Genomic DNA, 60,948 nt, shown 5'->3' with positions numbered 1-60,948 from the left:
ACGCTACACACTTCACACACACCCTCATGCACGTATTGATCATCTTCAACCTCTAGATTAGGGTTGTCGGATCTTCCTCTTTTTCCACCAGTAAATCAAACTGCGCACCGCTGCCCTTTTCAAATTAATGCCACCCAAACTCCACAAATTAACGCCACCCAACGCTACCGCACTTGAATTCCTTCAAGCACGGCAACGCCACCACAAGCCGCCAGCCCAATGTCTGTTGACCCATACTCCTCAGTCGTCCAACACAAAAACGCTACCTCACCATCACCGAAGACCTCTATTCTACCAAACCATGTGCATCCACCGCACGGAACCACCCAATTGAACGCCAGTCGCACCTCCTCCTTGACTCCACACTGTCCGAAACCCAGCTCCACGCCTCCACACACCTCCACTTTGAAACCTTCACCCATTGCACAGCAGTGCCACAAGACTGAGAGCCACACTGTCGTAGGAACCACCCTAAGCCACCCTTGATTCTTCATGTCTCAACCACAAAGGTTGCACTGCACGACAAGCTCTGTTTTCCATACCAAAAATAGAGCAACCCACGTCTACGCCAACAGCCTCGTTTCCTCCACACCTCAACCGCACGGGCCCTTGTTTGTACTCCTCAGAACAAAGCCAAATGCTACCAGCAACGGAAGCTGCCACTCATTGCCCGACTGCTCACTGTTATGTTGTAAGCCTTTGTCTCTTCCTTTCGCAGTCTCTCTCTCTCTCTCTCTCTCTCTCTGTACTTTCTCTCTCCCTTCCACAGTGTTATGCCACAGCACCCAGTCGCTTGACGTTGCTCATTGCTTCTCTCGATAAGTCCTCTGCTGCCCTCTACCCACAACAAAGTTGAGTTGTTTTCAAATAAAATGAAAGTGGTTTGCTTAACTCTCCCTAAGATTTTTACATAATATATAGTAAACTGGTTGAGATTAAATTATATTTGTGCCCTTTTAGTCACAAGCCAATACAGATGTGTTTTGAACGGGTGATTTTGGTGGGACATGATTTTACGATGGGCTTCAATTTGATTACATAAATATTTTATGTTATTTTATGTGAGTTTCGTCTCACTTTATATTAGTCTAAAAAGTTTGTTTAACATGAAATAGTTAAGGAGTTAAATATATTAGTTGGTATTAAATTTTTATAGTTAGATTTTAGTAGCAAATAATTTAGAATTTATTGTCGTGGTCGGAGAAATTAAGTGAATATCGACGAATTTGAGAAGTAATGATATTTTATAGTTAAGAGAATTTTAGACATTTAGGAAAAATATGTTAGTTTAGCATTTCAGGTTTAAAGATTGAAATTCGTATTCGATTGAAAATTTATGGAAGCTACGTGACTATTTTATAAGTGACGATTAATATTTGCTCGACACTCTTGTGAGAAAATTCTGAAAAGCTAAAAATTAGGTAAGCAATGTTTCTATGCTAGACTTTGCATAAAAGAAATTCATTGAGATTGATTTTAGAAAATATGCATGTTTTGTTATGAAAAGAAATTTGAAACAATCTCAATTACTTGTTGTGCATTACTCATGAAACTTTGTATAAGAAGAAAGAATTTTCTGTCATGACTGTGTAGACATGAACTTATTTTTGATATTCTGTTTATAAATTATACAAAATGAGCGAATATGAAAATTTGTGCATAATTATATTACTATGATCTGATTCTATTGTGTTCTGAATATATTCTGAATTCTAATATGACATGATGTGACCTCTGAAAACCTTTGGCATGACATTATGTTTCTGTTCCGTTCTGACCTTACCACGGGAGTAAAAATGTGGTCTCTGTTTGAGTTGGTACCAACTTTTCTGTTTTCGGTGCACCTACTTTGAAAGCAAAGTAGTTTTCTACGTGATCTTTCTTGTGTGCACACTCAGGGATCTGAGAATAATAAGGGGAATATTTTATATTTTGTTTCTGCTCGATTAGCTGCCGGGGTTTGCACAACTCTACCACATGGGTTAAACATGAAATTCTGTTCTGATATAATGTTTAAGTTATGCTATACCAAATGAATTTTTAATAAGAATATTTTCAAATTTTTGCTCTGATATTTTTAATAACATATTCCGCATTCTGCATTCTAAAAAGGAAAAATATTTTATTATGCATTATGAACTCTGTGAATGCTCATGTTTATATACTAGTATATGTTCTTTACTTACTGAATTGTTGATAACTCATCCCTTATCTCCATAATATTTTTCAAATAATTTTAATGTCTCAGCTGGAAGTTAATATTAGTTTGTGTTAACAAGGTTTGATGGTCGTAGAGGAATAAATGTCAAATGGTACAAATATTTATTCGAGAATCTTATTTAGTAGATTTATTATTTTATGTTATTTCAGTATTTTGAGTCATAGATGTTTCTAAGTTTTTGTGGAGATTTTAATTTATTTCATTGAACTATTTTTTTGATACCTTGGTAGAAAAATATATATTTTTAATTTTAAATAAATGAGTCTATATTTTATAAAAAATTTAGAATATATAAATAACTACAAGAGATAGCTAACTCTCGCGATCTGACCGGGGCGTTACATCAACGACCCCCACCCTCTAATACAATCTCTTCTTCTGCCATATTGGCATCCAGGCAATGGGCTACAGAGTACGGAAGTTTTGTAGAGAGAAGTATGCAAGCAGGGATTCATGAACCCTCCTCCATTTAGAGATCCAAGAGAATGAAAGGAGACGTTGTGAAAGCTCATGGTAGCCGTATTGCACGATCCAGAGAACAAAAGGACCGTCACAGCAAGGTTTCTACCTCTAAAGTTACACGAGATCGACGGCTGAGACTGTCTGCTAGTACTGCTATTCAGTTCTACGACGTCCAAGACCGGCTCGGCTATGATCGACCCAGTAAGGCCATCGATTGGCTAATGGAGAAGGCAAAGGCAGCAATTAATGCACTCGCTCATTCACCAAGACAAAATCAGGATGCTTCTTGTACCATCAACTCTTCTCAACAATCAGAGAAAGACCTTGAGAAACGCCGTCTGAATTTTCAGCATCAGAGTGAGTTAGGAATCATGATGGGCTCGAATTGTGGTTATGATCGTCAGAACCAACTGCATATGAATGACATCCCCACTAACAGTTTGAGCTTAGTCTCAGAATCTGCCACCACACCATCATCTTCAATTCAGTTGCAGGACTACCCACCGAAACTGAAACAAGATCTTTGCCTCTCATTTCAATCCTTAAAGAAGCCAGTTCTTGATGCTCCCCACCATGCCAGTCCTATTAATTTTGCCGAAGAAGCTGTCAATTCAGCTTCCTTCTTGTCAGATCTTAGCCCCGCGGAGATTGGTTGGTTTGAACCCCACACAGATTGGAATTCTGACACAGGTCATGGAGAAGAAGAGTTTGTCTTCAATTCCTTGCCGCAATTACCACAGCCCGCTATAAGTCAAAACCAGTTTTCCTCTCAGCGGGGACTCCTTCAGTCTGGAAGTCATGTGTCGGTTTCTGCATGGACTAACCCACCAATTTCCGCTGATTGTCATTACCATAGGTCAGTATTAAGTTCACGTTCGTTCCCCAGCTTAGGATCTGCCCGAGGCAGATCATTCTCAATGCATGCCTCAAACTCCAGCACGAATTGTGGGTGAAGAACAGGAGCATGGTGCATCTGAAAGGCCGTCCTCCATTTCATCTGTCTGTCACCATTGAGATCAAGATGTAGAAGTGGGATGCGAAACTTGCATGCCTGATTCCAATGATGTTCAGTTGTTAGTTCTTTTACTTATTATTGATGTTCGTTTCATGTTCATTAAATCTTTATCAAATTCCTTCACAATTTACTAAATTTGTTTTCCTCTTGAAATGTGTCTGAAAAAAAAAACAGTTGACGTTTGGAAGGATCTTGAGTCCTATCAATGTAATGAAAGAAAATGGCAATTGTGAGACATCTGACAGTTTTGGATTTTGAAATGCTTCGCATGTCGTCGGTGTTGATATAAGACAAAAAATGCTTCTTACGAGAAAGTTTTTGCTATCATGGATCAAAATCCCAACCTTGATATAAATGTTCGTTTTCAGTGTAGCTTGGTTATCAACGGTTCATGTTTATTAGATTGATAAGATTAACTGAGGAGCAGTTGATAGTACTGTACATCTTCACCAGATTTCAAGTCCAAACTACCGTATCAAATGGAAGGGAAACAACCAAAGTTCTAATGTTATGAATGAATATCGTTAAGAAAAAATATATTCCTCACCCTTTTCTCGTCATGAGTTTATAAATAAAATATAATAAATAATTTTTAATTATCTAATATCGTGTTATAAAATGGTGAGATGACGATGAGAATTAATATGCGTAAATATCAGTCATCAGACAAGTCCAAGCACAAGCAAGTGCTCACCGGTGCGCACACCCAAACGCGATAGCATAAAACACGGAAAAAAAAAATCAGGGTCGTGACATTTTCTGCAAAACGAATCCCAGGAGTTGACAGGAAGATCACAGCTTGAAACCTTGAATAAAAGAGCGGAGCATAACGCTGCGTTCGGATGGTAAAATAATTTATAAATGATAGTAAAATAATAATAATAAATAATTTCTAAATATTAATAAATTATTTATAAATAATAATAAAATAATTTAAAAACAATCCCTCTATAAAAATTAAGTTTAGATAGTGAGTTGAGATGATATAGTTGAAATGAAAATTAAAAGTTAAATAAAATATTATTTTTTAATAATATTATTATTTTATAATTTAAAAAATTAAATTATTTATTATATTTTATATAAAAATTTATTTATTATTATATTATTACTTTTTATTCATATTTATTACTATTCCATAATATCTCAAACATTCACGACTCAAACGCAATCCAGCATGGAGAGAGAGTGGTAGTCATCTTGGTGGGATGGCTAGCTTAGCTAGCTAGGTAGCTTTAAGCTAGCCAGGTAGCTTTGATGGGTACTGGTGGGCCGGTGGCAGCAGATGTGAAGTGGCTGCTCTTTGGGAGGCAATGCTACCTACCGTTCACCTGCTTATAAATGAATAATGATAACTTTACAATTTTTCTACTACTCTTTTATTAATTTTTTAAAAAAATTTTTTCCTTTATTTAATAGTTAAAAAAATAATTATTAATAGAATTTTATATTTTTAATATTTTTTAATAATTAAAGATATTAAAAAAATATTTAAAAGAAAATTAAAAAAATAAGTATACTATAAATAATAAAATGGTGGTAAAAAAATCACAAGTCTATCGTTACTTTATAAGGAAAAGTCTACTATTTCGCTTAAATCTTACTGTTCGGTTTGATTGCTCGGTTTTTTTTTACTGAATGATGAAGAAAGTGTTTTTAAATGTATTAATATATTTTTTTATTTTTTAAAAATATTTAAATATATTAAAAAAATATGAATAAAAAAATAAAAATAAAAATTAATTTTACAACTAATAATAATACCAAGCGATGCTACTCGGACGGCAGAATAGAACCGCCCTACCTTATAAATTAGTTGCTGGTCAGATTGTCACTTCATTTCTATATGATCTATCCTAGCTAGATCTAGTGTCAGGGGTTGTTTAGAAATGCTTAGCGTCTCGAATGAGGTTTTTTCTTTTTCTTTTTATTTAGTAATTAAGAAAGTGTTTTTTAATGATATTGTAAATTTTTTATTTTTTAAAAAATATTTATTATAATTAAAAAACACTTGAAAAAAAGGAAAAAAAATAAAAAAGTGAAATGCACTATTTGGTGAACTCATTCGGGCCACTTTTTCGGTAGCTGTAGCAGGGCCCATAATCTTCTTCCAATCCTGTTTGATTTCATGACATTTTTTTTTTTTTTTAAACATCACTCAAATATAAATATTTTTAAATTAATCATTATAATTTTTTAAACTAATCATTATTTTTTCAAATTTATAAACAAAACACAAAAATTAATTTAACTTTTTCAAATAAAAAAGAATAATATTTTAATAATATTTTTATTTTATAATATTTTTATTTTTATTTTTCCTCTTTCTCAAAACTCAATAAACTTAAACTATATCATTGTTATTCATAAAATTTTATCTTATCTTAGAGCATTTAGCCATTGCCAAATCTAAATTTGATTAAAAGTTGAGATTTTAGCTAAAACTAAAGCCATTGAAAAAACTAGTCCACATTTGGACTATACATTCTAAAATAAAAATTTAAATTATTAATTAATATATAGAGTGTATTTGTAAAATATTAAAAAAAATTATTATTAAAATATATAATATTTAAAATTATTATTTCCCAAATATTTTATTCATCAACTTAATTATCTAACAAACACATTTTACCGACCTTTCTCACACCCAACAATCACATATGCAATTTTTGCTAACTTTTCTTCTACTAACACTCACATTTAGAATTTTGTGAAACCAACAAAAATAATTTAGAATAAAATATTATTTTGGAGATGAACAGTAACTGACCAAATTTAGAAAAAAGAATAACTTTACTATAGGTCAAAAGTAGAGCATTAAAATTTTGACTGCTCTAATATAGATTACTTTAATAAAAATTAGCCAAAATTTTACTAGACACTTGCTCTTAGAGCGTTGGCATTGGCTTTGTATTTTCAAAATTTGAAGAAATGTAGATAAAATCATATACATTGACTTCATGAAAAATTTGAATTTTGAGCTACAATGATTTTAAGTACATCTTCAAATTTGAAGATGAACAATTCATCATCAAAAGTAATATTTTATTATAAAAACTAAAATTAACTTCTTTCTTATATAAATGGTGTACAGTAATATAATAGTTTGTTCTTTAAATAATAACCTGTAACGCCCCAAACCCAGCTGGCCTGGAGAATTACTACCTGCCACTTAAGAACATGTTTTCCAACACAACTAAAATAAAACTCCAAAACTTTATTAGCAAAACTCAATCTCAAGTACTCTAAATAACCACATTGAAACTCTACAAAGTTATTACTGCAGCAAAATAAGCTAAGGAGTCCCAAAATCTCCCGGTAGTCATAACAAACCAAACTAATAACTTCAAAGTCTTACTAAACCCAAGCCCAAGATAAAATTAAATCTAAAAGACATAAGACATCAGAATTCCTTCTTCTAACATCCTCTCTCAGCTTAATCATGCTCACCAATCTAAACCAGGTCCTCAGTTGGACTTTCCACATCATCTGAAAATATTATGAAGATAGGGGGTGAGTTATCAACAACTCAGTAAGCAGAAATCATATGCTAGCGTGTAAACATGAGCATTTATAAAGTAGAGCATGCAGAACAAAATATTTTCCAGAGTTATCATGCAGAACAGAACATATTTTCAAAAGTAACAGAGCGATGATTTTAAGACAAGTAAAACTCATAGTGCTTTGGCATAACATAAACTGAGTATCATCATCAGATCAAAACAGAGCATCAAACAGAGCAGAGACCATGTTTCACCCCCGTGGTAGGGTTGTGCTAACCCCGGTGGCCAAACCAGGCAGAGACAGAGGTGAAATCTTTCCTTTATTCTTCTCGGAGCCACGAGTGTGCACACAGGAAAGACCACAATAAAACCACTTTGTTTTCAAAGTGGGTGCACTCAGAGACAGAGAAGTTGGTACCAACCCAAACAGAGCAGAGCATAACAGAGCAGAGCAGAGCAAAGCAGAGACAGAGTCAGATACGAAAACCAGTACACCATGCCAAAGGTTTTCAGATGTTATATCAAAATAATACAGAGTATCAAAACAGAATCAGACAGTTTACACACACTGAACACAAAAGCTAGCACATCTTTTCAAATAAATGCACAACTTTTCATATACTCAATATCGCTCATTTTTCAGATTTCAGAAATCACATGACAGAATTTAGCTCATGTCTACACAATGCATGTCAGAACATATTTTTCTCTTGTTCGTACAAATTTCATGAGTATGCAAATAAACGACCGAGGTTGGTTTTATTTTTCCAAAGTTCTCATTTCACCACAAAAATATGCAAGGTTTTCAGAAAATCAACCTCAGTCTCAAATAATTCGTGTAAGGCCTAGCATAGGAACCCCGCTTACCTGACTCCTGCAGCGCATTATCTATGACTTGAATACGGTCTCTATCCGTCTCGTCACCTATTCATAAAAATAATATAAACTAAATATTAAAGTCCAACAACACAAAATTGGTCTTAGACAACTTAATACCCAATTTCTAGACCATAATTCAGTAAGTTTAATCAAACTCAATCAGCCAAATAATAATCCGGACAGCCCACACTTCGACCCAAAATATTCTATACCAATCTCAATATTGTCCAATACAAGCATCAAAACCAATGCCAACTCAAATTCCAGTAACTCACACTTATTCCTACAGTTCGCAGTCCCAAACAATTACTAACAATTTAATCAGGACGACACTACACACTACTCTCTCTCCGTTCACACTCCACAACAGGAAAAAATATCTCAACACTTCTAGATGTTAAAAAGGCCTTAACAAACCCTTCTAAACATTTCCAATACATCAAACCAATAATCCAAAAATATATCATCACTTCCTAAAAATCATCAATATTCACCATGACCGACGTCAAACTCAAAACACCAATATTTAAACCCGAAACAGCCAGCAAATTTCCTAGCATAAACCAATCTCACATAAACAACTCCATCATCCAATCCAACCGATCCCCTTACTCATCGGACTCAGTCCGGCACAACCAATAAATTCACAGTAAATATGAATTAGCGCAGAAATACATTTAAATATCAAAAGTTTTTTGGAAAAAATACTTACAATGCTATAATATAATTTTTGAAAGATCACGGAGTTGTACGAAGCGACAACGCAGCAACAAAACAGTACCAAATGCACTGTGGCCGAGGGTCTCAAAGACCCACTTTTGAACGGGTGCAAACGAAGACCCCAGATTGATAGGGTAGGGCTTAGGGATGTCGGTGAAGCTAGTGGTGGTGGTGGTTGGCCGTGGGTGGCGGCGCAATAGGCAGTTGTAGTGCAAAAATACTCAAAACGGAAATATTGATGGTGGGGCTTCACCGGTGACAGATCGGAGGTGAGGTTGGGTCCATTGGGTTGCTAGGAAGTCGAGGATGATGTGGTGAAGAGATGGTGGCCGGAAGTGGTGCGAAGACGGTGCTGGAACAAATGGTGGCCGCGGCTTTGAAGGGCTACTGGTGGTTAACTGCGGCGCGGATGGAGGTGAGGTTGCCGGCGGCAGGGGAACACAAAGGGGTGGGCGGTGAAGGCCACCGCTGGCTCACGGCGGCGCTGGCGTGAAAGTGGCCCGCGGCTTCATGGGGTGCGTGCGGGCTACCGGTAGCGAGGTAGGGGTTGGGATTTGGGGGGTGAGGTCGCCGGAGGGAGGGGGAGCTGGTCGGCCGGGCGGTGTCGCTCACGGCGGCGCGACGGCGCGACGGCCGCGGTCTGGGTAAAGGTGACGGACGCCCGGGGAGAGAGAGGGGCGCGCGCACGGGGGAGGGGAGAAATAAGGAAGAAGAAAAAAAAGAAAAGAAAGAAAAGAAAAGAAAAGAAAAGAAAAGGAGAGGAAGAAAAATGGAGGGAAAAGAAATGAGGTCCAATCTTCATAATTTGGGTCACAAAAATGATCCAACGGAGACGATTTTAACACAGCAAGTAAAATAAAATAATTCAAACGCAGTGATTAAAGTGAAAATAAATAATTAAACCCCACAACAAGTTAATTTAATTTGAGAAGAAATTTAAACGTATAAAAATAATTAATTTAGAGAAAGAACTTCAAAAATAATTTTCGTAAATTAAAAATCATAAAAATAACACAACTAAAAATCCAACAATTTTAAAACAAGAGAATAAATTTTAAATTAATAACAAATAATCTTTCAATTAAAAAAAATACACTAAAATACGGGGTGTTACATAACCCAATTAGGTTTGTATAGGATTAATATTATAGGGTTATAGTTACATGAATTTTTATTTGTTATAATAATATAATATAATATAATATTATTAGCTAAAAAATCCAATGCTCCAAGCTAATTCCATGCCAGTAAAAAAGTTACCAATGCTATCTGGAATATCTTCCATTTAATCTTTGATTATTAATCGTTGGGCTTTCTTTAGATAGTGTAATTGTAAAATATGAAAAAAAATAATTTAAAAATTTTATTATTAAAAAAAAATATATACTATTATTTTGATGAATTTAATAATTAATATAATATAAAATTATAGATATAGAGATTTTAAAATTATGAAAAATATCTACTTTTTATAAAATTTTAAAGATAACATCCAAATTAAGCTAATGCTCAAGCATTCCTCTAGAAGTTGGAACGGGGAGTTGATGAGGATAGATAGGGCCAAATTGGTCAATAACACCCTAAAAAAGAAAGGACAATAGGTACAATTATTGATCTGATGAAAACAACATTATTTACGCAACCTTTTATATATATATATATATATATATATATACACGTGCGCAAAACACGTACCGAACTACATTAATTCCCTTTTACAGCTACTCAAGTCTTGACCATGTTTTCTATATTAATGGCAAGGAGAATGATTCCGCTCAAGAAATATACTTTTCCCGCTGGTTTATTTGAGATTTTATTCGACAAGAGTCCATGTCTATCCCTTCAAATAAAACACAGTGGAAACAAGTTTTAGCTTTGGTACAGTTTGGGTATAATAAGGAGGGTTTTACCAAGATTTGTCTAAGAAGCCAACCGAGAAAGTGAGATGAGAATCTTGTTGTCATAGATCTTTAGGAAATATTAGGGCTAATTTGGATAACGAAGTATTTTTAATTTTGAGGTATTCTCGTATATTTTATTTTTAAATATCTTTTAAATATAAAATATTTTTTAATTTTTAATATTCAACTTTTTTTTATCTAATCATTATTTAATTATTACAATTTTTTCAAACTTTCAAACAAAATATAAAAATATTACATATTTTTTAAAATTTCAAAACAAAAATAATATTAAAAATTATATTCAGTCAATTTTTAATTTTATTATATTTTTATTCAACTTTTTCTCTCATTTTTCAAGACTCAATAAAATTTTTTAATTTAAACCATTTTATTTTTATTAACAAATTATTTCATTATTATTTATGTATATTTTGAAAAATTTTTAGTGTCTAAACAAGTCTTTAGGATTACTTGGTTAGGACGGCACAACCCTAATCTGATTTGAGAGCACGTGTAATTACCATTGTATTTGATCCCTTTTATTCTCTTTGACCAAAGTAGAGTTTCGTTTGTTTTTACAATTCCTCTAAACTAATCTCATCTAATCATTACAATTTTTTTAAATTTTTACACAAAATAAAATAAGCAATTCAACATTTTTAAATTTTAAAATAAAAATAATATTAAAAAAATATATTCTAATAATATTTTATTCAACTTTTAACTTTAATCCCAATTCATCTCATCTCATCTCATCTGATCTGTAAAAACAAACGAGGCCAGGTACAACGCCGACAAGGAAAGATTAACAGCAAAAGGACAGACTTTGAGAGCAATTTAACAATCCTCCGCATGAAAACCTGCGATTTAACTTATACTTGAATATCCAGGTTTTGTGATACATCCCACCTCAGTCAGTGCACCCACTCTTGTCTCGAACATGGGAATTACATGTTCATATCAAACAACATAATTACCATAGCAATATACTCAAGATTGCAAGAATTACATAAATAGAGTTTTATTGCCTGTAATGGGAATGAGTAGCCCTATGGTGTTTCCCTTCTTGCTCAAAATTTAAGGCCTGCATGCTGCTTTACTCATCTCAGCACGCTGGCAAAAAACAAACATATGATCAGGAGAGAGTGAAAAATAGAAATAATAGCCTCCCCAAACATTCTATGAAAGATCACCAACAAATATCTATACTATCAATAATATATTGTCTTTCTTTCATTCTACACGTTATAGGGAAAGAAAGAAAGAAAATAACAAATATAAGGACAGAGGAAACAATGACTAGGTGAGTTCCATAACCAGGTCTTTTGAATTATTCTATACTGCGGGCAAAATGAACTGCTTCCAAGCAACTCCCCCATACACAAAATCAGATATGAACACATAAATAGCAAATTTGCTTTTCATTCACATTTCAACATTTCTACCTGGAAAATCCAATAGACAATTTTCTATTTCCATCATTAGCTTGGCACTAAGCCACCGACTGTTCTTTCTTATTGTCTGACTCCTCAGTTTTAATGCCTCCTTGAAGTGCAGCTGGTTTTTCAGCAGTAGGGTAAGACAATCTACGGGCCTTTGTAGTTCCCTTACCATTGGCCAAAGGAGGTTTGACTGAAACATCTTTTTTTGGTGTCAATGGATTTAGATTTCCACCAACTTTGCTGGACTGCCTACTCTGGAATTTCTTTGGGGTAATAGTCTTGGAAGGGACACGGCTTTCCCATGGGTGAGCAGCAATCCAGCGTTCCAACCAGCTCCAACCCCAATTAGTTTTACTAAGTTCGTAACTCCCCAGCCCATGATTCTGACCGGAGTTGGCCCTCCACTGCAAATCATGAGATTTGAATTCATCTCAATCCGCCTTGTGATGCAAAGTAGTGAGAATTACTTTTTCTTCATTGAGAACAACAAACCTGATGAGAAAAGGCATATGCCATGGTGCGCTCCCGCTTAACTGCTGCGTCTTCTCTCTGATGTATCCTTGCAATAATTTCCTCCATGGTTTCAGAGCCACCACACCATTCCACCTGTCATCCATTTGAACTATTGCTCAGAGTTGAAGAGAGAGTGAGTTAATTGCATTCAGAAAGATCCCTGTATTAAATATATTAATTGGTGGGCACCAGGGGCTAGACAATTAGTAAAATGAATGTACGCTTTGAATCAGTTTTCAGAAGAAAAATTCAAGAAAGCACCAATGACAGAAAGGACCAAGAATATCAGAATGGTAATGGTATGTTCTGAAGGATAAGAAATTCCCTGGACATAATCTCAACAAGAATCAAGTAACCCAGTCATCACTTCATAGCCTTTCAAAGGAAGAAGATATCAATTACAAAGATAATTTGGCCCTATTATAGACAATTACATGTCATGCAGTTCCTCACATTGAGATCAGGTGGTCTAACCTCTAGGTCATGAAGCTTTGCCTCAAGTTTTAGTTGATTCTCTAGTTTTTTCTGTCTAAGTCGACCTTCTGTCACCATACAGAGTCTACGAGCTCTTATCTGAGACTGTATTTTGCTCCATGAGTGAAGATGGGTCAATGTTGTTGTAGCTTGCCTCTTGACAGAATAGTCTCGAGTCAGGCTCTGTAGTCTCACTGTCCCTTTCAAACGACGTAATTTTTTCCTAGCCTGCAAGATGTCATATTAAATCAGCAAGACACGATGTCAAATCATGATACAAAAGAACCGAAAAAAGGAAAGAAATAATGCTAGTTCATATCTCCAATCAATTGGCAATGAATGGCTATGCAGTTCCTATTCTAATATTATTTCCATAAATGCTTCAGGAGTTGATGAGATAGCCACCCAATGTTCATGCAAAAGGACCCTGTCACCATGTAGTGTCCAATTGCCGACAGTGTTATTTAAAAGTTAGGTTTAGTAAAGTAGAACTGCTACCAATGATACAGCAGAAATCAATTATAACTTCTGTAACTAGAACATGTACGAGCAAATCATTCAAGGTTCAAATAGTTAACATGGCAATTTTAAAAAAAGAAAAAAAGTTAACATGGCAAAACTGTCCAAAGGAAAGCTGGAACAGAATCGTTTCCTTGTATAGCATAGCAGGAATCCATTGACTGCAAACAGTTCCCTTAAAGAAGAAGCTCCATATTTTTGGGCCAAAAAAAATCTGCTAAAATTATGAACTTGGGATGACCTGGAATGTCCGGAAATGTGCTTACACAGCGCTTTCCATTTTTCAGGAATGCTTATGTCACACTCATAAAACAGGTGACACTCAGTTAACAAAATACTCTTGATTGACAATCAAGAGAATGTCCAGAAAGAGGGACTATTTGCTCTTGTTTTGATACACAAAGCTGATGTGCTAGTCTTAGTTAGAAGCAGATCGCAGTTGACATGCACATGCCCTTAAATCTTCCCCAACATACCAACATTAATGCTGTCTACTGACAACATAACAACCTCAAAGTGACTTTAAAAAAAGAGGTTTATATCTTTCAATTGCTAAAATAGATACCAAAATACTTACAATTCAGCCAAGAATGTACCTAGGAAACTCATGGGATGAATATCTACATTCTCTCCTGCACGACATCCAGTTTAGCTCTCGTAACAAGGCCAAAGCTATCCTGATCAATTGATATGAATTTTTTTGCAAATAATAATCAATTAGGCCTTCTTCTCCACTTTCTTTCAATGCTTATAATTTTTCTTCGTTAATTAAAGATGCTGGATTATGATTTGGTTTTCAAAGCAATTGCTCGGTATTATTCCAAGTGTACTTATTGAGGCTTTAAGACCTCCACTTGATGCCCTTTTGTTTTACTTGGATCTCCAGCCATTATTCATCAGTAACTATAAATGAAAACTTGTTCTTCTCATGACATGATGTGAATTGGATTTCATAATTCATGTATATATAGTTTTTACAGATAGTGAATGAGCAGCATGCATGTGTCATGTGTGGCTGACAGGCTGTATACAAATCATCAACTCCCCTTGAGAAAGGCAACTCAAACAGTGGAAGTGCTCGCAGATTGGCATTACAAGAAGGAAAAGGGAAAATATAGATGAAAAAAGAAATGCAGATAAAGAGTGGCGCTGCAATAAATCGTCAAGATCTATATATTTAGGAATTCAGTATGTACAGTTTATGACTTGACTTACCATGTAAGCTCTAAATGCAGCCTGAATCCGTGTTGCAGCAACATCCTCAACTGGCATGCCAAGAGACCCATGATTTCTAATGGTAGCCCCATTGGCAAACACAGAAGACAGTTTCCGTGGATGATTCTTTGATTTGAAGGCATTAGATTTTTCAGAAGTTGAGGAGCCCTAGATATCAAGTGCATGATAAACTTCAACCAAGTATGGTTCATAGTAGCAATGCTACCAATATATTAAGCATTTCATGACTTCTACGGTTAGTTAAGAGAATTCTGGTCATAACATGAAAAGGTAAACATCCTCCATTTATCATGCCAATGGTAGTTAAGCCATACAGCATGTGTTGGATCACTGAGTAACAGGATCATGGAAAAGATAGATAATCAATCCTAAAACTTTACAAACTATATTTGCATCTCGGAAATTATTAACGCAGTTCGATATTCAACTTGAAAAAAATCTATATGATGTATTAACAAAAGCTCATTGGTTCCAGTTCTAAGCCTACAATTACTAAGGGGCTAATGCAATTATCTAAAGAAGTTGTAAATTATTGTTAAGACATGACAAATCATCAATGGAACATCATATAAATTTTTGATGTAGAATAAACAATAATTAGTTCGATAAAATGACAGTTTTGGTCTTCATATGAATCAAGCAAATACATAGCTTGGTTTCACCCAAGTCAAACAATGATTTGCAATTGAAGGGCTATATACCTTCGTTCGTTTTGACCTGCCATCTTTAGGTTTCTTTAGGCTGACAATCGTCTTAAACCAATCTCCCGAACCCATCCCTGCGATTAAGAATCTGTGTTTGACTTAACATAACCCTGTAAGTAATTCATTTAGTTAGAATCGGCATTAACCGGACAGCCATCAGTAAAATATGTATGAGACTCCCGCATCTAACCCAAGTAATAAATACAAGTGATTCAGAGACTCAAATTTTCATCATTAACCATATTTGAATGAAAGAGTAGGAAGCATAAGTCCATAGTAAAATGAAAGATACCCTTCACCAAGAATTTAAAGAAAGAAATCGATAATTTCATAAAAGAAACCACATTCCAACTAACTAACGGTAGAAAATAACAACGTATTTCCAAAACAACCTGCATTAGTCCTTCTAATTCCCTTACAATTAGCTTTCAGATCCCACCCATGACCCATCCCTCCCAAACATCAACTAGATATCCCCAGATCACATTTACCATCCCAGCAACGGAAGTAGACAACGCAGAAGCGAAAACAGAGAGAGTATCTGGGTAAGCATGACGTACCAGAGAAATGGCTCCAATAGGTCCAACAAAACCTTTTGGGAAATGGGCACTCAAGATCTTGAGGCAAAAAGGTAATGACGACAATAATATCAGTAGTAGTAGTAGTAAAGGATAAGAAATGCTTGAGAAGAGAATAAAAGGTGGGTGAGCAATGTGGTCCTCTGGATTTGTCATGGCCCAACATCAGCTTTTATTCCTTTCTTTATTTTATTTCTATTTTTCGTCAAAAGATGTTTCAACAAAATAAGTATCAGCACATGAATGATAATCTCTCTCTCTCTCTCTCTCTCTCTCTCTCTCCTATTTGTTGTTATGTCGGTCTCTCCCTCCTTAATCACAGGTTCAACGAACACTACAACTCTGGATTAGAATGTGGTGGTTAATTCAAAGCTCAGCCAAGGAGGCTACGGCGACAGCAGAACGAACTGTGACAAAGCTTGACGGTGATGGGCTGCCTTTCGTATTTGGACTCATTATTTCGGCATTTTGCACATCTTTCGCGATGGTCATGGAACACGAGAATTTTAAGTCCTGCTGGAGCTTCATTTCACAACCATAATAATAACTAAAAGTGTATTTCTTAAATAAATGTTAAGTAATCATTTCCAAGATTTTAAGGTAATTATTAGTTAATGTTTCTAATAAAGTACTCGCATCACGTTTTCATTCCATTATAATGAGATGTAATTATCTATCAATCTTTACATTTATTTTTTATAAAAATAAAAGATCATCTAAGGATGATAAAAATGACATTTTATATAATGAAATAAAAATGAGATGTAAGTATTGTATATAAAATTGCTCTTTCTATAATATCAAGGTGAGATGTGGTATTTTTAAGGAAGAGATATTTTAGTCACAAAAAGTTTTTATAAAAATAAATTTATAAATTGACGTAAATTGATATAAAATATTATATTATAAAATTAATTTTTATTATAAAATAGACATAATCTATTATATAAATTTATATTAATTTATAAATTTATTTTTACGAAATAACTTATAATAACACTTGAATTAGACTATTTTCTTTGTCACGTGTATGAGTTGGAGTTGCTGGAAACAGAATGATCTGAAGTTGGTCCTGTCCTCGGGCTCAGACCAACCTTATGGCCCTATGGGACCCAATCGAGCGCAGGAGTTTAATACAATTAATACGACATACTCTTCAATAGTATCCTGCATTGGATGCAACAGCTGACGAAGATAATTGCAAGCATTGTAGCGGATGTACATATATAACTAAACGAATACATAACGAATACATGTTTAAGTTTTCTGAAGCGCGCAGTAGAGCAAGCAGTGGCTTAGGACCAACCAACAACCTCAGTAAGAACATAAATAATCAACAGAGACAAGGGGTAGAGAAGAAATGCTAGAATACTTGTCCAAAATGGAAATTTGGTGCGGAAGCTGGTAAAGAGACCCATCGCTGTGCATATGAGTAGAACAACCAGAATTTCAGCTGAGACATCCCACGACAAATCTCGTATGTAAACAAGAGCCAGGAAGATGACCAATCCCATCATGTTGTTCATGAATACTCCATTGTAAATCTGCCAAAATCCTTTCCAATGGTCAAACAAACAAAAACTAGTACAAGACAAGTCACCTAAAAGAAACAAAAACAATTTGTGCCGTTAATCTGAGTGGGAGAGAAAGTACTAAACCTCAGAAAAGGTTAAGGATATAGCTTTCTCCGTCTTCTCTCTGGCAGAGGTAATTGTTGCGAGTGCCTGTCTGATGTTCAAAGCCAGTGGCACCACAACATATGTCACCATGAATGAGGGGATGTTCACATTACTAGAGAACTCCTGGAGAGTTTGCATAAGTGGCTGTCCAAGCAGAACCGAGATAGCAGTTCCTACAAGCAATAGAAGAGCTGCCTTAACGTAATTAAACCAAGTCTTTTGAGTTGTCGTACTGATCTCCTTTTTCTGGGTCAATAGGCTCTGCTGCTCTGATCTCGATTGCTGCAAACCAAGGTTTCAAGGCAATATTATTAGAGTTGTTAAATCACTACTTATCTCAAAAATCTTTGACAGTAATGAAAAGAGATTCGGGGTTGGGGACTTAATTTACTCCGATATCATTTTAAATTAGACTGTACCATTGGGAAATGTTTACCTTCGAACTTGTGTTAAAAAACCTGGGCCTGTCATGGTCTTGTTCGTCAGCAGGGTGACGAGACAGAACAAGCCATTTTGAGATTCCTTTGACGAATTCAGTCTCATTGATACGATCATCACTAGAGACGTCCAACTCCTGCATCACCTTTGCTTCAAATTCGTCCTCATTCGAACGGCCTACTTCTATTTGTATTCCCAAGATTAATGCTCTCAGTTCCTTGACGGAAATATAGTTATCTCTATTCTTGTCAATTTTCTGAAAAAGCCTGCAAATGTATGGTGCGACTAATCAAAGAGATAACTTCAGCCCTTGAAGATTTTTTGGATGGGTAAAGCATATAGAGGGTCTTCAAGGATATATCAAGAGGCTACTTCCATTCCAAAAGATATCATGCTGAGAGGTTGCTTAAGAGTTGAAAAATCAGGACTACTACCAGTGCTAGGCGCTGTATAGTTTTTCTTCTTCTTCACAGGTTGATATGCTCTACATGGCATGCCGTCCTTTTTTTTTAATAAAAGAAAAAGAAAAAACAGCTTACTCTCTTATAGCTGTTAAATTAGGTCTGCCTCCAGCAGTGAGAAGACTTGGTAGTAGGTTTATCTGAACATACGTGCATGTCAGATATGCATATCTTCTATTCTGAATCCATGGCTGGAATACCTGCACCATTGTTGTTCATTTTCAAGGAGAAAATTAGCATATGCAAATCATGTATCAAATGAAGATCAAGCATGAAATTAGTCAAATGAGTTAAGTAGATAAATCAGAGCAAAAGTTTTATGGTTTCATTTCTATTTGCTGGAGAACAATGCTCATTGAATCATATTAATGGAATTTTGTGTTACCTGATAGGTACAGTACACTAAGAGCAAAACAAGAGTAACAATGAGTGAAACTAAGACTACGATTCTTGCCCCTGAAGTTGAATTGAGAATTTTCGCCAGTTGAAGAATGAGAAATGGGATCATAGAGACCATCATTATTCTTGCAGTGTGGTAGGTCTCAACATCAGTGCTAACACCATAGCCTACATTATGCATGAGTCACATTAATACGTCATGAGAAATGATGTTCTTCATCCTGCAATTTGTCATTTGAGTAATGCTATGTATAGTCGTAGAATGTGCTGTACAAACGTTTTAAAAAAAAGTGAGGTTTACTATTAAAAATTATTTTTTTCATGTAGATTTTGTATTTATTCACTTTTTCTAATGAGATTGCGCGACGCTTGTACACTCTATTATTACAAATATCATTTCTCTTTAGAATAATAAAATTTAGAATGAAAAAGTAGTATTGTCTGTTCATTAATCAAAGACGCAAGGGTAAGAGAAAACCAGTTAAACTGAATGGTTTCACGTTTTCCTCATCCGATGAATTAGTTGAAGGCTGTGAAAGATCATAGCTGCCGAAAGCAAAAACAGAGGCCCAGATCAAAGTAAGAAGCATGATAGTTGATCCTGCTAGTAAGCTCATTCCCATTGTTGCTATCGTTTCAATTGTACTTGTACTTCCTGTCACTCCAATGGCTTCAAGCAATGACCTCAAATTAGATTAACAAAAAAAACTCCTCAAATTAAATTTAAGTATATGCAGGGGTGGAACTAGGATTTAGTGTCTGGGGGGCGATCGGCAAAGTGTGCAGTATGTGTCAGCATAAATAATATGTACTTTTTACCCGTGACTATATAAAAAAATAATCATACGTCATAAAGTTATACAATTTTTCTCGATTTACTCATATTTTTCTAAACTTTAAGAAAAATTTATAGATTAAGAATAAACTTAAAAAAATATTTAATAATATAAAAGTCCTTAGATTTTTTATTGTATAATTGTATTATTATTAATAAGTGAACAAAAAAAAAGCATGTGAATAACTAATAAATTCTTCACAAAAGAAAATAAATTCTGGACATACTCTGATCTACCTCTCTAGAAACGTCTCATCAATCATTTAGCTAGATAAATTTGCTACCTCTCATATGCAAGAATCTTTCAAATTTCTTTTAACTATTAAATAAACTCTCTTGAAACTTCTAGCTAGTTAACTGATTAATATGTGGTTAAAAACATCTCAAAAGTTGTAAAGGAAGATTATGTACAAGTGATAGACAAGAAATTTAATGAAGTCGAGAATGACCAAAATGAAAAAAAAAATGTGTAACTATATATGTAAGTTCAAAAAAAAAAGAAAAACTTATATGATTTCATTGATATAAAACTAAACAAATCGCACAATGCACACCAAAGTCAAATAAAGAGAAATAGAGATGTCAAATCAAGACTATTATATTAATGAACTTAAAGATATTTGAGTGATATAATGTGTGTTTGAATGTTGGGGAGGCAATCTTAAATATTTTAAAAATATTTATACTTAAAATTAAAATTATATAATATATATGACTAGTTTTTAAAATTTTTGGGGGCTACTACAGCATTATTCCGCCCGAGTATATGGATTTGAATCCAGGGAATTGAGATCCATATCATACTAATTACTTAATTAATTACAAGTACTCAGGAACGTGAAGTATACATGGATAACACAGGAACAGGAAGAGGAAGAAATAGGCAAAATTTGAAGAGAGATGATTTGTACAAGTCTTAATAGATAAGTCCCGTGTAGATCTTTTGTAAAAAAATAGATTCTATTATCAAAAAATGTAAAAGAAAAAAAATTTTTTTTAATAGGACTCATATTTTTATAAAAAATTTACATAAAATTTATCTATTTAAAACTTATTTCTAGTATTAGTCAAATCCAAAAACAAAGGAAGAAATATGCATGGATAGCAGTCCTGGAGCCAATCCAACCTGTTAATAGTTAGCAATGATGTGGGGACAGACGTAGTACTAAAACTGAGGAATGCGGAAATGCTAAGGCACTCCTTTTAGTTTATTAAAGAAAGAAAGAAGAGTAGAAAGAAAGAGTCTTTGCATCCGCCACTGTGCCAGCTGGGAGAGGGCAGGTAGACAAAAAGATACAAAACAATTAGAAACATAAATAAAGTACTAGTTGAGTTCCGTTTTTAAAATAAGTTAAGCTGGTAGCTAGTTATCTTAATTACATCTTAAAAGATTATAGCAATATAAAAACAGTATTATTTTATTTCATTTTATCATTAAATTTTTTTTAAATTTTTACATAAAATATAATCAACAATTTAATTTGTTTTAAATATCAAAATAATAATAATAATATTAAAAAATAATATTTTATTTAACTTTTATCTAAAACCATCTCATCTCATTTCACTATCTAAACGAAAGTTATATCTTCTTTCTTTATAATCAACCTAAAGTTCATACAAAACGTATGATCAAGAATATTAAAGAAACGAAGAAATAATAATATTCAACTTTTGCTTTCGTAATGCATGGGAATATTCAATCTTGAGAGGAGGAAAGAAGCCATGCCCATTCTTTTTAGTTTCTCTCATATATCAGAGAATGCCCATTAAAATTTTGATATATATTGCAAGGCAAAAGAACTTGGCAGTAGTAATCTCTTTCATAAATAAGACTTTCATTTCTAATTTCTGTTTAATGATATTGAAAATCATGTAATTAGTATCATTATATATAGGATACTATTACCTGACAATGAAATGAACAAGGAAAAATGAAGTCCCATCTGCAGAATTTTATAGGAGAAAAGAATCCACTTTATGTGGAGAGGAGAGAGACAGCTTGTTAGTAAGATACTTACCGAGCACCAAACCCACTTGGGGGATTGTGCCAAGAATTTGGAACAGGCTAGCACCAAAGATTCCAGTTCCAAACAGTTGGAAGAAAAGTTCAGAGCCACTGGAAACATAATTCCCTGCAAGGGACAGCAATAACTCGTATATAATGATCATGAAGAGCTGACCCCAAACCGATGTTGCGCAAGGCAAGAATCCATAGATGGGCTCGCATGTCACTGTTGTTGCTGTGACATCGCTTTCAAGGACTGCAGAATTCTGGCTTGTTTTGTCTATGCCATCAGATACAAGTTTGGATTTCTCTCTGAATGAATGGCTATTTCCTGAATGGCTTATAATTAGAAGACCTAAGAGAATGATAAGAGAGACTCTTGACATTCTCTTGAAGATACTTCTTCGCACATATGGCTAAAATGGCATGCCCAAGATGGGTTTTATCAGCAGTACCGCCACCCAAATTGTAATTAATCGGTGCAGTCCTGACTTTTCTTCCTGTTCCTAATTATTGTCTTAATTTTAAATAGGAAAACAACGGAAAACTAGGAAGTTGACATACTCAGATTGTAGATTATTACAAGCAACACGATCTAATAATTAATTATAGATAAAATATTGAGACCAGACACATGTTGAATTGGACCGAGCTAACGGTCTTAAGGCCTTGTTTGTTTTTACAGATAAGATGAGATAAGATGAAATAAGTTGAGATGAGAGTTGAAAATTGAATAAAATATTATTAGAATATATTTTTTTAAAATTATTTTTGTTTTAGGATTTGAAAAAAGTTGAATTGTTTATTTTATTTTGTGTGAAAATTTAAAAAAGTTATAATGATTAGATGAGATGAGATAAAAATAGTTGTGAAAACAAACGAGATCTTAGAGAAGATGAATCATGAGCATTTTTCCACGGAAACAGTCGGATATGTCGGATATGGGAATTTATTTTCTTAGGATAGGTGATAAAATAAGACAAAAAATAAATAATTAAATCAATCTCTTTTCATCAATTTAAATTTTTAAGATAAATGGTAATTTCACAAAATATCATAGAAAATATTTTGTTTTCAAATTCTGACTAATTTATAGTACTCTATTCTATTTAATTAAATATAATATTACTTGTTGGGTTCACTTAATGAGGTTGTATGTTTAGACAAAATTTAAATTATTAAATATATCTCTACCATTAGTTTAAAATTTTGAAATTAGTGAAGTGATTTCAACGTAATTAGCCAGAGTGGTTGGACATTTGACTTTGGAGGCTTGAAGTTGTCTTGTAGTGGTATAAAAAATGTGTTCTTCCTTGGGCTTTGATCTTCTGGAAAAAGAAAATGTATAAAAGCAGGGGAACAAGGCCGCCCTTTACGACCCAAAGGAATGCCTATGTATCCGGACCGCGTTATCCATGGTCTTCAGTTACAAACAGCACACAACGAAAAGCCCGAAACATTTAAGGCCTACATTTTTATCACCGAAAACTGCCCAGCAAGATGCAAAGCCTCTGACATTCACAAATCACGTCCGACATATTTCCAAGTCAATGGAACCTAAGGTTTAAATAGAATCTAGGAGAGAAAATTATCCCTTTTGATACCAGATCTGGTCAAGTCAAATATACCGAGCTCACATACCAAATTCCACGCTGACATTTGGACATTCCTAGCAGTAGCAGTTGCGTGTCTTTGTCTCGGACATGGTAGATATTTATTGCCCCGCAAACTGAATTATCAGTTATAACTCCTAAAATTAAATGGCTTTTCCTCTCGTTTCCAGTAGCCTAGTATTCAAATTTTGCGACCTTTTTCCCATACTCGTCTTCTTTCTTCTCTTACTCTCTGATGGAGGTGACGCTGCCGATACAAAGAAAGCAACGAAGATCGGTGCAATCATCGATGTCAGTTCCCGGATCGGGAAAGAAGAGAGAACAGCCATGCAAATTTACGCCGAAAACTACAACCACCATTCAAAGACTCACAAGCTGTCTCTCTATTTTCAGGACCCTGGCAGAGAACCCTTTCAAATAGCTTCTGCTGGTCTGTTTTTTATTTTATGATGCTGCTGCTGATGATCATAAGGATGAACATGATAGGTTTTCAAATTATAAAATTGAGGAATTTTTTTTTTATCTCCGTTCCTTATTTATTGAATTTCTTGATTTTTGTGCAGCTGGAGAGCTCATTAAGGAAAAGAAAATCGAAGTAATTGTTGGCATGAACAAATGGGAGGAAGCAGCTCTTGTAGCCACGGTTGGAAACCAGGCTAAAGTTCCGGTTCTTTCCTTCTCAGCTCCAGCCATAACTCCACCACTGATGCAAAGCCGTTGGCCTGGAATAGCACTTGCAGAGCTTCGGAAAGCTCTGGATTTCTCTTTGTAAGTCTGAAATCTCCATTCGAATAAACACAGGGCAAAACTCTCACATTGCCTACTGACCTAGCTTGACCTAGCTTTCTGATATCAAGAGTGATAGAATGACCGAGCAACAATTTTCTAATAATATTTCTGATTTGAATTAGGAACCAACAATGCCTCAACCATTAGTTTTCTTTGTCGAGTCTGTACACACTATGATCGGAGCAGAGATGCATTTTGCTAGCAAAACAGATGTTGAGGTTGTTGCAGGGATAAGACTACTCAGTGCTCAATATGCCGTTGCTATCACAACAATGTCTCAGAGATTACTGGTAAGAGTGGGTGATGTTGATCAACTTAGAAATCAAATAACAGAGTTGCAACAAAGGCTTACTAACAAACATAGAAAGAATAAAATATTAAGACACAAAAAAGGGAGTTGAGGAAATATGTGAACTAGTATGCTCAAGACATGCAACCATGCCTAGATGAGCTAGAACGAGAGGGGGTACAATTGCAAAGTCATGAACAACAACGGTTAACCGCAGAGGCTTAGCGTTTATGAGAAACCTAGGGACAATCTGCAGTTATTCCCGTTGGCTTAGCTAAATAAAATATGCATGTAGCATACCTTGTAATTTTGATTAGGTAAGTCATGAAGAATTGAAATGCTTGTCCTGTTCTCGCTTCCCACTCTTTGTAATTCATCTGCATTCACACTCTTTAAGCCTTTTCTCTAATGGCGCATCAATCATCCTCCAACAATCTCTTGCTCCCTATGTGGGTTATTCTGTATCTCGGTCACCAGTTATCTATGTATCTACCATGGGTGCCGTGATGCAGCATGAGACTGATCTGACTAACAGGTTAGATGACGATGCCATCTACGAATTGATGAGTCTCGATATACGATACTCATTCTCGATTGTCTCATTTTCCCGACGACTATAGACCAAAGCTCGTGAAGTGGAAAACTTAATGAGAAGATTCTTGAACTTCAACGACTTGTTCATGAATTTAATAAAAAGATAGGAGACCTAAAGCAGGACCCTACTAGTTTTGAGAAATTCCGTCCTATTAGTCTTTGTTCGGTGGCTTATAAGATTTTCTCTAAGATCATTGTTAAACGGTTGACGTGGATTCTACCTAATTTGATTTCTATGGAACATGAAGCTTTTTTGCCTCCCCATTTTTGAAAATATTACTCTAGCTCAAGAAATGGTTCATTCTCTTCACAGGAAAATCAGTGGGGGGAACATTATGGTAAAAATTGATATGGCTAAGGCCTTTGATCGGGTGGATTGGGGCTTTCTTTTGAAGGTTCTGGATGGTTTTGGTTTCTCGGATCATTTTTGTAGATTGGTGAGGGAATGTATTCAATCTCCTTGGTTTTCGGTGATGATGCATGAGACTTATAAAGATTTTTTTAAACCTTCTCGTGGGTTGCATCAGAGAGATAATTTGTCTCCTTATTTGTTTATTTTAATGGAGGAGGTTTTGACTAGGCTTTTGTGGAAAATTTTCGATGATGGGCGTATTAAAGGGTTCTATCATCCTGTGGGAGCTCCTTTTATTTCTCACTTATTATATGCTGATGATCTCTTATTTTTTTCAATTGTAGTATGAGCTCAGTGAAAAGGCTTATGGAGACGATGGAGATTTATGAGAATTTGTTTGATTAATTAATGAGTAAGGAAAAATCAGCTTTCTTTCCTTCAAAGTTTATTAATGTGTCTAGAGTGCGTAGGTTGGTGAGAGTTACGGGTTTTAAGGTTGGTCAGTTTCCTTTAACTTATTTGGGGGTGCCTTTGGTTTCAAGTAGAATGACGGCTAGAATTCTTGAATCCTTTGTGGAAAAAGTTTGGAAAAAAGTGGCTGGTTGGAAGCTCAATTTACTCTCGCAAGGGGGGCATCTTATTTTATTGCGACATGTGTTATCTTCTATGGCGATCCACACTCTTGCTGTGATGAATGTCCTAATGGTTATTATTCAAAAATTAATTCCATATTGTCGAATTTCTTTTGGGGAAACGTTGATGGTACGCCTAGAACTAAATGAAGAGCTTGGAGTAAGATTTGTAAACCCACTAGTGAGGGAGGTTTGGGCATAAGAGATTTAAAAGAGGTCCAACGTGCTCTTCATATGAAAATGGCTTGGCGTCTCCTTTCGGTGGATAATTTATGGACCTTTTTTTTGTGCTAAATATTTAAAGAGGAAACATGTGTCTACTGCAATTCCCATGGGCTTAAATTTCTGGAGGTCTATGATTTATGTTTTACCAAAGGTTTGTGATAATGCTAAAGTGTTGGTTCGAGGTGGGAATTCTTCTTTCTGGTATGATCGCTGGTTAGCATCAGGGCCTCTTTCGGATATGGTGGATACTATCCATAATCCTGCTCTTAAAATTTAGGGTTGTTGGTTGAATAACAATTAGAATTTTGACATGTTGGTGGATATGGTTGTGAAGGATATGGCAGCTTATATTGCTTCCAATGTTGCGACTGGTAAGGAGGGGGAGGATACTTTTATTTGGAAGCCCAATATTGATGGTAATTTCTCTTCTTCTAGTGCTTGGGAGATCGTTTGTGTTAAGGGTGAGCCTGCTCTGTGGATGGATTGGATATGACATAACAGTATCCCTAAAAGGATTTCTATTTGTACTTGGAAAGTTAGATTTAAATGCCTTGCCGTTGATGATCGAGTGCAACATAAAGGGATTTCTCTTGCATCTAGTTGCGACTATTGTAAAAGGAAACAGTGTGAAACTTTAGATCATGTGCTCTGTTCGGGAGATCTGGGGAGACAAGTTTGGGAACTTGCTAGTATAGCTTTTGGTGTTTCATGTATGCAGACTTCCACTTGGTGGGCACGTGTTTCGTCTTGGTTTGCTTGTACGAAAAAGTTGTCTCTTAAAGGGTTTTTAATGGGTATGGTGCCATGTCTAATTACGTAGAAACTTTGGCATCGTAGGTGTAAGGCGAGAATGGAGGGACAATTGCAGAATGCTCAAAGTATTTGGTTTGCCATTAAATTCTGGCTTAGGAAATTGGCGAGTGGCATTAAAAAGGCAGGGAAGTTGTCCCTCGCTGAGGAGCAATTTCTTTCAGAGAAATGCTGCGGGACAGTCGGGCTGTTAAAGGTGGGAGAGTAGACCTCCATTGAGACGATGACACGTAGGAAAAAACATAATAAAATAGTTAGATCTCACTGCACAGAATCACAACAAGCAAGAGGCAAAAATCGTTGTTCTCCGAGCTCTCTTCCTCTTTTCATCTTCGTCTCCGAGCTCTCAAGCCCGTCTCTTTGGACCTCCACCAAGAAGGAAAATCGTCTGTGCTCAAATTGGATGATAATTACGACGATGCGAAAGTGACAAAAACGTGAGCATTTTAGATTTTTATTTTTGAACTTTTCTGTCGAGAGCTTGTAAAGCTGTGAATTGATATTTGATTTTTATTTTTTATTTTTTTGGGAATGTTGTGCAGGAATTCAATGATCTCTGTGGCTGAGGATCACAAGGAAGAAAAGTACCAGATAGATCTGATGGTGATGAGCTTATAAAGACTCATTTCTTCACCAAAATCTTCATCTGAAATTTAACCTTTTTCTTTGGTTTGGTTTTGTAGGCTCCTTCTCTTGCCTCAAGAATTTCCATCGGTTTGAAGAAGCCCAGTTCAGGAAACAGAACTCAGATCAGAGATCTTATTTTATTTTCAATCTTCTCTGGTGTTGTCCATTTAAGTAAATGTTGTTTTGTCGAACTGGGTGGCTATTGACTTCTTGTTTTTCAAGAAATATGGTGTCGAAAACACAACTAACTTCAGGAATTTCTATTTTTCTTGAGGAAACACGATCGCTTTGATATTTCCAGATCATGAGACATTGATTCGTGCACTGCATTTTTGTTGCTTTCTCAAAGTCTGTATCAGAAGAAGTGAATAATGGTGGAGGACGAGATTCTCGAAGAAGCCTCTGGTGATACTGAGAGGGAAAAAGAGTCTTAAAGGGATTTTTGTGGTTGTTTTTGCATTCTAATCCGTTGGTTTAAAATGCTTGCCTCTGAGATGCTTGGAGTTTTGTATTTGGGGTGGTGGTCGTTTATGGAATAAGTCAAGGATTGAGTGGAGCTATTAATTGTTTAGACGATGAGGGTCATGGATAGGGGGGAAGTGAGGTTTCTGGTGTGTTTTCGTGCGAGAGGATGGACAGGGGATGATGGGCTAGACTGTGCGTGATCTCCTGATGTGCGGTCACATGGGAGTTAAGTTGAGAAGCCTACTTGGCACTCGCTCATTGGAGGGCTGTTATTTGGATAATAATGGATGAACCGGCTAGAAGATTAACTCTTTCTTTTATCTCTAGACACTCAGGTGGAGCAAGTTTCTGTTAGGCATCATAAACTGGTGGTGTGGCAAAAACCACCTGCGGGGTGGTTTAAATTAAAATTTTATGGTAGATGTCATGGTAATCCAGGGAGTAGTGGTGGAGGTGGTGTGATCAGGGATGACTTGGGGAGAGTTAAGGGGGCTTTTTTGGCTTATTTTATGATTACTACTAATAATGAAGTTGAATTGAAGGCTGTTAGAGAAGATATTGCTCTTTGCAAAAAACTTAATTGTGTAAACATTATTATTAAGGTGGTGGATTGGCTCAGAGGTGGTAAGTGTACTATTTGATATTTATGAAATTTTTGGGAAGAGTTGCAAAAGGATCTTGAGGGGCTTAATGTTTTGGTTTTACATCAATTTCGTGAGGGTAATCAAGCTACAGATTTTATGGCCCGTCAGGGAGAGAATGGACAAGATGTTTATTATGAGGATGATCGGAATTTGCCTCATCTTTTGAAGGGTATTGTTTGGATTGATCAACTGAGTTTACCACATTTTCGATTTTAGCTTTGTCTATTTTATTGGTCTTTGGTTTTCATTTTATTGTTTTGTGTGAACTAACTTTGTTTTGTAGGTTGTTTATATTTTTTGTTGATTTGTAGTAGTCATTTTGGAATATATTGTATTGTGGTTTTATGGTTACTAGTTATTTTGATGCCTGAGTTTGGGTTTTTTTTATTATTTGTAACCCCCAGGTGTTGAGTTTTTGTAACCACGATTTTTCTTCACCAAAAGTGAGGGCAATTAATAAACTTGGGGTATTGTCCTCTACTTAAAAAAAAAAAAGTCGCTCAACAGACTCCTGAGTTCCTTCTTTTGAGGAGAATCTGAAGGAAAAGGTAAAAGGAAATGGGTGGCATGGACTAACATTTGTAAACCTATGGGAGAAAGCGGTTTGGGCATTCGGGATTTTGGGGACATCCAACGAGCCTTACATATGAAACTTGCTTGGCGCTTGATCTCGGGTAACTCTTTGTGGGCGGATTATTTTAGAAGCAAGTACGTTAGAGGTAACCATTTATCCTTACTGGAGTCTAATAAAGGTACTAGGTTTTGGAAGTCTATTGTTAACTATATCCCAGATGTCTTAGCTAACTCAAAATGGTTAGTGCGTGAGGGTAATATTTTTTTCTGGTACGACAACCGGGAGGAGGGTGGCCTTTTAAAAGACCAGTATCGGCTGTTAGACTATCATTTGATTAAGATTAAAGAGTGTCGACTTGAGAATAGATGGGATACTTAGCGTTTGGAGAGGTTGGTGGGCCCTCAAAAAGCTGAGGAGTTGTATATTTTTTTGGCTAAGTGTAAGGAGGGCCAAGATGTTCTTATTTGGAATAAGGAATGTGATGAGAAGTTTACTACTAAAAGTGCTTGTGATTGTATTAGGATCTGTCATAGTAACCTTCTTAAGAAAATCTCTATTATAATGTGGAAAGCTACTAACATTTGGATGTAAGGAGGGCTAAGGTGTTCTTATTTGGTGGGCACCTCCTTTACCTTGGGCCAATTGGATCTGGCATAGTAACTTTTCTAAGAAAATCTCTATTATGATGTGGAAAGCTACTAACAATTGTCTGAGTGTGGATGCCAAGATTAAAAAAGCTGGTATTCCTATGACATCCAAATGTAATTGTTGCTCTTCGAGTCATATTAAGGATCTTAATCATGTGTTTTGTACATGTGATATTGCTAGAAATATATGGCGCCTAGCCTTGGTTCAGGAAGGTGTGCATGGGTTTGTTTTGTACACGGCAGGAGCAAGTGAACTTTTGGTTTCGTCGTGCTGGAAAATATACTCAGGTTTGGATTATCTTTGGTCTCCTCCCTTCCATTATCTTTTGGAAACTTTGGGAATGGCACTGTAAAGCCAGGTATGAAAGAAAATGTGAGACTGTGAACTCGGCTTGACATGCTATTAAATTATGGATCTGTAAAATTATGCAGTTGACCAAAAAAATTGGAAAACTCCATACCGCCGACATGGTTATTTTAGAGAGGTTGGATATCTTAGTTATCTTACCTAAACCCAAAAAAGTATTGGTAGTGCAATGGCTTCGGTCACAGAAGAATTGGGTGAAGTTTAATACGGATAGTTGCAGTTTGCGTAACCCAGGGCCGTCAGGAGCTAGGGGTGTTATTTGTGATGATGGCGAAAAATTCAAGCGGCTTTTGCAGTATGCTTAGGTCGTGGTTCTAATAATTTTGCTGATATGTGAAGCTTGCTAGAAGGAGTTAGAAGGTACTGTCAACTTGGATTTCATCATGTTCACATTGAGATAGGCTCTCAAATTCTAGTTAGATGGCTTACGAGGGGAGAATGTAACTTATGGTATCTTGAGGATTTTTGGGACGAGCTTTAGACTTGCTTGAAAGGCATGGTTCATAGAGTGAGTTAAGGCTGTACACCGATGGGTTTGGCGTCGATTTCGGCGCAAAACCAAGACACCACCGATGGCTGCCATGAATCTATTGAACTGGCCGAAACCGTGAGTTTGCAGAGAGAAAACCGATCATATCGGTCTCAACGTGCGTCGGTGCGGTCTTCGGTCTACCGTCAGTATCTTTTGTGAAGGAGGAGGAACTGAGGAAGAAGGAAGAAGCATCGCGCCGTCGTCTGCCATGGAAGAAGAAGAAAGTTACAGAGAGGAAGAAGACGACATGGGGAAGAAGAAGAGGGGTGGGGGGAGGGGGTTATTAATTCATTTTGAAACGGCGCTGTTTGGCTTTTAAGCCAAACGGTGTCATTCTATTATATTTTTTTGTAACTTCCAAGCCTTAAAATGACGCCATTTCACCCATTTTCGTGAAATAGTGCCATTTTATATACATATATTAATATATATATATATATAAATAGACTGGATCGACCGGTTCAGCAGTTTCCCAGGGGTTCAAACCGGCGCCCAATTGCCAATATCTGTTTTCCCTCAATTCCTCTCGCTCGCCGACCGGTTCTTTGCCAGTTCCTATCGGTTCCTTGCCAGTTCCTGCCGATTCCGTGCTTCGGCGGTCGATTTGATTGGCTCACGGCCGGTTCCGAAGGTTCTTGTACACCCCTAGAGTGAGTCATGTGTTTCGTGAAGGAAATGTTGTGGCTAACTTCTTAGCCAAGTAGGGAGTTGAGGAGGTAAACATGGATTGGATTGAAGACAGAGATCCTTTGTCTAGTAAGTTGAGGGGTTTTCATGGATAGAATGAGTATTCCTTATTTGTGAATCTCGTAGTGAGATTTTTGTTATATTGCACATGTTTTCCTCTTTCTTTTTATTCTTCTTAGTGTTAGCTAACTTTTTTATACAAGATTGTCTTTACCTTCAAAGTTTTTTAGGTGTACTTTATCGTTGATTGACCTGTAATTCTATTAGATCTTTTGAATGTCTGAGTTTTGGTTTTTTATGATTATTTGTAACTATAGTTTTCCTCTGCCAAAAGTGAGAGTTATCAATAAATTTGAAGTATCGTCCTCTTCTTAAATAATAATTAAAAAACCCTAGCTTTTCTTCCTTTCTTCAATTTTATTTCTATTTTTCGTCAAAAAATGTTTCAACAAAATAAGTATTAGCACATAAATGAGTTTGGATTTCAAACCCATCTCAATTCATCATTATAATTTTTTCAAATTTTAACACAAAATATAATAAATAATTTAAAATTTTCAAATTCTAAAATAATAATAATATTTTATCAACTCAACTCACATCAGTTCATCATTCAAATCTCTCTCTCCTATTTGTTGTTATGTCGGTCTCTCCCTCCTTAATCACAGGTTCAACGAACACTACAACTCCGTGGATTAGAATGTGGTGGTAAATTCAAAGGTCAACCAAGGGAGGCTATGGCGACAGGCCATAGCAAAACGAACTGTGACACAGCTTGATGAGAATTGGACTCATTATTTCGGCATTTTGCACGTCTTTTCGCGATGGAACACGAGAATTGCAAGTCCTTCTGGAGCTTAACCATAATAATAGCTAAAAGTATAATTCTCAAATAAATGTTAAGTAATCATTTTCAAGATTTTAAGGTAATTATTAATTAATATTTTTAAAAACATCCTTAATGTGAATTAACTAATTAAAAGTTAAATCTATTAAGTATTTAATTATTAAAAATTAAAATATACTCACAATAAATTTATTGTGACTTTCAAAAGTTTCAGTAACTTTCAAAAGTCTCTCTCTCCTATTTAACTACAGTGATTTTCAAAATTTTTTCTAAATTTGAAAGTTACTGTACATACATCAAATACATATTTTTTTAATTATTTATCTCTTCATTTCTTTCTATCACATATTTTATTACAATTGGTATATTAATTTAAAATAATGATATATTAATTTAATAAGAATATAATTATTAATTAATATATAATAGGTAGAATAATAAAATATGATAAAATAAAATAAATTAATAATTTAAAAAATTAAATATTTTTAAAATTATTAGTTATTCATTACTATATAATGAATAACTTGATAATCTAATGTAGAGATTTGATGTGAATAACTAAAACCAAATTCATCGTCTATTATTTTATTGTTATATAATGAAAAAATAACTATTTTAATGTAGAAATTTATGTGAATGGAATAGTCAAAAATTAAATTTCTCTTACATTCATAAAAAATGTCATTTAGATTTGGCTAATCTATTGAGAGTGCTCTAATAAAGTAAAATTTTATAAATTACACTCACATCACATTTTCATCCCACTATAATGAGATGTCATTGTCTATCAATTTTTATATTTTTTATTTAAAAAAATGATTAATACTATACACTACACTCTCATCCTATTTTGATTATACTAAGTAGTATGTGACACATTCATCACCATTAGATGATAAAGAAGTATGAAATAAATGTTTATTTAATAGTGATAAATGTGCTACATCATACATAGTGGGGTGGTAATATGGTGTATAGAATTTTCTTAAAAAAATAAAGGATCATCTAGAGATGATAAAAGTGACATTTTATATAATGAGATGAAAGTAAGATGCAAGTGTGATATATAAAATTGCTCTTTCTATAATATCAAGTTGAGATGTGGTATTTTTAAGAAGAAATGCTTTAGTCAGAAAAGAATTTTATAAAAATAAATTTATAAATTGACGTGGATTGATATGACATATTAGATTATAAAATTAAATTTTATTATAAAATAAACATAATGTATTATGTAAAATTATATTATTTAAAAATTTATTTTTAGGAAATATCTTATAATAACACTTGAATTAGACTATTTTCTTGTCACGTGTATGAGTTGGAGTTGCGGGAAACATAATAATTAAGGTTGTATTTGGATAGTGAATTAATATCAAATATTCTATAAATAATAGTAAAAAATTAATAATAAAAAATTAAATAATAGTATATAATAATAAAAAATAAATAAAAATAAAAAATAAAAAATAATAGAATATTTTCAGAATAGCCCAAACAGAGCTAATACAGAATGACCTGAAGTTGGTCCCGTCCTCGTGCTCAGACCAACGCTATGACCAACCTATGGCCCTATGGGACCCAGTTTAGGCCGCCATCAGCGTAAATTTTTTTTTTTTTTTTTTTTTTTTTTTGTTTTTATATTTTTTAACATATTTAAATACATTTAAAAAATAAAAAAATACATCAATATATTTAAAATAATTTTCTTAATTACTAAATAAAAAAATAAAAAAATAAAAAATTTTGACTAACAGTCAAATGAAAGTATCAAAAAGAGTGGGTATAGTAATATTTTACCAGGAATTTAATTATCTTACTTTTAAAATATTGTGTGTTTATTATGTTTACTTTTAAAAAGCATATAAATAAAATTTATCAAAACAATGTACTACGATGTGAAGTAGGTACGATTTATAACTATTTATTACAATTTTAAGAAATCTTGTCAGATCAAAGGTTTTATTTGTTTTTATAAGTAAGATGATATGAATTGAGTTGAAATTAAAATTAAAAATTGAATAACATATTATTAGAATATATATTGTTAATATTATTTTTATTTTGAGATTTAAAAAAGTTGAATTATTTATTTTATTATGTGCAGATTTAAAAAAAATTATAATAATTATTTGAGATTAGATGAGTTGTAAAAATAAACGATGCATAAGTACTTAATTATCAAGTTTTTTAACTTATAAAGCTGTTTTTTTTCCAGACAAGTTACAACCTTGATTTGGTTAATCTAAAATTTAAAATTTCTATTAGCAAATCAGTTGTAGAGCACATCTTCCATACAATTAATAGGACAAAATTTTATTTGTAAGAAAAATTTAAAATTTATATTTCTAACAAATTAAATTCTGCATATAAATAATATAAATAGTGTGTACAGCTTAATAAAAACTCTCTTCCATGGGTTTTAGAAAGAGATTCTCTTCATTTTTTCTAAAAAACTCAAATCTCTTCGAGTGTTTTCGTCGGAGAGGAGGATGGAGTTGTGGCTCTCAACCTCATCTCCGTTAACTTTCCGATACCGTTTTGTATATATGCTTTGACTTTCATAGTAGAGTCTTTATTCTCTCCCCTCCACCAGTACGGTTTTGGTTAGATCTCCCGCACTTTGACGACCAACAATCAACATGTGCCCCACCACGCAACCCTACAACCACCGATCTATTGGGACGACACGAAACCGTGGCGAAAATATCAACGAGTGACCCTCACGTGAGGCTTGCTTTCGCACCAGGCCTTCATGCGATGCTGCACCCCGACGAGCCAGCTGGCTACACATGCTGCATCGGCACATCCCCCACCTCATGATCTTTCATATCTGCCCCACTCTATGTCCCAACCATCGGTGCGTGGTCTCCACACGCCACCACAAGTGCGTGGGAAGAAAGATGCTCCACTGCAAATTAGTTCATCTGAAACTGTGCTTTCTACTATGTTGTCGCTTTTCCTAACCGATGATCTTGAAAAAGGGAATATGGATCTCTCTAAGAAATATCCTAAAATAACAAACTGCAGTACACCTACAACTTCCACCTCCTTCAACAGTAGTTCCACAATTCGCATAGCAATGCGATCTATTAAAAACCGTCTTTCAAGACGGCGCCCTTTTTTCCAGCATGGGTTGGGACCAAGAAATTGGTCCCAAACCCCCATTTTTGTTTTCTTTTTTTCCTCCACATTTACATTGTAGTTATTATACTGGGGTATTTGTTGGGAAACCCCACTCGCTCATTTTTTCTTATATGAATGAAAGCTTACTTGCTTAGAAAAAAATATATATAAATAGTGTGTTCTCCACCCCAACTTATAAGTAGATGTACTCTTCAAAATTTAATCCCTTGAATAATATGCAAGAGCTGATGAAGATAATTGGAAGTATAGTAACGGATGTACATCTATAACTAAACGAATACATAACAATCGAAGTTTTCTGATGCAGTAGAGCAAGCAGTGGCTTAGGATCAACTAACAACCTCAGTAAGAACATAAATAATCAACAGAGAAAAGGGATAGAGAAGATACGCTAGAATACTTGTCCAAAATGGAAATTTGGTGCAGAAGCTGGTAAAGAGACCCATCGCTGTGCATATGAGTAGGACAACCAGAATTTCAGCTGCGACATCCCACGACAAATCTCGTATGTAAACAAGAGCCAGGAAGATGACCAATCCCATCATGTTGTTCATGAATACTCCATTGTAAATCTGCCAAAATCCTTTCCAATGGTCAAACAAACAAAAACTGGTACAAGACAAGTTACCTAAAAGAAACAAAAACAAATTGTTGGTGAAATACACAATAATATAATAAAAATTACAATTAAAATAAAATTAAGACGAAGCCAGTTTGGACTGAGGCACGGAAATATCTTTTTCTTTAAAGAGATTTAAGCTCTCTGCGGTGTACAAAGTCTTAAATTTAACCGATGCAGTAGAACTCCTCTTAACTTGACTCCAAGATACAACAGCCTAACAGATCGTCGTATAACTCAAGCCTACTCTGCACAAGTGATTGAGCCCAAGGTTCTACTCAAAAGAAGATCTTTATTTTATCTGAAAATACTCTTAAAAATATGTATTCACTAAGCTTGTTATTCCTATCCCACTTTCTCCAAAATATATTCCTCTCTACGTACTTTTCTGCAAGACTACACACTTATATACATATATATAGTTGATAAACGTAACCGGTAAAAAGAATAAAATGAAATAAAGTAGCTAACGACCCATTAATGCCATGTTAAACCATAGAGAAACGGAAGCTTTATTACAAGCCATTATAACCAACGTCCAAAAAAGCATTAAAGCAATGAAATTGCTTGAAACCCAAAACGGTACGATCTCCAACAGAAAAGCTATTAAACTACCAACAAATTATGAGAGAATGAAAACGTAAAAAAAACAACGGATAGAAATAAATTTTATTAAAAAAATACTAACACAAATTGTGTCGTATTCTCAGATGAAAATTAATAAGGGGATTCTCAGATGAAATCTGAGTGGGAGAGAAATTACTAAACCTCAGAAAAGGTCAAGGATATAGCTTTTTCCGTCTTCTCTCTGGCAGAGGTAATTGTTGCGAGTGCCTGTCTGATGTTCAAAGCCAGTGGCACCACAACATATGTCACCAAGAATGAGGGGATGTTCACATCACTAGAGAACTCTTGGAGAGTTTGCATAAGTGGCAGTCCAAGCAGAGCCGAGATAGCAGTTCCTACAAGCAATAGAAGAGCTGCCTTAACGTAATTCAACCAATTTTTTTGAGTTGTCGTACTGATCTCCTGTTTCTGGGTCAATAGACTCTGCTGCTCTGATCTGGATTGCTGCAAACCAAGGTTTCAAGGAAATATTGTTATTAGTTGTTAAATCACTACTTATCTCAAAATCTTTGACAGTAATGAAAAGAGATTCGGGGTTGGGGACTTTTACTCCGATATCATATTAAATTAGACTGTACCTTTCGGAAATGTTTACCTTTGAACTTGTGTTAAAAAACCTGGGCCTGTCATGGTCTTTTTCGTCAGCAGGGTGACGAGACAGAACAAGCCATTTTGAGATTCCTTCGATGAATTCAGTCTCATTCATACGATGATCACGAAAGATGTCAAACTCCTGCATCACCTTTGCTCCAAATTCATCCTCATTCAAATGGCCTAATTCTATTTGTATTCCCAAGAATATTGCTCTCAGTTCACCAACGGAAATATAGTTATCTCTATTCTTGTCAATTTTCTGAAAAAGCCTGCAAATGTATGGTGCGACTAATCAAAGAAATAACTTCAACCCTTGAAGATTTTTTGAATGGGTAAAGCATATAGAGGGTCTTCAAGGATATATCTAGAGGCTACTTCCATTCCGAAAGATATCATGCTGAGAGGCTGCTTAAGAGTTGAAAAATCAGGACTACTACCAGTGCTAGCTGTATAGTTTTTCTTCTTCTTCACAGGTTGATATAGTATGCTCAGCTCTACATGAAGCCTCATCAATAAAACTTAATGGCAGAAGGAAAAAAAGCTTACTCTCTTATAGCTGTTAAATTAGGTCTGCCTCCAGCAGTGAGAAGACTTCGTAGTAGGTTTGTCTGAACATACGTGCGTGTCAGATATTCATATCTTCTATTCTGAATCCATGGCTGGAATACCTGCACCATTGTTGTTCATTTTCAAGGAGAAAATTAGCATATGCAAATCATGTATCAAATGGATCGAGAAGCATGAAAGTCAAATGAGTTAAGTAGATAAATCAGAGCAAAAGTTTTATGGTTTCATTTCTATTTGCTGGAGAACAATGCTCATTCATGATATTAATGGAATTTTGTGTTACCTGAAAGGTACAGTATACGAAGAGGAAAACAAGAGTAACAATAAGTGAAACTAAGACTACGATTCTTTCCCCTGAAGTTGATTTGAGAATTTTCGCCAGTTGAAGAAGGAGAAATGGGATCATAGACACCATCATTATTCTTGCAGTGTAGTAGGTCTCAACATCAGTGCTAACACCATAACCTACATTATGCAGTCACAATATACCTAATCAGAATGATGTTCTTCATCCTGCAATTTATAATTTAAGTAGCAATTTATGGTGTGTCACAGTTTAAGACCCCGTTTGGATAGTGAAATTGTTTGATTTTATCTCATCTCATCATTACAATTTTTTCAAATTTTCACACAAAATATAATAAACGATTTAAAATTTTCAAATATCAAAGCAATAATAATATTAAAAGAATAATATTCTAATAATATTTTACTGATCAACTTTCGTCTAAAACTATTTCATCTCATCTCACGGTCCAAACTACATCTAAGTGATTTTATATACCAACTACTTCGATGGACAACCATTTAAAATGTGTTTCATCATCGGATGTAATTGAGAATAATAAAATTTAGAATGAAAAAGTAGTATTGTCTGTTCATTAATCATAGACGTAATTGAGAATAATAAAATTTAGAATGAAAAACTAGTATTGTCTGTTCATTAATCATAGACGCAAGGGTAAGAGAAAAACCAGTTAAACTGAATGGTTTCACGTTTTCCTCATCTGATGAATTAGCTGTAGGCTGTGAAAGATCATAGCTGCCAAAAGCAACAACAGAGGCCCAGATCAAAGTAAGAAGTATGATAGTTGATCCTGCTAGTAAGCCCATTCCCATTGTTGCCATCGTTTCAATTGTACTTGTACTTCCAGTCACTCCAATGTCTTCAAGCAATGACCTCAAATTAGATTTTTTTTTTTAAAAAAAAAAACTCCTCAAATTAAATTTAAGTATATGGATTTGAATCCAGGCAATTGAGATCCTTATCATACTAATTACTTAATTACAAGTACATAGGAACATGAAGTATACATGGATAACACAAAAATAGAAACATGGAGAAATAGGCAAAATTCAAAGAGAATCGATTTTTTTAATTCAAAAAAGGAGGACGAACCTCCAAAAATTTATTAACCCTTACTTATAGTAGAGGAAAACCTTCACATAAATAACCCAATCCACCTTAACAAAAAAACCAACCTCACCCAACAAGAAAAAAATAAAAAAATAAAAAATCTAACTTCACCATCTACATCTAACATAAGTCGTGCCCATTTTATCCAATTTATACAAGCCTCTCAAAGAATGTGAAAGCTGAGAAACATCCGTGAACAAATTATCCTCCCCCAACGCACCACACATAGTCAAAGCATCCACCACTTTATTCCCTTCTCTACATAAGTGCTTGTTAGAGAAGTCAAAACATTCCAACAAGCCGGCCAGCAATTGGTTAGTTTGGGTGATTGAAGTTGGCTTTTGCGAAAAATCTAGATTAGAGAATGAATAATATGGCGGAACTTTTGGCTCTTTATTATGGTTTGAAGCACTGTACCGATTTGGGTTTACAATAAATAGAAGTGGATATGGATTCGTTGTTAATTGTTAATTGGTTGGAGAAGAAGAGATGTGGTATCTGGTATCTCGAAGATTATTGGGCGGAAATTCTACAAATTCTATCGAGCCTAAGATTTAAGATACAACATGTTTATAGAGTGTAATGCCGGGACTTATTTTTTAGCTTGGCTGGCTTTTGGACAATGTTCTGGGAAGTGGGTACATCTTCGTGATGTTCTGCATCAACTTAAATGAATATTAAGGGTGGATAAGCTGGGTTTGCTAGCTATGCGGTGTTAGTGGTTGGTTTGTCCGTTTCTAGTTGGGTGGTTATTTTCAGGTTTGTTTTGGTTTGGTTTGTTGTTTGGCTTGAGTTTTAGGATGTGTATACGGTTTTCCTCCGTTATAAGTGAGGTTTTCTAATAAATTGGGAAGGGGTTATTTGTGGACAAGTGACCTTCGTCTCTTTATTTAAAAAAAAAAAAAAAAAGCCCATCAACTGGTCCCAATAGTCCTAAAGATACCACAGTGTATCGTCTCTATCCACAAGCCATGAAACCACCACCAAAGAATCACAATCTATGTCAACTAAAAAATGACCCAATTGCAGACAAATCTTTATTCCCTCTATAACCCGCCTGAAGCTCAACTTTGTTATTAGAACATGTACAAAAATGATGAGAAAAAGCAAAGACAAGATTCCTTGCATGATCCCGTAAAATAACCCCTCCTCCACCAGGCCTTGGATTGCCAAGACTGCTGCCGTTTAGATTCAATTTTAACCTCCTTGGGCTCAGTTTCAACCAACAGACAACTTGCACCTTCATAGTTCCCTGTTCCACAACTGAAACCTCCATATTTTGAAGCATACGTAAGTCCCCATGTGAAAGCCTTTTTACCTTGGAAATTCTGCTTGTAAGAACCCGCACCCAATGCTTTATCGAGTTCCAAACCTCAAATAGGTTTTTGTCTCTGTCTTCCATCCTTACTGCACAGCGTCTAAGCCAAAGTATCCACACCGCAATACAAGGAATCAAACCCTTAATGTCTCTAGCTATGACTGCCTAGATGCCCTCTTAAACCAAACTTGGACCCTTTCTCGCCAAGTCTGTTGTTCTACAAACGGGATCCCCACCTCTCCCGAAACCTTATTCCAGACGGCCATGGCAAACTCCCCTTTACAAAGCACATGCTCCAAGTCTTCCACATGCCCCGCCATACAACAATTACAACAAGATACTAACGGAACCCCCAACTTACGTACTTGTTCATCCACACTTAAGCAATTAAAAGTCGATTTCCACATGCATATAGAGATCCTTTTCGGCAACAGATTATTCCCTACTCACTTTTCCCAAGCAAACCTCGGCATCTTAATTCTAATAAAATCTCACGCCGACTTTGTCGAGAAATTCCTGTTCTTCTCGAGTAACCAGATTAATATGTCCTTCGCATCCCTCAAACCACCAACCTTAGCCACCACATCGCTAGCCTTCTGCACCCTTAATAGCAACTATAGTCTCTCAACATCCCACCGATCATTAACAACGAGCTCTCGAAGTCTAATGTTTGGTTCTTCAATCACTTCCACCCCTTCACATAGAGGGCCATGACCCAGAAAATTATCGAACCACAGCGAAACATGACCCTCTCGAACCTTCCATCTTGAATTTTGTAGTAGCTTAGGCAACCTCTCAATAATTTTCTTCCAAAATGCAGAACCTGTATTGCCATCAACACTTAAAGAGATATGTCCAGGTTTAATATATTTTGCTTGGAAGAACCTTGCCCATAATGAATTATGCATCAATAACTACGACCTAAACTTTAAAAACAAAGATCTCTGCACTTCTACAAGGTCTCGCACCCCAATTCCCCCTTCCTCTACTGGAACGCACATCTTCTTCCATGACCTCCATTTCCTCTTACTTCTGCCATTTTGCTCTCTCTAGAAAAAATTAGCAAACAGCCCATTTAATTTTTTAATCACAACCTTAAGGACCTGAAGCATAGACATTAAATGAATTGGCAACAAAATTAATCTACCCCCTTGCGATAGCAAACGACTCTTCCAACCTGACAAATTTTTCCCAACTTGTTCAAGCAACGACTCAAAGTGTCTAATCTTCAACCTACTATCCAAAATCGGAACACCCAAATACATAAATGGGAATTGACCCTCTGTGAAATCAGTGTCCAACAACATCTCCCTGGTTCTACTATAAGCCACATTTTTAGAGAAAAAATTGGCCGACTTATCATGGTTCACCTGCTGGCCTATCCAACTCTCATATTCCCTCAAGACCTCCATTAAACACAGAATCGAGCCTTTACTCGCATAAGCAAAAACCACCACATCATCAGCATATAACATATAAGAAACTCTGGAAACATTTACAGGATGAGAAAACTGAAAAATCCTCCCCTCAAACATTTTCTTATTTATCATCCTTGACAACACTTCTTCAATAATTATAAATAAATACAACAACAACGGATCATCCTACTGTAGATCCCTTTAGTTTTAAAAAAACCTATATGGGTACATTAATCATAACAGAAAAACCACAGCGCCGAGACATAATTGTTAATCAGTTTACAGAAAACATGATCCAAGAAACGCCAATCCACCCTATCGTACGCCTTACTCATATCAATTTTCAGCATAATATTACCACCAAAAGCCTTCCGATGCAACATCTTCATCATCTCTTAAGTAAGAGAAATATTCTCAAATATATTTCTACCATTCACAAAAGCTCCCAGTTCAAGCGAAATAATATTTCCAAGCAACAAAGATACTCTAGATACCAAAAGTTTGGAGAACAACTTATAAATAACGTTGCAAAGACTTATCGGCCAAAACTTGTCAAAACTTTACAGATTCTTCACCTTTGGGATAAGAACAATGAACGAGGACAAATAAAATCTGGGAAGCTCATTTCCTTTAAAGAACTCATTCACTGCCTCCACCACATCATCTTTAATAATATGCCAGCTAGCTAAATAAAAAGTTGACCCAAAACCATCCAGCCCTTGGCTATTGTCCGCTGCAATAGAAGAAAGCGCCACAAGCACTTCCTTCTCTGAAGGCTTTGCCTTCAAACTCTTAACCTCACTATCTGAAACAACAAGCTGAAATAAATTATCCAGATTCGGCATCGAACCCATCCCTTCTTGAGAAAGAAACCCTTCAAAATACCGCACAACCTCATCATGCACCCTTTCCGGAGAATTCAATACCGAGCCATTAGATAATCTCATCTCTTTCACACATGAATTCCTTCTCCGTTGCACAGTGACAGCATAAAAAAAATTTGGAGTTCTGTTCACCCTCCAATAACCATTTTTTCTTTGCTTGTTGCGCCAACCTCGTTTCTTCCCTTTTTACCCAAATTTCAAGTTCCGCCTTGATAACCAATAAATCCTCCTCCACACTCAGAAAAGCTAGCTTGCAATGTTGCCTCCAAGAGCTCTAAACACTCCTCCCGAATAATCCCATCCACTCGACCGAAAACTTCCTTGTTCTAAGTTCACAGCTTATGCTTTAACCTCTTCAGCTTACCAGCCAATCTAAATAACCCACTACTGCACTCAAACGGCTCCTTCCACAAGCTTTCTACCACTTTAAAAAAATCCACATGCGAAGTCCACATATTCTGAAAACGAAATGGAGCCGGCCCATATCTCTCAAAACTCGAAGAAAGCTGCAATAAGACCGTGGATGATTCGATGTTCTCCTACTTGATAGCTGAGCACTAGCATCACTGAACTTAGAAACAAAAGCATTATTCACTCGCACTCGATCTAGTTTAACCCAACTTCTGGCCATACCATGTTGACCATTACACCCTGACAATTGCCTCCCTTCCAATCTTAGATTAACAAGTCCACACCTGTCAATGCAATCAAATTCTCCATAGTAGTAAGAGGTCTTGGTTTTTCACCTACACGTTCTTCATCCGATCGGATAATATTAAAATCCCCCATCACCACCCATGAAACACCCACATTCGAAATACCACACAAATGTCCCCATAGCTCCTTGCGTTCAATTTGAGAACATTTTGCATAAACAAAAGTCCCTAACAACGAGCAACCATTATCCAAGAAAAGCCCAGTGAAAGACTGATTAGTAACCCCAACAATATCCATCTCAACATCCATTTCCAACACACCCATTTTTTACCGCCAGCCTCCATATTAGAGCTAAACTGTGAAAAATTAAGACTAAGAGCCAATCTCTGCATCTTTTCTACAGCTTGAAACGGCTCCGAGACCACCAACTTCCTCAACCTCCTTTTCGACGTCTCCAAACCCCTAATATTCCACACCACTATTTTGTCTATCATAAACTCAATTTTTGAGGTTGGGCTTTCGCCCTGCTAGACCTCCTCACCACTGAATCTTTAGCACCCCCCACCTCAAATGCCACAACAGCTTTTGAGAGCCTGGATTCGAATGGTAATCCTTCTGAGAATCAAATACAACATCACCATCCCCTTCCGATAAAACCTCAAGCCTATTAAAACCTTCAACTCCCTCAACTGGCCTGTCATTAACACACGCTTCCTCCAATACTGGTGTCTGTCCTTCCCCATCTTCCATTACCACACACTGCACCTCCAAATCTTGCAAAGAACCCTTGTCCTTCACCACACACCTATCGCTCTCCCCTACCATTGCACTTACCTTTATAACCTCCCCCACCTCAACATCCTCCCTTTCCAGAACCATCTCAACCTCTCCCCTCTCTACCTCCTCCTCACTAATTTGCACGACCCCATCCAGTTTATCTACTACTAGATTTTCCTGTATCTCACATTGTTTATCCTTCAACTTCAATTAAGTCCCAACATCGTCAACATGCATTACTAAGTTCTGTTGATTTTCTTTACGACCAACTTCCTTTCAAACTTTTTCCTTTCCCCTCCTTCCTTGACACTCTCGGCCCCTCCTTAACAATTTTGTCTTAGCCCTATCACCAGACCTGCATACCACTGCTGTATGACCCTGTCGAAAACATTTGTTGCAATAAAAACATCTCTTCTCATAAACTACTTCTTGCCACAAATGGTTCTTTTGTCCTATCACTAGCGAAAAACCAGAAATTGGCTCATCTTGACGATCAACCTCTACGCACAACCTCACCCTCGTGGCCCTTGTTCTATACAACGTAGCATTATACATGCCCAAAAACCTGCCAAACCTAGATGCGAGAATTTGCAAGCAATCCAACTTGTACAAATGCAACAGCAACCTTAACCAAAAAATCCATTGTGGTACGATGGACAACTCCTTCTTCATGTCAAAATCGACAGAAAAATTAAATAATTGAAATTGGCACCCTGCCACTACCTTACCCTCTCTCGTCCATCCATGCAAATAATCCTTTTTATTAGCCAGATGAAGCAACACATGGAATTCATTCATAAAGCTAATCATCGAAACCTCAGTGAAACCCCATGTCTTAATTATCTGTAGCTGTAACACATTGATCGACGGCCTCGGCGACAGTAACTTCAATACTAAAGCTTATTTGAGGTCTTTCGCCACCCTATCCATCTCAACGTCAGAAAACACAAAACCCAACTCTCCATTAATTTGTTCTGGTTTCCTCAGAGGTAGCCGAAACTTGGCTACTGGCAAAGGCCTTTGAAGCGCTTGAAAAAATGTACGTCAATCACCCCCCAATCTATTCACTGTACAAATTGCCTCTTTCTCAACCATCTCTTCACTGTTTTCGCCCGCTGAGACTCCAGCACCTTCCTTTAGAGAACCTTTGGCAAAACCCAACCCAATCCCACCGGCAATGTGGGCCTCCCAGCGTGGGCATAGGACAAACCCTAGCACACACGAATAAAACTCACACGAAAAAAATCGCCATGCCATGTAATTACTCAGAGTTTTAATACCCAAAAGAGAGATAAATGATTTGTACAAGTCCTAATAAATAAGTTTGGTGTAAATCTTTTATAAAAATGTAGACTCCACTATGAAAAAATGTTAAAAAAAAAAACTTTTTTAATGAGATTCATATTTTTTATAAAATGATTTGTATAAAATTTATCTATTTAGGACTTGCATATTGTATTAATCCAAATACAAAGGAAGAAGTATACATGGATAACGTTACCTAGAACCAATCCAACCTGTTAATTGTTAACAATGTCAATTGGGTGGGGACACACGTACTAAGACTATGGTATTCGGAAACAGGAAATGTTAAGGGACTCCTTTTAGTTTAAAGAAATGTTAGAATTTATAAAAAAAAAAAAAAAAAAAATGCCAACTCGGAGAGGGCAGGTAGACAAAACGATACAAAACAATTAATAGAAACATAAAGAAAGTCTAACCCACTGGTACTTGAGCTCCTTAACTTCCTTCTTAAAAAAAACGTTAGACCGGTAGGTATCTTAATTACATCTTAGAAGATTATGTTCGGATCTGGACAGTGAGTTGAAAGATGAGTTAAAAAAAAAAAAAAAAATTAATAGATGAATAAAATATTATTTTTTAATATTATTATTATTTTAAAAATTAAAAAAATTAAATTATTTATTATATTTTATATGAAAATTTGAGAAAGTTATAATGATGAGATAAGATTAAATTAGATTAAACACTTTCATTCAAACGGGGCCTATATCTTCTTTCTTTATAATCAACCTAAAGTTCGTACGAAGCACAACGAGACGTCGAGAACGTAATCCTCTTCGTAATTATGTTGCGAAAGAAGTTGAATACATACGTATATAATTTACGAACTAAAACGACAGACATAATTTTTTTTATAATAATTTATATAACTATATTTTAAATAAAGTGCATTTTTATAAAATCACTCATAAAAATAGTATCGCTTTACATAAATATAAATATTTTAAAATATGATTGTAAAAAAATTACAAAAAAACTGCGTGTATCAATATTATTCATTTAGGAATGAAGTTGATTCCATGTAGATATATTAACCGAAAGAATCTTTAAAACCAAGGGAGGCCATAAATTTATTAATGAACTTTGATTAAAAGGATAAGGAGGGAGAGAAAAATATTCTTTATTTTATTATTGACTAATTCCCACTAAATTAATTACATACTTTCCGGTTGCTAGCTAGCTAGCTAGTCTCCCTCTAAATTAGGTGGTGTATGATCAAGAATATTAAAGAAACGAAGAAATAATATTCAACTTTTGCTTTTGTAATGCACGGGAATATTGAATCTTGAGAGGAGGAAAGAAGCCATGCCCATTCTTTTTAGTTTCTCTCATATATCAGAGAATGCCCATTAAAATTTTGATATATATTGCAAGACAAAAGAACTTAGCAGTAGTAATCTCTTTCATAAATAATACTTTCATTTGTAATTTCTGCTAGTGATATTGAAAATCATGTAATCAGTATCATTATATAGAGGATACTGTTACCTGACAATGACATGAACAAAGAAGAATGAAGTCCCATCTGCAGAATTTTGTAGGAGAAAAGAATCCACTTTATGTGGAGAGGAGAGGAAAAGCTTATTAGTAAGATACTTACCGAGCACCAAAGCCACTTGGGGGATTGTGCCAAGAATTTGGAACAGGCCGCTAGCACCAAAGATTCCAGTTCCAAACATTTGGAAGAAAAGTTCAGAGCCGCTGGAAACATACTGTCCTGCAAGGGACAGCAAGAACTCGTATATAATGATCATGAAGAGCTGACCCCAAACCGATGTTGCGCAAGGCAAGAATCCATAGATGGGCTCGCATGTCACTGTTGTTGCTGTGACATCCAATTCAAGGACTGCAAAATTCTGGGTTGTTTTGTCTATTCCATCAGATACAAGTTTGGATTTCTCTCTGAATGAATGGCTATTTCTTGAATGGCTTATAATTAGGAGACCTAAGAGAATGATAAGAGAGCCTCTTGACATTCTCTTGAAGATACTTCTTTGCACATATGGTTAAAATGGCATGCCCAAGATGGGTTTTAGCAGCAACGAATTGGCCAGTTTATCGAGGTCTTTTATGCTCAAAGTCAACAGTAACGCCACCCAAATTGCAATTAAGTGGTGCAGTCCTGACTTTTCTTCCTGTCCCTAATTATTGTCTTAATTTTAAATAGGAAATGATAAATACGTAACACTTTATACAATATTTTACATAATAATATTTTAAATGAAGGGTATTTTTATAAAAAAACTTATAAAACAAACTAGGAAGTTGATATAATCAACTGTAGATTGTTACAAGCAATACGATCTAATGGTTGGTTATAGATAAAATATTGAGACCAGACATAAATGTCGAATTGGACCGAGCTAACGGTCTTAATTGAGAAGATGAATCATGAGCATTTTTCCATGGAAAACAGTAGTATATGGCAATTTATCTTCTTAGGATAAGTTATAAAATAAGACAAAATATAAATAATTGAATCTACCTCATTTCATCAACTTAAATTTTTGAGATAAGTGGTGATTTTATAAAATATTATAAAAAATATTTTGATTTCAAATTCTGACTGATTTATAGTATTACGTGTTGAGTTCACTTATTGAAGGTAAATGCTAAGACAAAATTTAAATTATCTATCTCTACTAGTAGTTTAAAATTTTGAAATAAGTGAAGTGATTTCACACGTAATTAGCCAGAGTGCTTGGGCATTTGACTTTGGAAGCTTGAACTTATCTTGTAATGGTATAAAAAATGTGTTCTTCCTTGGGCTTTGATCTTCTGGAAAAAGAAAATGTATAAAAACAGGGGAACAAGGCCGCCCTTTACGACCCAAAGGAATGCCTATATATCCGGACCGCGTTATCCATGGTCTCCAGTTGCAAACAGCACACAACGAAAAGCCCGAAACATTTAAGGCCTACATCTATATCCCCGAAAACCGCCGAGCAAGATGCAAAGCCTTTGACATTCACAATTCACGTCTGATATATTTACAAGTCAATGGGACCTAAGGTTTAAATAGAATCCAGCTTATCAAATGAAAATTTGATGTTTTTAGTTTTAAAATCTTAGCATTAGATTCATTATATATTCAAATATCAAACTTTTAATTACAGTATATTTTTCTTTATTTTTAAATTTGAAGATTTACTATTCACACTCTATAACTATTATTTTATTTACTTAAATTATTATTTTTTAATTTTGAGTCAATATATTTAGATTGAAAAATTAATATTTAAGTATCAAATTAAATTATTAATTAACATATTAGTGTAATTGTAAAATATAAAAAAAATAAATTGAAAATATTATTATTAATAAAATAATATTATATTATTATTTTTATAAATTTAATAGCTAATTTAATATAAAGTTACGAATAAAGAGATTTTAAATTTATAAAAAATACATCCTTTTCACTAAATTTTAAAGTTGAAAATGATAATCCAATACTAATGATTTGAGAGAAAATTATTCCTTTTGATACAGATCTGGTCAAGTCAAATATACCGCCTGCAGATTCCAAATTCGACGCTGACATTTGGACATTCCTAGCAGTAACAGTAGCTGTTGCGTGTCTTGGTCTCGGACATGGTAGATATTTAGTGCCCCGCAAACTGAATATCAATTATAACTCCTAAAATTAAATGGCTTTTCCTCTGGTTTCCAGTAGCTTAGTATTCAAATTTTGCGACCTTTTTCCCATACTCGTCTTCTTTCTTCTCTTACTCTCTGATGGAGGTGACGCTGCCGATACAAAGAAAGTTACGAATATCGGTGCAATCATCGATGTCAGTTCCCGGATCGGGAAAGAAGAGAAAACAGCCATGCAAATTTACGCCGAAAACTACAACCACCATTCAAAGACTCACAAGCTGTCTCTCTATTTTCAGGACCCCGGCAGAGACCCCTTTCAAGTAGCTTCTGCTGGTCTGTTTTTTATTTTATGATGCTGCTGATGATGATCATAAGGATGAACATGATAGGTTTTTAAATTATAAAATTAAGGAATTTTTTTTTATCTCCGTTCTTTATTTATTGAATTTCTTGGTTTTTGTGCAGCTGGAGAGCTCATTAAAGAAAAGAAAATCGAAGTGATTGTTGGCATGAACAAATGGGAGGAAGCAGCTCTTGTAGCCACGGTTGGAAACCAGGCTAAAGTTCCGGTTCTTTCCTTCTCAGCTCCAGCCATAACTCCACCACTGATGCAAAGCCGTTGGCCTTTCTTGATTGAAATGGCTAACGACGGTTCTGCACAAACGAAATGCATTGCAGATATAGTGAGAGCGTACAGTTGGAGAAGGGTTGTGGTGATATACGAAGATGATGCATATGGCAGTGACTTGGGGATTCTAGCTCTTCTTTCTGAGGCTCTTCAGAAGGTTGATTCAGAGATCGAGTACCGTTTAGTTGTTCCACCATTTTCCTCTCTGTCTGATGATCCAAAGGTGTTTGTTCACGACGAGCTAGTGAAGCTACAAGAAACGACACTGTCTCGGGTTTTTATTGTTCTTCAGTCATCTTTATCGATGGCGACGCATTTGTTCAGAGAAGCCGAGAACATGGGACTCAAAGGGAAAGAGACGGCTTGGATTATCGCGGAAAGTGTTACAAGTTTCCTGGACTTGGTTGATGATTCTGTTATTTCATCTATGACAGGTGCTTTAGGAATCAAGACCGACTATTCTAGTAGTACTAATTCTTATAAAGATTTCTATGCCCAGTTCTCCAAAGATTTCCAAGCCGAGTATCGAGAGGAAGTTAATCCCAAGCCGGGAATTTATGCTCTCCGTGCATATGATAGTATTATGGCCATTTCACAGGCCATAGAGAGAATAACTAGCGACAACAGTGGCCCAGATATGTTGTTAGAGAATATTCTATTAAGCAAGTTCTCTGGGTTAAGCTCCGAGATAAGTTTCGAAGCGGGAAAGCTGTTGCAAAATCCCAAGTTTAGGATTGTAAATGTGGTTGGGAGGGGAGACGAACGAGAAAAGCAGGAAAATAAGAGGTACAAAGAGTTGGACCTTTGGACGCCAGAGTCTGGCTTCCATAATGGCCTTGTGATAAAGAAATGTGGGGTGAAAGCCGCAGTTAGTTTGGCTGGCCAAGCAACTTGGCCAGGGAACCAAAAGCAAATTCCGAAAGGCTGGGCAATGCCAAATGAGACGAAGCCGTTGATAATCGGAGTTCCCGGTAGAACTTCATTCCATGAGTTTGTAAAGGTAGAGTACGGTGAGGGCCCGGTCGAAAATACAGATGTCGACGGTTGGTGCATTCAAGTTTTCAAAATGGTGCTGGAAAATTTGAATTATTCTCTGCCTTACAAATTTGTGCCCTTCAATGGCTCCTATGACGAACTGGTTTGTGGTATCGCCAACAAGGTAACAATTTAACTTTAGCTATATCAATCATTCATGTTGATGTTCATCATGTAGATGGTGATTAATGTCGCAAAACAAACAAGCATTGTCTTCTTTTCTACTTGATACCTAAGTTGATAGTTTAACATTACATGTTACCTCACTATCTACATATATATAACCACCCACAAAATATACTTTCAAATTAAATCGAATTTGATAAGAAGGAAAAAAAATCCTCTCAAGTAATTGTTCGATCTGAAATGGAAGAGTGATAGTAAAATAGACTCTATAGTATTTATTATGTATAAATATTTTGACCAACATAGGATTACCTTACTTATCAAACACACCCGAAACGTAATGATCTCCACCTTGCCTAAAAACAGAATCTAGATACCCTGCCCTGCCCTCTGCCATTGGGCAGAGGGCAATGGCAGAGGGCAGGGCAGGGTATCTAGAGAAACGACTTACTGTAGCAAGAAAATTGACTGGAAATGACATACGGAACTATGCTCTGCCGTAGGTTGAAACTTCTCATGTCTAACTTGCACTTCAACAACATGTCTGCAAGACATTTCCTATAGTTTGTCTATGTTTGACTGGCTCCTAGTTTTTTAAAGGAAAAGGGGAAGCCTCTAGGAACAGCTAGCTAGTAGCAACAGCAGGGATCTTTGACTATTATTTTCTAAACTGGAATTATCATTTGATTATTGTTTTCTCTTACTTCGATTACCATCTCTTGTTCTGATAAAGACAACATTGTAATGTGGATCCAAAAAACAAAATGGAAGACATATGATGCAGTCGTTGGTGATGTGACTATATTAGCCGACAGAATGGAATACGTGGAATTTACACAGCCATATGCGGAGTCGGGGTTGTCCATGATAGTTCCAGCAAAGCCAGAAGGGTCAGCTTGGATGTTTTTGAAGCCTTTCACTTGGAAAATGTGGTTGGTGACCTGTGCCCTCATGATTTATACCATGCTTATACTATGGTTCTTGGAGCATCGATTCAATCCAGATTTTGGAGGCCCATTGAAGAACCAGATTGGCACCACCCTTTGGTTCACATTCTCCTCGCTGTTCTTCGCTCACAGTAAGTAGCATTGTGAGCAATTGTTTGGTAGATGATGATCTAATCTCATATAATTATTACAATCTTTTCAAACTCTCACATAAATTATAATAAACAATTTAATTTTTTTAAATTCTAAAACAAAAATTATATTATTACAACATTATATTCAATTTTCAACTGATAGGTTTCATCCCGAGTTTGCATAGAATATGAAGTTCAAATCATATCCGGCTTAAAAACGTGCTTGTGGTGCATCGAAAATTGCATTTGATGCAAGAATTTGTAGACAACATAATACAAATACTTTAGAACTGACCCCTGTAGAATTAGGTTCACTTTAACATGATGCGGCTTCTAAATTCTAATCAACAACAGGGTCCCAAGATATGGACTTTAGAAGCATAACCATGACGAAATTTTTAAAGAATGCTTGTGAATGGTTTATTTATCAATGCCTTTTTGTTGCTGGGTTAGAACCATCCGTGACACTCCATATATGGTTTTGTCTTTGCAGGAGAGAAACTTCAAAGCAACTTAACTCGAGTGGTGGTAGTAGTTTGGCTTTTCGTCGTGTGGATCCTGACCTCAAGTTACACTGCAAATCTATCTTCAATTCTCACCGTGCAACGACTAGAAACGGTTCCAGATATCAACTGGCTAAGGAACAGCAACTCAAAAATTGGTTGTGATGACGATTCTTTTGTAAAGGCTTACCTGGAGGGTGTGATTAAATTCAAGTCAGAAAACATCGTTCCGGTTCAAAAGGAAGATAATTATACAGGATTATTCGAAAGAAAGGAAATAGCTGCTGCCTTTCTTGAACTTCCATACGAGAAAGTTTTCATCAACAAGTATTGCAAATCATACACTAGCAGCAGACCCACCTATAGATTTGGAGGATTTGGCTTTGTGAGTAGTAACTTCAACTTTGCACTATGACAACTTTCTGCATGGTGGCTGAAACCAGTTCATTTTCTCTAGGATTCACCAAAGAAGCTTTTCCTTATTTTTCCCTAATAGAAGTAACATCTGATCATCCATGCAGGTATTCCAGAAAGGCTCCCCAATAGCCAGGGATTTTTCACAATCGATTCTAAGGCTATTTGAACACGGAAAGCTTAAAAAACTTGAAGATGAATGGTTGACTCCCTCCCGTGAGTGTGCAACGGATGTACCAACCAGTACAACTGAACGTTTGAGCCTTGAGAGTTTCTGGGGTCTCTACCTTATATCTGGTGTCACTTCCACCATTTGTTTTCTAATATCATTAATCCGCTTGCTCATGAGTTATCAGCGCCAACAAGAGGCTTCCGGAGGCAACGCAACTCCAAGTGAAAAACTGTCTTGGAAAAAAGCGGTCAGAATTGCAAGATACTTCTATAAGGGAGAGAACAATACTCCGGCAAGAGCTCCAACTTTTGCTCGCACAAAAGAATTAGATGAATGGAGTTCTTCAAGGTGGGAAGTCGTGAGCATTTCTGACACTCAGGACAATATTCAGGCCTCCCCAACTACTGAAAATGAAATGCCTTAGAAATTAGAACTCCTCATTGAATGCACTACGTAGGTAAGCTAAAGATGAGACAGAGAATTATATTTGCCAATCCAAACCCTTGGCTGTAAATATATTTCAATCATTATTATGAGAAATAATATAAAGACAATTATTATTTTTTTGTAATGATATCCTATAGTAATAAAATATTATTATTTAAAGTTAAAGACAATATTTTCATTTTTTAACTTAAATATAATATTACTATTTTTTTTAAATCTGGAATTACAACATCGACCTTAGAAAATAAAAATATGTTCTTACCAAAATAATTTTCAAAGGATAAAAAGTGTTATTAATTATTTTAATAATAATTTTACAAATGCATTAAAAAATAGATTAATATGGAATGCGTTATCACAAAAAATAAAATAATAAATATGATAAATTAAAGACCAATTATAAGCTGATGCATAGACTGGAACCTAAAAATAAGAATTGTATTTTGTAAAATAAAAATATTATTTGTCTAATAATTATGATTTATTTTTATAAACTACTACAAAAAATAAGATGAATATAATTGTTAATTTTTCAAATAATATTATATGCGAAATATACTATTATTTTAAAATCTAATAAGAAATATAAAAAAAATCCTAATTACTGTTCATCACTATTTCAAATCAATAGCCTCTTTTAATTATAGAATAGATATCTTTTTTTATATATAAATAAAGTGACTTTCAAACCGAAATTTTTGTTTTAACGATTTTTATTATTTTTTTGTTAAACCTATTAAAAATGACTGCAGCCAATAATATTATATTAACGATGACAATGAACTTGTTTTGTTTTGATGCCAGGCCCCATGTATTAACTGAGATTTTAGGGATAAGTACGTAGTCATGTAAATATTATTCCCAATTTATTATTATTATTATTATTATTATTATTATTGTTATTATTATTATTATTATTATTATTATCATCATCATCATATGCCTAACAAGCCCTTAAGATTAATTTTTAATATTGATATGCATAAATATTAACAGTCCTATATACTTAATTAATAATGCTAAGAAAAAAATAATAATAAAAGAACTATATCTCATGTATATATTGTCAATATTTATACGTTGTACGTACATTATTTGATTTGTTTATGACTGATGATCTTATATATGTATATATATATATATATATATATATATATTATATACTTAATTAATAATGCTCAAATTATGAAGAAAAATAATAATAATAAAAGAACTATATATAATGTATATATTGTCAATATTTATACATTGTACGTATAATATTTGATTTGTTTATTATTTTGTTGAAATTTAAATTTTTTTTATCTTTTTTATATTTTATATTTTTTTTTCTAAACAAATAAGTTATTAATTTTTTTATTTTTTTAATTTAAATAATTATGTCAAATACACTTCAGGCTAACATACCCGGGCTGTTTCCTAATATATATATACATATATATACATGATAATACGTATAGAGGCGGTGCTTCTCTCCCGGCATGAAAATAATGCAATATAATAGGACCGGAGTAGGAGGGGCGTTCTCCCCTTTCGAAAGAGGCGGATCGATCGGAGGCGTGAAGAAATATCCACCGTACGCTGAGTAGTCGTATTATTTATTTTGTTTCTCAAATGAGTGGATTCTGTTCGTTTACAAATTAGATTTTAATTATTTTCAAAACACAAGCGCGTTTTCCCCCAAAATGGTTTTGAACAGAAAAAATCAAACTAGTTCCAAACGTGATGTATGCGTCTCATATACAAAGTCATATTTGTACAATATGAGTTTAAATTTCTCTACATCAATTTGTATATCTTCAAATATTTAGTTTCTAATACATAATATCTATGTAAATTTAAAGATTTACTATTCACTCTCCAAGACATATTTTACTCGTTATTTCTCTCTCCTCTCACTCTCTCTCTCTAACATCTCAAGGGGATTATTTTATGAACACATGGGATTCATTTTTGGTGTATCTAAATTTGATATATTTTATTATAGGAATTGCTAAATTTAGATGCATGAAATTGTTGTTTTTAAGCATAGGTTAGATAATGGAATTTCTACTAGGTGCTAATTGCGAACTCTTAAAAAAAAAAAAAACATTTAGGAAAAAAATTTTGCTTCAAATATGCAAAAGTCAATGTGAGAGTTTTACTTGAATGACAAAATGAGTCTCCAAAAGAGATGATTTTGTATATGCATATGTATAAAACAATGTAAATGCTCTAAAGAAGCAATTTATGTATGCATGGGAAACGCCATTCTGTTCACCGAGAGTGGCTATCGATACTTTTTTTTATAAAAAAATTAATGGTTTTTTTTTTTTATATACATTTGGGGACAAGGGTTTCGAACTCTAGATCTTCATTTTAGAAGTTGAGAGTTATGTTAATCAGGACAGATATTTTGCCAAAAAAAATTAATGGTTAAAGAAATATTTATTAATGATTTTATAATTTTTTTTAAATATTTAAGGGATTTAAGAAATATCTAAAAAAAAAATTACAACACTCGGTAACAATTTAATTTCGTGAGTGAAGCAGCTCCCTTTATGTATTTAGCTAGCTTCGCATGGATGCAGTTTAATGCATGATAAAGACTACTGGATTTCAGCAATATTGCTGAAGAAGAAAGAATATTATCATGTGATCAGCAACCTTCCAAACCCCAACTGAGTATGACATTAAATTGATCATGTTTGTAATTTTTACTGTGATTAATTCATAACGTGGGATCGATTTCCCTCCGTCGTTGGAAATTTGAAGGCAACTTCATGGAAGGCAAGCAAAGTCAAAGATTCCAGATTCCACCCTGATATTTTTCCTCGTGGAAATACATGTTTTGTCTTAAATATAGATGGCAGACCATGCATTCTACTATCCTAGAATCCCCACTTAACAACAGCCACAATTCCCAAAATACAATATCGCCAAAATGCCATATCCTGCATGGTTGCTCTTCCCTGTAGTACTGTTCTTTCTCCTTATCGTCTCCAATGGAGCTGAAACCAAAACCAAAGTTACGGGTATCGGTATGATCATTGATCCTAATACCCGTATTGGGAAGGAAGAGAAAGTCGCCATGGAAATTGCAGCTCAAAACTACAACAGCCATTCAAAGACTCACGAAGTCTCTCTTTCCCAGCTTAGTGTCACTTCTGCCGCCGGTATGTCGTCATTAATCTCTATCAGTACCCATTTTGTTAACAGTAGGATGTTAATTAGATTAATTTGCCGTCGGAAATCAAATAATGAAAGATAATTATAAAAGCAAAAAAAGGGAATTAGAAAACAAAACCAAACCATTTATATATTGAAATACTTAATCATTCTCTTTTAAATAGTACTAAAAGATAAGTACTGGGGATAATTATATATCTTTCTACAAACTTTGATTCAGTGCATCTCTAATATAAGATTTGTGCGTTTGTTACGTATTTACCTTGGTTTTCTATGCATGCACATCATATTTCCTAAAATATGTATAGAGGTAATCAAGTATGGACAATGAATAACATCAAATTATTGAATCCAAGTTACAAGACAAAGCTTTGTGTGAAATCATGTTTATTTTAAAAAATTAAACAGGTAGGAAGATGTAGATTTTAATTATTATTTTTTTTAAAAAAAAATTCCAGTACATGTGAGAGTTGGCGTAGGACCAGAAACGCAAGAGCGAAAATGTAATCAGCTCAGATAAATTTGTCAATTACAAAGAAGGACGTACGTACACCTTACAAGCTGCAGGAAACTGATGAGCGCATCATGTAATATTGTTTTATAACTATAGTTGCCTTTTATTTGTTGTTAAATTGATGCTCGTACGCTAGCTTTAACGTACTTAAACCGTACTGCTGTTCTTTTCATTTTATTTTAATATAGCGAGTGACTTCCGTTTAGATATTAAGAATATTTCAAATAATTTATAAATAATAATAAGAATAATAGTTAAAATAATAGTGAATAATTTGTAATTAATAATAAAATAGTCTAATAATATTTGAGAGTAATTATATATGTTCTCAAAAAGGTTGTTAATTTTAAAGAGTATTTTCTTTCTTGCAAGAGGTACTTGGTAATTCATGTTTTCAAAATGGGTTCGGATTGTATTAGTTCAAATAGTAAATGAGTCGATCTTAATCAATCCTATCCATATTATTGAATATGTCAAATACCTCAATACTATTAATTAATCCAATTTATTACAAGAAAAATATTTATTTGTGATTAGTTATTTACGATAAAAATAAAAATTTTGCATCAAATCTCATTCCAATTAATTGTTTCACGTGAACATATTCTCCCATCTGTTTTATCTTTTTTGGGATATAAATCTTAAGATGGAAATTCGACTTTGTTAAACAATCTATCGCATTTAACGCGCGCGCGAGCTGAATGAAAACAAAACCTAAACCAATCAAGTTGAGGGACAAAACCTACCCAATATTACAGTACGTACGTTTGAAGAAAAAAAAAAGAAATGTATTCCCTCATTCAAAAATTTGACATAATATATTATAACTTTGATAATTTAAAAAATAAAAAATTAAAAAAAGGAGTATAAATTTTCAACAAAAAAAAAGAAAAGAAAAGTAAAACGATTTAAAAAAAAATTTAAAACTTTCAAAAATTTGAAAAATCATTTTTTAAAAAATAAATTAATTAAAAAAATAAGAAAAAAAGCAAGAAGAAATTTTTACAAGAAAAATTGAAAAAAAAATGAAAAAAAGAAAAAATAAATAAAGATATATTTTTGTTTTTATAATAAATAGTTTTAATTACAGATTATTGTTTAAATTTAACATAGTTATTTTGTCGTTTTATGGATTTTAAGGGCAATTTCGTCTTTATAACGTAAGAAAGGGGTACACCGCAACTTTTTGGTTTTCTCCGCTATTTAGGTTTGATTAAATTGTGTTGAATTGATATTATAAAATATTGTTAAAATATTATTTTTTTATATTATTATTATTTTAAAATTAAAAAAATTAAATTATTTATTATATTTTATATTAAAATAAAAAAAAATTATAATAACTAAGTTTATTAACCAAACGTACCATCTTATCTTTGAATTGCTTAAAAGTATTGTGTGGCTTAAATTAAACTAGTTGGCACCATATCCTTTAAAGCTCTGCCAAAGAAGCAACTCCATCTTCGTGCAAATTCTGTTATTGTATGATGCATGAGAAATGATTTACATTAATCTCTCTCTCTCTCTTTTTTCTTTTAATAACGCCAAATCGAAAATCCCACTGTTCTTGATTACCAACTCATTTTATTAAAATTTTGTTGCAGCCGAAGAGATTGTTAGAGAGATCAAAAAGTTTGAAGTGATTATTGGCATACACACATGGCAGGAAGCAGCTCGTGTTGCAATTGTTGGAGGGCAAGCTCATGTTCCGCTCATTTCGTTTGCAGCACCAGCCATGAACCCACCTCTAATGCAGCTTCGTTGGCCTTTCTTGATACAGATGGCTAAAAATGGTTCTCAACAGATAAAATGCATTGCAGATATTGTTCATGCATACAATTGGAAAAGGATCATTGCGATTTATGAAGATGATGCCTATGGCAGTGACTCCGGCATGTTTGCACTTCTATCTGAGGCTCTTCAAAATGTTGGTTCGGAGATTGAGTACCGTTTGGTTCTCCCACCAGTATCTTCTGTGTCTGATCCGACAAGGGTTGTCCAAGAAGAGCTGATTAAGCTAATGAAAACCCAATCTCGTGTCTTTGTGGTCCTTCATTCATCACTAGATATGGCAACTTATTTGTTCAGAGAAGCTAAGGAGATGGGACTTGTTGTGGGTGAATCAGCTTGGATAATTTCAGACAGCATTACAAGCTTGCTGGACTCTGTCAATAACTCCGTTATTCCATCTATGGAAGGTGCATTAGGAATTAAGGCTTACTATCCCGAGATGGGCAATTCTGAGTATCAAGACTTCAAAGGCCAATTCCGGAAAAAATTCAGAGCTGAATATCTAGATGAAGATAACTTCGACCCTGGAATTTACGCTTTGCGAGCATATGATAGCATTAAAATGGTTACACAAGCGATAGAGAGAATGACTAGCAATTCTAGCAGTCCAAAATTTTTTTTAGACTATATGTTATCAAGTAAATTCTCTGGTTTAAGTGGCAAAATACATTTCGAAGAAGGCCAGCTCTCAGACACTCCTATTCTGAGAATTGTAAACGTGGTTGGAAAGAGATACAAAGAAATAGATTTCTGGAGACCAGAGTTTGGTTTCTCCATGAGCCCGTTTCTCAATGATACTGCAAATTCTAATTTGTCCGGTCCAGTAATTTGGCCAGGGAACTTAAAGCGGACTCCAAAAGGTTGGGACATGCCTACTGATGCCAAGCCCCTTAAAATTGGGGTTCCAGGTAGAACAACGTTTGAGAAGTTTGTGAAGGTTGACTATGGGGAGAAACCGAATGACAGAAAATATGCAGATGGTTTCTGCATTCAAATATTCTGGAAGGTGCTTGAGCTTCTAGGGTATAAGCTGCCATACGAATTTGAGGCATTCAATGGCACCTACACTGAGCTGGTTCAATGTGTCTCTAATAAGGTACCGACTTCTTCTTATAAGCCTTCTTCATTGATTATAATGTTTATTATTTAAGATTTTGTTTAAATGTTTTGATTATGATTTTATGCTTGTGGTCATGTCCTGCATGGGGGCGGCGAACTACAATAAAAGACTTACGATGCTATCATTGGTGATGTGACCATACTTGCTGATCGGTTTCAATCTGTAGATTTTACTCTTCCATATGCTGAGTCAGGTTTGGCTATGATAGTTCCAGAAAAAACTGATAGCTCACCATTGATGTTTGCTAAGCCTTTCACCTGGGAAATGTGGGTGGTCACCGGTGCCATCTTGATGTACACTATGCTCATAGTTTGGATCCTGGAGCGTCA

The 60,948-nt window shown here is 34.9% G+C and overlaps 7 protein-coding genes, 1 long non-coding RNA gene and 1 pseudogene across 10 annotated transcripts in view; 4 read left to right on the top strand and 5 right to left on the bottom strand.

Annotated features, from left to right (window-relative positions):
* Positions 1 to 2,570: 2,570 nt before the first annotated feature.
* Positions 2,571 to 3,835, top strand: LOC121266862 (annotated as a pseudogene).
* Positions 3,836 to 11,894: 8,059 nt separating this feature from the next.
* Positions 11,895 to 16,307, bottom strand: LOC121268505 (protein IQ-DOMAIN 1-like). Of its 3 annotated transcripts, none has more exons than XM_041172819.1 (6): positions 16,156 to 16,307; positions 15,593 to 15,705; positions 14,871 to 15,038; positions 13,137 to 13,364; positions 12,642 to 12,755; positions 11,895 to 12,553 (listed from the first exon to the last, which is right to left on the bottom strand). In XM_041172819.1, exons 2-6 carry the CDS (start codon positions 15,665 to 15,667, stop codon positions 12,200 to 12,202), a joined length of 939 nt encoding a protein of 312 aa, XP_041028753.1. In that variant the 5' UTR covers positions 15,668 to 15,705; positions 16,156 to 16,307; the 3' UTR covers positions 11,895 to 12,199. The 3 variants fall into 3 exon arrangements, with proteins under 3 accessions (XP_041028753.1, XP_041028754.1, XP_041028755.1); XM_041172820.1 differs by lacking the exon at positions 16,156 to 16,307 and adding an exon at positions 15,988 to 16,128; XM_041172821.1 differs by lacking the exon at positions 16,156 to 16,307 and adding an exon at positions 16,087 to 16,111.
* Positions 16,308 to 17,368: 1,061 nt separating this feature from the next.
* On the bottom strand, positions 17,369 to 19,353 carry LOC121266906 (sodium/calcium exchanger NCL2-like). Its single transcript, XM_041170757.1, has 5 exons — positions 19,137 to 19,353; positions 18,830 to 18,951; positions 18,289 to 18,556; positions 17,832 to 18,134; positions 17,369 to 17,717 (listed from the first exon to the last, which is right to left on the bottom strand). Exons 1-5 carry the CDS (start codon positions 19,329 to 19,331, stop codon positions 17,469 to 17,471), a joined length of 1,137 nt encoding a protein of 378 aa, XP_041026691.1. The 5' UTR covers positions 19,332 to 19,353; the 3' UTR covers positions 17,369 to 17,468.
* Positions 19,354 to 19,602: 249 nt separating this feature from the next.
* LOC121267996 (sodium/calcium exchanger NCL2-like) lies at positions 19,603 to 22,410 on the bottom strand. Its single transcript, XM_041172092.1, has 2 exons — positions 22,007 to 22,410; positions 19,603 to 19,820 (listed from the first exon to the last, which is right to left on the bottom strand). The coding sequence occupies exons 1-2, from the start codon at positions 22,377 to 22,379 to the stop codon at positions 19,603 to 19,605; spliced, it is 591 nt and encodes a 196-aa protein (XP_041028026.1). The 5' UTR covers positions 22,380 to 22,410.
* Positions 22,411 to 27,527: 5,117 nt separating this feature from the next.
* Positions 27,528 to 28,489, top strand: LOC121266905. The gene is made up of 3 exons (XR_005940935.1): positions 27,528 to 27,734; positions 27,840 to 27,900; positions 27,981 to 28,489. It is a non-coding gene; the product is annotated as an uncharacterized LOC121266905 (long non-coding RNA).
* Positions 28,490 to 37,218: 8,729 nt separating this feature from the next.
* LOC121267995 (sodium/calcium exchanger NCL2-like) lies at positions 37,219 to 38,197 on the bottom strand. Its single transcript, XM_041172091.1, has 2 exons — positions 37,679 to 38,197; positions 37,219 to 37,527 (listed from the first exon to the last, which is right to left on the bottom strand). The coding sequence occupies exons 1-2, from the start codon at positions 37,820 to 37,822 to the stop codon at positions 37,219 to 37,221; spliced, it is 453 nt and encodes a 150-aa protein (XP_041028025.1). The 5' UTR covers positions 37,823 to 38,197.
* A 56-nt stretch (positions 38,198 to 38,253) lies between these two features.
* On the bottom strand, positions 38,254 to 39,547 carry LOC121266904 (sodium/calcium exchanger NCL2-like). The gene is made up of 2 exons (XM_041170756.1): positions 39,219 to 39,547; positions 38,254 to 38,709 (listed from the first exon to the last, which is right to left on the bottom strand). Exons 1-2 carry the CDS (start codon positions 39,370 to 39,372, stop codon positions 38,447 to 38,449), a joined length of 417 nt encoding a protein of 138 aa, XP_041026690.1. The 5' UTR covers positions 39,373 to 39,547; the 3' UTR covers positions 38,254 to 38,446.
* A 10,120-nt stretch (positions 39,548 to 49,667) lies between these two features.
* Positions 49,668 to 54,124, top strand: LOC121266859 (glutamate receptor 2.7-like). The gene is made up of 5 exons (XM_041170702.1): positions 49,668 to 49,953; positions 50,086 to 51,407; positions 52,181 to 52,487; positions 52,984 to 53,378; positions 53,515 to 54,124. The coding sequence occupies exons 1-5, from the start codon at positions 49,671 to 49,673 to the stop codon at positions 54,001 to 54,003; spliced, it is 2,796 nt and encodes a 931-aa protein (XP_041026636.1). The 5' UTR covers positions 49,668 to 49,670; the 3' UTR covers positions 54,004 to 54,124.
* Positions 54,125 to 56,880: 2,756 nt separating this feature from the next.
* LOC121267993 (glutamate receptor 2.7-like) overlaps positions 56,881 to 60,948 on the top strand; it is a 5,691-nt gene continuing 1,623 nt past the window's right edge. The window contains exons 1-3 of the mRNA XM_041172089.1: positions 56,881 to 57,181; positions 59,313 to 60,595; positions 60,728 to 60,948. The exon at positions 60,728 to 60,948 is cut by the window's right edge and continues 86 nt beyond it. Coding sequence (XP_041028023.1) covers positions 56,950 to 57,181; positions 59,313 to 60,595; positions 60,728 to 60,948 — 1,736 coding nt within the window. The 5' untranslated portion in view covers positions 56,881 to 56,949. The remainder of the gene's footprint in view (positions 57,182 to 59,312; positions 60,596 to 60,727) is intronic.

Source organism: Juglans microcarpa x Juglans regia, chromosome 5S, assembly GCF_004785595.1.
Source record: "Juglans microcarpa x Juglans regia isolate MS1-56 chromosome 5S, Jm3101_v1.0, whole genome shotgun sequence".
In the NCBI taxonomy this organism is placed as follows: Eukaryota; Viridiplantae; Streptophyta; class Magnoliopsida; order Fagales; family Juglandaceae; genus Juglans; species Juglans microcarpa x Juglans regia.
The sequence above is the reverse complement of the archived record's forward strand: the minus strand, read 5'-3'. Positions and strand labels throughout refer to the sequence as shown.

Coding starts and splice junctions, on each gene's coding strand:
- LOC121268505 (XM_041172819.1), bottom strand. CDS start 15,667: ATGGGTTCGGGAGATTGGTTTAAGACGATTGTCAGCCTAAAGAAACCT. Junction 15,039..15,592: donor GCAGGTCAAAACGAACGAAG/GTATATAGCCCT, acceptor CTTGATATCTAG/GGCTCCTCAACTTCTGAAAA. Junction 13,365..14,870: donor CTGCATTTAGAGCTTACATG/GTAAGTCAAGTC, acceptor GACATCTTGCAG/GCTAGGAAAAAATTACGTCG.
- LOC121267995 (XM_041172091.1), bottom strand. CDS start 37,822: ATGCAGGAGTTTGACATCTTTCGTGATCATCGTATGAATGAGACTGAA. Junction 37,528..37,678: donor TTTTTAACACAAGTTCAAAG/GTAAACATTTCC, acceptor CTTGGTTTGCAG/CAATCCAGATCAGAGCAGCA.
- LOC121266859 (XM_041170702.1), top strand. CDS start 49,671: ATGGCTTTTCCTCTGGTTTCCAGTAGCTTAGTATTCAAATTTTGCGAC. Junction 49,954..50,085: donor CTTTCAAGTAGCTTCTGCTG/GTCTGTTTTTTA, acceptor GTTTTTGTGCAG/CTGGAGAGCTCATTAAAGAA. Junction 53,379..53,514: donor GATTTGGAGGATTTGGCTTT/GTGAGTAGTAAC, acceptor TCATCCATGCAG/GTATTCCAGAAAGGCTCCCC.
- LOC121266904 (XM_041170756.1), bottom strand. CDS start 39,372: ATGGCAACAATGGGAATGGGCTTACTAGCAGGATCAACTATCATACTT. Junction 38,710..39,218: donor GAAACCATTCAGTTTAACTG/GTTTTTCTCTTA, acceptor TGCATAATGTAG/GTTATGGTGTTAGCACTGAT.
- LOC121267996 (XM_041172092.1), bottom strand. CDS start 22,379: ATGTCAAGAGTCTCTCTTATCATTCTCTTAGGTCTTCTAATTATAAGC. Junction 19,821..22,006: donor CCAAGTGGGTTTGGTGCTCG/GTAAGTATCTTA, acceptor CATTGCTTGAAG/CCATTGGAGTGACAGGAAGT.
- LOC121266906 (XM_041170757.1), bottom strand. CDS start 19,331: ATGCATAATGTAGGCTATGGTGTTAGCACTGATGTTGAGACCTACCAC. Junction 18,135..18,288: donor TTTTTAACACAAGTTCGAAG/GTAAACATTTCC, acceptor CTTGGTTTGCAG/CAATCGAGATCAGAGCAGCA. Junction 17,718..17,831: donor TATCCTTAACCTTTTCTGAG/GTTTAGTACTTT, acceptor GGATTTTGGCAG/ATTTACAATGGAGTATTCAT.